This window comes from Polypterus senegalus, chromosome 2 (assembly GCF_016835505.1).
Source record: "Polypterus senegalus isolate Bchr_013 chromosome 2, ASM1683550v1, whole genome shotgun sequence".
NCBI lineage: Eukaryota > Metazoa > Chordata > Cladistia > Polypteriformes > Polypteridae > Polypterus > Polypterus senegalus.
This window is the reverse complement of record NC_053155.1, coordinates 223853316-223925404: the sequence shown is the minus strand read 5'-3', so window position 1 is coordinate 223925404 and position 72089 is coordinate 223853316. Positions and strand designations below refer to the sequence as shown.

The window sequence follows — 72089 nt, the reverse complement described above, 5'->3', positions numbered from 1 at the left end:
CCCAACTGGGATGCCCGGAAGGACCGGAGGAGGGCTTATGCCTCCTCCAGACCATGAGAGGGTGACCACCCTGGTGGCTTTTGGGACTACGGGAACAGAGCTTAGAAGCTCAACCCTATAGGGGCTCATGGTCAACGCCAGGGGGCGCCCAGATGCCTGAAGAGCCCTGGCCCTCAGCACTTCCGCCACACCTGGGAGGGCCGGTGGAAGGTTATCAGGAGGCACCTGAAGCTTGTCCAGGTGAGCATAAAAGGGGCCGCCTCCCTCCATTCGATGGCTGGAGTCGGGTGGAAGAGGATGGAGCTCAGAGGAGAGGAGTGGAGGTGGACCTGTGGAGAAAGAGAGGCATTGTGTGAGGCCTGGACTTTGAGGTGAAAGTGGGTTGTGTGTGTTTCATTTGTGTAAATAACATTGTAAATAAACGTGTGTGTTGCATTTCAACAATGTTTACCTCTCTGTGTCCGGGCTCTTCCCCACAATAGGTACAATGTGCAGTGAAATGAAAAGTAGTCTACTCTAAGATTGTGCAAAACAAAAATAAACACACAATAGAATAAATAAGAAAACTAAAAAAAAATAAGAAAAATTAACTAAATAAGTTAAAATAGATTAAAATTAAGTTAAAATCTAAAATCTGAAACAGTAAAAAGTATAAAGTGACTGGGCATTGAGTTACAGTGAGTGTGCCATGAGTTTTAGGTTCAAATGTTTGTTGGCATATCAGAGCTGAAGATCCTGATGGCTTATGGCTCTTGAGTCAGTTTTTACCATTAGCCTGCGCAGCTGCTTGCCTGAATTGAGCAAGCTGAACAGTCTGTCACTGGGGTGGGTAGAGTCCATAATTATTTTAATTGCCATGATCCTGCAGAGCTTTGTGTCGATATCCAGCAGAGAAGGGCAGCACTGACCTTAAGCTGCACTCTGCTGAATGCACCACACTCTGCAGGGCTTTTCAGTCTTGGACTGAGCAGTTCCCAAACCATAATGTGAAGCTCTGTGTTAGGACGCTCTCTATGGTGTCGGTGTAAAAAGATTTCAAAATAGGTGGTGAAACCCTGAATTTCCGGTGATAAAGAAGCTGTCTTGCCTTCCTGATCTGAGTTTGTGTGTGCTGGGTCCATGTCAGGTCCTCCATGATGTGCACACCCAAGTATCTGAAGCCACTTACCCTCTCAACAGGAATTCCATTTATGCTGATGGGGCTGAAGATCCACTCCTGCTTCTGCTTGAAGTCCACCACTAGCTCCATGGTCTTGCTAACATTCTGTGAGAGGTTATGAGCCTGACACCATGCTAAACCCTAATTTCAGTTTAGTTGTTGGGAGTCACAGCCTATTATAAAAACATTTCCACAACAGGATGCCACTCTCTTATAGGGCTCATGAAGAGCCAATAAAAAGTCACCACTCATTGTAGACATCATATGCTATTGTTTACTTTTTAATTGAAAGTTTAGCATTTGTGCTGGAGGTTGCCTTGCCTTTAACATTAAAGGCCTCCAGGAGAGACTCCATAAAGCTCCTCTCTCAGTGCAGGAGCTCTGTGTGTCTCCATAGGTCTTATGTCCTATTAATTCTCACTGTAACTTATCCTGTATATGTCTCTAAATGTAGATAGTAGCTGCTATTCTCCAACTAAATTAATCTCTTTTCTCACAGGCCTTCAGTATTTGTTGAGTACTGCACTGTGCAAATCCACAATTTGAATTTCTGTGAGCTCAGATTCATGATACCGTCAGTCTTGCCCACAGTAGGTGTTTGAATGTAGAAGGTGACTCAGAACTTTGAAAGAACATCCACAGAAATATAATGGATATATACACCCCATTAAAACACTCAACAGCTGAAATTTGAAATCAAGTCCCTAAGAGCTGTGAGCGTTGCCACACTGTCATCATGCCACCAAATGAAGACTTTTTTTAAACAAAATACATGTTTAAATGACTAGTTAAGGATTATACAGCCAGTAGATGGGTGTGGGCCCATGTTTTCAAGTCTGATACCACAGGCATTAATTAGCCTGCCTTTAATATTACCCTTTATTGTTACCCATGTTAGAACTTTAGGATATTAGAACAATCCAGACAAGAACAGGTCATTTAGCCCAAAACAACTCGCCAGTCCTGTCCACTTATTTCTTCTAAAATAACATCAAGTTTAATTTTAAAAGTCCTACTGTCTACCACACTACTTGTCTGTGGTTCTCTGTGTAAAGAAAAACTTCCTAATGTTTGTGCGAAATTTACCCTACACAGGTTTCCAACTGTGTCCCCATGTTCTTGATGAACTCATTTTAAAGTAACAGTCTCAATCCACTGTCCTAATTCCCTTCATAATTTTAAACACTTCAATCATGTCTCCTGTTAATCTCCTTTTGCTTAAACTGAAGGTGTGTCAGTTAGGGGTGTCAGGTGCACACCATGAACTGAACTGGCCCACAGTAACATATTGACACTCATAGCATTTATCTTTATTTACTTAGCAGATTATTTATCCAAAAGCAAGTTACAAAACAGGTCAGATGTGACTGAATAAACATTAGCCAGGTGACTGCTTTGAAACAAGTGCTACTGAATAAAGGTACAAAATTGACCATCAGAAGTCAGAGCTCTAAACCAAACAGAGCAACACAAGATTATTTCCTCTTATATTAGCTACTAAAAACCTAGCATCAAAGATATTATCAATCTGAAAGATATTCACAGAACAGATGTGTCTTTGAACGCTTTTTAAACAATTTAGCATCACTTGTCAACTTAAGAGAATTGTACTTAAACAGCAGAAGACCATATCATCCTACATCATATAAAATCAGATCTGTAACTGCTTCTGCTATTTTTACCAAATAGATGTTTGAATTAACCAGCCATTCTAAGTACTTACGAAAGCAATTCGAAATTAATGTAACAACATCTGGTAATACTGAAGAAAGACAATCCAAAAAAGCCACTGCTGGTTTGATGTGGTTCTTCCATTCAAAAACAGAATTAATTATCCCGTTAACCAGTACATTTCTTGGGCAGCAGGCCACAGGGCCATCTTAACAGCATCATAGGCTCCCGGGCAAAGTAGTGTGCTGTGGCAAGTGTTTTGACAGCAAAACAGGAACATACATAGGCATCAGAAACATTGTGCGCCCCTTTGCCCCCGGGGTCCCCGGCCAGTGCCCATTGTGCCCATATGTTAAGATGGCCCTTCAGCAGGGTGATACAGAAGGTAACATTTCTGCCTTATAACTCCAGGGACTTGCATTTTAATCCTAGTCAAGTCACTCTCCGTATGAAATTTGCACATTCTCCTGGTGTAACCCTGAGTTTCCTTGGGATATTCATTTTCTCCCACATCTTATAACTGGAAACTCTAACTTGTCTGTGCTATGACTGAGTATGCACTAGAGAGGCAATGACAGCCAAACCTCACTTGGCTCCTGCTTTGTGTTGGATGCTGCAAAAATCAATGTTGGTTTCCCATGACCTGATAAATGCAATAGCAGACTTGGTAAAATAACAAGTGGATTGTTCTTCAGCAATATTTAGAACAATAGTAAAATAAAGGCAATCAAAACAATAAGTGTAACTTAAAAGTCATAATACATTTGCCTCTTTTTCAAGATTTTGTCTAAAGCTGCTGAGATAAGTAATATCTCTAAGTGAGAAAGTTAGTTCTCTCATTTTAGTCTTTGCAAGTACCTGTTCAATAGTTCTATGTAGTAAAAATAGAATTAATGATTCTGTTAACCAGTACATTTTTTAACATGTTAGTTTAAGTACTGCAAAAATGCATGTGTTACTTGTTTACTACTATGCAACAAGTCCTTAACAAACACTTTGTTGGGTTTTCATAACACATAACATCAATGAAGTGTTTACCCAACTCTGGAATGTGACCTACTAACAGAACTTCACTTTGAAGTGGTCTTAGGTGACTTAACTGAGACATTTCCTCTTGATATCACATATTTAGTATACGGCAAGTGTATCCTTCATGTTATCAAGTAATTTTAAGTGCATGTCAATATTCCACACTGCACAGAGATGAATAATCTGTCTACTGATGTTTTATAGATTATTCATCTCTGTGCAGTGTGGAATATTAACATGCACTATCTACTAATCTAATCTATCTACTGATGTTTTATACGCCTCCTTGAACCGCCACCTTATCGTGGTGGATGGGTTTGCATGTCCCAATGATCCTAGGAGCTCTGTTGTCCGGGGCTTTATGCCCCTGGTAGTGCCACCCAAGGCAAACTGGTCCTAGGTGAGGTATGAGACAAACAGTGGTTCAGCAAACCTTCTATGATGAATGAAAACTTTGGATAGCGTTTTCCCTTGCCCGGGCGCGGGTCACTGGGGCCCGCTCTGAAGCCAGACCTGGAGATCGGGTTCAATGGCGAGCACCTGCTAGCCGGGCCTGCATCCATGGGGCTCGGCCAGGCACAGCCCAAAGAGGCAACGTGGGTCCCCCTTCCCATGGGCTCACCACCTATGGGAGGGGCCAAGGAGGTCGGGTGCAGTGTGAGTTGGATGGTGGCTAAAGGAGGGAACCTTGGCGGTCCAACCCTCGGCTACAAAAACTGGCTCATGGGACGTGGATTGTCACCTCTCCGAAGGGGAAGGAGCCTGAGCTAGTGCACAAGGTCGAGAGGTTCCAGCTAGATATAGTCGGGCTCACTTTGACACACAGCTTGGACTCTGGAACCAATCTCCTTGAGAGGGGCTGGACTCTCTACCACTCTGGAGTTGACCCCAGTGAGAGGTGCCGAGCGGGTGTGGGCATACTTATTGCCCCCTGACTTGGGGCCTGTTCATTGGGGTTTACCACGGTGGAGGAGAGGGTAGCATCCCTCCGCCTCAAGGTGGGGGGATGGGTCCTAACTGTTGTTTGCGTGTACACGCCGAACGGCAGTTTGGAATACCCACCCTTTTTGGAGTCCCTGGAGGGGGTGCTAGAGGGTATACCTTCTAGGGACTCCCTTGTTCTGCTGCAGGACTTCAATGCTCACATGGGCAATGATAGTGAGACCTAGAAGGGTGTGATTGGGAAGAATGGCCCCCCCGATCTGAACCCGAGTGGTGTTTTGTTATTGGACTTCTGTGCTCGTCATGGATTGTCCATAACAAACACCATGTTCAAGCATAGGGGTGTTCATATGTGCACTTGGCACCAGGACACCATAGGCCTCAGTTCAATGATCAACTTTGTGGTCGTTTCGTCAGACCTGCGGCCACATGTCTTGGACACTCGGATTAAGAGAGGGGCAGAGCTGTTAACTGATCACCACCTGGTGTTGAGTCGGCTTCGATGGTGGGGGATGCCGGTCAGGCCTGGTGGGCCCAAACATGTTGTGAGGGTCTGCTGGGAATATCTGGCAGAGTTCACTGTCAGAAAAAGCTTCAACTCCCACCTCCGGCAGATCTTCGACCACATCCCGAGGGAGGTGGGGACATTGAGTCCGAATAGGCCATGTTCTGTGCCTCTATTGTTGAGGCGGCTGACCGGAGCTGTGGCCGTAAGGTGGTCGGTACCTGTTGTGGTTGTAATCCCCAAACCCGTTGGTGGACACCAGCGGTGAGGGATGCCATCAAGCTAAAGGAGGAGTCTTACAGGACCCTTTTGTCCTGTGGGACTCTGGTGGCAGCTGATAGGTATCCCACACTGGTGTTTTGTGGACTTGGAAAATGCGTTTGACCGGGTCCCTCGGGGAATCCTGTGGGGGGTACTCGGAGAGTATGGGGTACTGGACCCCCTGATAAGGGCTGTTCGATCCCTATACGATCGGTGTCAGAGCTTGGTCCGCATTGAACCCGTTTCCAGTTAGAGTTGGACTCCGCCAGGGCTGCCCTTTGTCACTGATTCTGTTCATAACTTTTATTGAGAGAATTTCTAGGTGCAGCCTGGCCATTGAGGGGGTCCGGATTGGTGGACTCGGGATTGGGTCATTGCTTTATGCAGATGATGCTGTCCTGTTTGCTTCATCAGGCTGTGATCTTCAGCTCTCTCTGGATCGGTTCGCAGCTTAGTGTGAAGCGGCTGGGATGGGAATCGGCACCTCCAAATCCGAGACCATGGTCAGCTGGAAAAGGGTGGAGTGCCCTCTTAGGGTTGGGAGTGAGATCCTGCTCCAAGTGGAGGAGTTCAAGTATCTCGGGGTCTTGTTCACGAGTGAGGGAAGCATGGAGCGTGAGATTGACAGGCGGATCGGTGCGGCATCCTCAGTGATGCGGGCTCTGCATTGGTCTGTCATGGTGAAAAAGAAGCTAAGCCGTAAGACAAAGCTCTCAGTTTACCAGTCAATCTATATTCCTACCCTCACCTATGGTCATGAGCTATGGGTAGTGACCAAAAGAACGAGATCACAAATACAAGCGTCTGAAATGAGTTTCCTTCATAGGATGTCTGGGCTTTCCCTTAAAGATAGGGTGAGAAGCTCAGTCATCCAGGAGCCACTGCTCCTCCGCATCGAGAGGAGTCAGATGAGGTGGCTCGGGCATCTAATCAGGATGCCTCCTGGACTCGTCTAACCGGAAGGAGGCCCCGGGGAAGACCCAGGACACGCTGGAGGGACTATGCCTCTCGGCTGGCCTGGGAACGCCTCGGGATTCCTAGAGCTAGAAGAAGAGCTAGAAGAAGTGGCCGGGGAGAGGGAAGTCTGGGTATCTCTGCTCAAGCTGTTGCCCCTGCGACCCGATCTCGGATAAGCGGAAGAGGATGGATGGATGGATGGATGGATAATTTTATAAGTGTTATGAAGACCAAAAAAGCCTTTCTGAAGGTCATGTTACATAAGAGTAAATGAGTAATAAATGCATTTTTGCAGTATCTAAAACCTAAAATGTTGCCATAAATTTCAGGGAACATTATAAAACATATTTTGCAGAACTGAAGAATCACTGCCACGGTTGATTTTCATTACTTATTTGCAATATTCAGACCTACAAATACAAGTTCTTAAAGATTTCACCGTCCAATTCAAAGGAATGTTAAATGGCACAAAATGTTGCATCATTTTACAATACATTTTGCAAATGGGCATGATTTGTGTAAATGTCATTTTACCATAAGAGGTGACTTGAAGGTGCATTAGCATGGATTCCTGTCTAATGAGTTATAGTAAATAAAGTATAAGTAAGAAGTAGGTTAAAATTCCAGAAGAGACTAATAAGATGGATTAGTAGATGCCATAATGTAAGTAAAATCATTATAAAAATTAGGACATATACATTGTGTGAAACATTAAGTTTAATCTAAGGGGTTAAATGTTGAAAGTCAAAAATATTAGACATACCCGAGAATATGTAATGAGAAAGATGTTGCAGTCCCAGTGGACAAATCACTGTCCAGAACCTGACAGTGTGCAAAAATCATTGAAGAGGCTAATAGGATACTGTGATACAGCATGTTGTGTGGAGTACAAGTCAAAACAAGTTACGCTTAGGCTGAAAAGTGGCCTTGAAAGGCTTCATCTGGGATCTGCATGCAATTTTGATTTCCATTTCTCAAAAATCCAATGTGTCCTGCACGAGACCCTTCCAATGTATAGTTATGAAATTAGCACTAAAAAAATGTTATTACATGAAATGAAATGTACAAATTTCACTACATTTAAAATAATTATACTTCCGTTCCTCAATTACACTATAATTGGGGCACAAGCGCACAAATAATATGCCAAATCTACAGTAGCTCTGTAGAGCATAATGTACTAGAGGGTATTGAACCAAGCTTTATTCAGATTGAATGATTTATTTTTGTACTATCATGTCCACCAGCCTGCAGTGGGCTAGCGCCCTGCCCGGGATTTGTTCCTGCCTTGTGCCCTGTGCTGGATGGGATTGGCTCCAGCAGACCCCCATGACGCTGCGTTAGGATATAGCGAGTTGGAAAATAACTGACTGACTGATGTCTACCAGCTCACATCCTGACACACACAGACATCAGTCTAAGAGTAGTTAAATCATGTTCAGGGTTTCCCAAAATACAATCACCTAAAGGATTATTAGGAACACCATACTAATACGGTGTTTGACCCCCATTCACCTTCAGAACTGCCTTAATTCTACATTGTATTGATTCAACAAGGTGCTGAAAGCATTCTTTAGAAATGTTGGCCCATATTGATAGGATAGCATCTTGCAGTTGATGGAGATTTGTGGGATGCACATCCAGGGCACGAACCTCCCGTTCCATCACATCCCAAAGATGCTCTATTGGGTTGAGATCTGGTGACTGTGGGGGCCATTTTAGTACAGTGAACTCATTGTCATGTTCAAGAAACCAATTTGAAATGATTCAAGTTTTGTGACATGGTGCATTATCCTGCTGGAAGTAGCCATCAGAGGATGGGTACATGGTGGTCATGAAGGGATGGACATGGTCAGAAACAATGCTCAGGTAGCCCGTGGCATTTAAATGATGCCCAATTGGCACTAAGGAGCCTAAAATGTGCCAAGAAAACATCCCCCACACCATTACACCACCACCACCAGCCTGCACAGTGGTAACAAGGCATGATGGATCCATGTTCTCATTCTATTTACGCCAAATTCTGACTCTACCATTTGAATGTCTCAACAGAAATCGAGACTCATCAGACCAGGCAACATTTTTCCAGTCTTCAACTGTCCAATTTTGGTGAGCTCGTGCAAATTGTAGCCTCTTTTTCCTATTTGTAGTGTAGATGAGTAGTACCCGGTGGGGTCTTCTGCTGTTGTAGCCCATCCGCCTCAAGGTTGTGCGTGTTGTGGCTTCACAAATGCTTTGCTGCATACCTCGGTTGTAACGAGTGGTAATTTCAGTCAAAGTTGCTCTTCTATCAGCTTGAATCAGTCGGCCCATTCTCCTCTGACCTCTAGCATCAACAAGGCATTTTCGCCCACAGGACTGCCGCATACTGGATGTTTTTCCCTTTTCACATCATTCTTTGTAAACCCTAGAAATGGTTGTGCGTGAAAATTCCAGTAACTGAGCAGATTGTGAAATACTCAGACCGACCCATCTGGCACCAACAACCATACCACGCTCAAAATTGCTTAAATCACCTTTCTTTCCCATTCTGACATTCAGTTTGGAGTTCAGGAGATTATCTTGACCAGGACCACAAACCTAAATGTATTGAAGCAACTGCCATGTGATTGGTTGATTAGATAATTGCATTAATGAGAAATTGAACAGGTGTTCCTAATAATCCTTTAGGTGAGTGTATATACATTTGCTGAAAATGCAGTCACATTTTTACAGACTACATGTGGGGAACACAACAAAAAGAATATAAATGCATTACAAATAAGCTATCTAGATCAATTCCAGACCTGTAGGGTAAGAACAACTGTCTGTGGAAAGACTCAGAGAGTAACTGCAGACTAAGAGGACAGAAGTGTTAAAAATTATCAAAGACTGGATGCCAGCTCTTACTTGAAAGACTTTACTCTGGAAGGGCACTGGGACATGTAGTTTTGTGTAAATCCGCTCCATAAATTAGAAGATATTTCTTCAAGGCAAGAATAATAGATACATGAAACCAAGTTACCTTGTAGTTTAATTGAAAGTAACACCTAGGGGAACCTAATATCTCACTTTGACATTTTTAGGATAAGTGAATAGAAGTTAATTAGCTTTGCTGGCCTTCGTGTCAAAACTCTTCTAATCTTCTTATTAATAAAGTCTATCATTCACTCATTAATGGGTAATATATTGGTGAAGTGGTTAGCACTGCTTCTTCACAAATCAAGTTTCCAGGGTTCCGATCCAATGGCCGACTGCTGCCTGTGCACAGTTTGGACATTCTGTTTGTGACTTTAAGGGGGTTTTCTTCATGTTAGGTTAAGTACTAATTTTAAATTGACCATATGATGGACCATTTCCTCCCACAGTCCAAAGACATGCAGGTTAGGTGCATTGGTGATTCTAAATTGTCCCTAGTGTGTGATTGGTGTGTGTGTGTGCGCCCTGCGGTGGGCTGGCGCCCTGCCCGGGGTCTGTTTCCTGCCTTGCACCCTGTGTTGGCTGGGATTGGCTCCAGCAGACCCCCGTGACCCTATAGTTAGGATATAGCGGGTTGGATAATGGATGGATGGATGGATATGATGGACCATCCAGGGATGGTTGTCTGCCTTGTGTTCAGTAGTAGCGTGATAGGTTGTGACCCTCAATTGAATGTATTATTTTATTACTTAACATTCCACAATTCATAAAGAGTCCAAGAAAGGATGCAAGAGATCCAGTTGTAGGAACTGCAGAGTATTTCAAACAACCCTATTTTTTTTTTCTTTTTGCAGCACACTGACTGCATAGTAGTAACCAAATCTAATTATGGTTCTAGTGCAGTATGCCAAAAAGGAAGGAGTGCCAGGGAAATCAAAGACAGATATAAAATGGAAAGAAGCCCAAAATAACCTGAGACTAAGCAAACATAGCCGCTATAGACAGTTACAGCAGATTGAGTCCAGTTAATGTGAGACTTGTTATAAAAATTGATACTTTACAGTGCCATGTGAGAGACTCGACAGGTAAAGAAAAAAGTTAAAGCAATTAATAAAGGTACTAGGGAAGCTGATTGCTTTTATGTGTGTGTGTGTGTGTTTCTTTTTTTGTAACTTACAAAAGCCTGACACTGAATGAGTAGGTTTCCCATTACAGCTGCCACAAAGTGTTTCACAAAGCAATTTGCGTTCTGATGAATAAAGTGTTTTAGACTTTAGACTGATATGATGACCTATGGAGCTTTAAGGAAAACCAGCCTAGTGCACTAAACTTTCACTTGGTCTTTTGCTGAATGAAAACACTATTATATAAGGATTATTTTTTACAGGCACCACATGCTAACAGTAAGCAAGAAGCATAGATTTCAAACTGAAGACATGAAAAGATGAGACATATTTAACTGCTGCTATACTTTTTGTTTGCATTGTAAATGGTGGTATTCATTATTTCCATCAAATATGTAATACACATTACAAAAAGCTTAATAGTACGTAACATTCTCAGACCCAGTATGATATGTCATGTTAAATATGGCTTGTTGTATAAATATAAATATGATAGGTTTATTGATTGAAGTGGCTCTCTTCTGTGTCTCAGGCACATTTCCAATCAGTATTCCTGTAATGGGAGCATCTGAAATCTCCTGGGCCCATGCCATTCATGTAGAAGCTTGTATTTGTTAATTCAGTCTTATAAAGTTAATTGCTGCCTGGTTGTTCTAACTTGCTTATTTTATTTTGCCTTTTAGCTGATAAATACCATGAAACTGTTTTATGTTACCAGCAGTTATGACTAGTGCATAGTCAGGACTGAAAATAAGTAGTGCCTATATGGTTAAAATGACAAAAAAAAAAAAAATTACATACAAGTAACAGTGACGGGAAATTATGTCTGTTGTTACCACAAGCATTCAGCACCTACAGGGTAAAGTGCCTGCAGTGAGATGCCGAAGCTCAGGGCTGTCCAAGCCAATTGGCTGCACTTGTGGATTGATTTGCATAGAGGAGGCGTGCCCAGCTTCTTTCAGTTAAGCAGATGAATGACTTCTACAGTGGAACTCAGTAGACAGAGAAATTAGAAAGCGATCTGAACAGATCAGCATATTACGTCTATTTTTGCTTCTGCTCTTTTATGTCAAGTGTTAAACAGTTGAGGAAGCATGTCACTTATGAGCACCTTCAGCCTTAGTTCACATGGAAAATTGAAGGTAAGTGCCAGTTGTTTAGATTCACTACTTAAAAGTTGGTCATCAGTGTGTTGGCAATTCACTGCTAGGGTTTTTATTTTTGTACAAATTATCTGCTAATAGATGAAGTCTTTTTCTCTTTAAACTTTGAAACATTCAGTATCTTTTGTGATGTTTATGAACTCTGCGTGTAATAATAGGCTTTATTCACCGGGCTATAAGTTATGTGAACTGTTTGCTAAATGGGAGTGTGCATTTTGAGTTAGGAAAAAAAAAATCCCCCCTTGAGAACTGTAGCACAGGTTTTGCATGCCTGAAATACTGTTGTGATTTTGTTTTCTCTCCACAAAGTAGAGTTCTGTAACTGCATTTTTATCTTGTCATTCTTAGATTCTGGTTGTTTAAATTTGTTAAAACAACTTACATTTTAACCATTGCTGTTAATTCAGATAAGCCTGGCAGATATTGACAAAGTAGAAAACATTTCAAGTTTCATACATCTGCAGTGGTAACCTTCCCAATTTTTATTTTAAGGGACTGTGCATTCTTTTTATGCTCATTGGACAATTCTGCTGCTTTGCAAGTTACAGCCAGGCAAAAGAACTCATTTACAAAATAAATGAAGGATTACCCAAGGGAATACTAATAGGAGCCATTGGAGCGGATTTAAAGTTGGATTTTAATGCTGATCCCCCTCTTTCATTCAATCTGGCCTCAAAGAAGATCAGTGGTCAGTATGTGAACCTAAATAACACTACAGGAGAACTGTACACATCTGCCAAAGAAATTGACAGGGAGAGTCTCTGCATGGAAAATCCTGGCAATCAGGAATGTACTTTGTCTCTTGATGTTCTTATCTTGCCACAGCAATATTTCAGACTGATAAAAATTAAAATTGTGATAAAAGATATTAATGATAATGCTCCAAGGTTTCCCACCTCTGAGATACAAGTATTTGTCCCAGAAAATGCCCAGATCAACTCAAGGTTTGCAATAGAGCACTCTGCTGTTGACCCTGATGTTGGCATTCATGGAGTACAGACCTACTGGCTTGTTAATGACTATGGAGTATTTACTTTGGATGTTGAAGAAACAGAAAATGGTGAACTAACACCCTTTTTAATTGTTATAGGAACACTTGACAGAGAAACTAAGAATGAATATGTTACCAGCATCATAGCAGAGGATGGAGGGAGTCCTCAGCTTTTAGGCACAGCAACACTGAAAATTATCATAACTGATGTCAATGACAACTGTCCAGTTTTCACTGAATCTCAGATTAATGTCACAGTGTATGGAAATTCAACCACCGGAACCCATGTGACACGAGTTCATGCATTTGATTCAGATTTAGGAAGCAATGCTGACATAACATATGCCTACAGTGAAAGAGTGTTTCAGACTACCAAATCTTTATTTCATTTAGATCCAGTTTCAGGGATCATTAAGCTGGTAGGTAAAATTGATGGCAACACTGCACAGTTTCACAAATTAAGCATACTGGCAAAAGGCCCAGGATGTATCCCAGCTGTGGCCCAAGTGACAGTGAACATCATCAAAGTGGTATTTAACCCACCTGTGATAATCCCACGATATATTGCTACAGAATTAGATGGCACAATCTATCTAAAGGAGTCAGAGGCGGCTTACTCACCAATTGCATTTTTTACTATAAAAGACCCTGATCAGAAGCAAAAAGTAGAATGCTTTCTGGAGGGGGATGGCCCATTCCGATTATCTCCGTATAAGACATTTGTTAATGAGTATCTGCTAGAGACAACAGACTCTTTGGATTATGAGACAAGAACTGACTATGAACTGACTGTGTTTGCCAAAAATTCCCAGGGTATTCTCATAAAAAGTTTCCTAAAAGTTCAGGTAATAGACGAAAATGACAATGCTCCCGTTTTTAAGCAACCATTGGTTGATCTATTCATTGAAGAAAACAATGCCCCTAACACTTTTCTAACAAAACTACATGCAACAGATATTGATAGTGGTGAAAGAGGAGAAATTTTGTATATTCTTGGTCCTGATGCTCCTTCGGTATTTGTTTTGGACAAAATTACTGGAGTTCTCATGGTCTCCACATCTCTGGACCGAGAAGAAAAGGAAAAATATCGATTTACAGTTAGAGCTTTAGACTGTGGGTCACCACACATGGAATCTATAGCTTCTGTGGTCATCACTGTGTTGGACAGGAATGATAACAGTCCACGGTTTATCAACAAGGACTTCAGTTTTTTTGTACCTGAAAATTTTCCCGGTTTTGGAGAAATTGGAATCATTTCTGTAACTGATGCTGATTCAGGAAAGAATGGATGGGTTGCATTATCTATTGTGAATGGTAGTGATATTTTTGTTATCGATACTGGAAGAGGAGCATTGAGAGCAAAAGTGCCTCTTGACCGAGAACAACAAAGTTCTTACTTTATCTGGATTGAAGCTGTGGATGGGGGGGATCCTGCCCTTTCCTCTGTCACTATGGTCACTGTTTTACTTTTGGATGTTAATGACAATCCACCCCTGGTATTGTTCCCTCAGTCAAACCTGTCATATATGTTAGTGTTGCCTACAACGCTTCCAGGTACCTCTATAACAGAGGTTTACGCTGTGGATAAAGATACTGGGATGAATGCCGTGATTGCCTATAGTATCATTGGAAGAAGAGGACCTCGTCCCGAATCTTTTGAAATTAACCCTAACACGGGCAACATTACCTTGCAAGAAGCACTAATGAAAAATGACTACGGCCTGTACAGGCTGCTGGTGAAAGTCAGTGATCATGGACAACCAGTGCCCCTCCATTCCACAGTGATGGTTAATCTGTTCGTAAATGAAACTGTGAGCAATGAAAGCTATATAGAAAGCTTACTGAGAAAAGAACCTGAAATCAAAATTGAGGAAAGACCACCAGAAAAATTGCTTGTGCCTACAAAGAAAAGAATTGAACCCTTTCCTTGTCTACCAGGATTAATTGTCCTTTCGGCCTTGTGCCTGGCGTTACTGTTGGTAGTAATATTAATGGCAGCATATATCTGTCTAAAGAAACAAAGAAAACACCGAAGTAAAGAAAAACGATTAGACATTGAGATTCCGCTCAATACTAACAATGATTTTCGAGCAAATGAGAAAAAACTCATGGAAATTTCCAATATATGACACTTCAGGAGAATAACTTTTTAAAGTCATGTTTACAAATTCCAAAGTCACTGTATGTTGGCATTATCAAAAAGACATCATATTTATAAATAAATAAATTATATTGAAATGTTGTTGACATATGTAATTTTGTACTGAAGACATTTTCCATATGGTGCATGAACAAAAACGTGGAGCTGGGCACAGACTTCAAGAGATCATGGCTGCGCTAAACCGTCTTGTGACAACATTAACTTTGAAAAACGCGGCACACAGGCATATCCATTCGCATCTGGAACTGAATCAATTCCAGGATCAGCTGACTAAGCTGTCATTTGTGTCTGGTATAATCTACATTTTGCAACTCTCCACTCCCCTGAGCCTTTCTGTCCCTAGTGGTTGATCACAAGAAAGTGTATTTTTTTATTATTATCTGAAATTCCTTGGGATTTGCTCCTCACAAGAACTGAATACATCTCAAGGACAATCTCATATGAAGAACTGAAAAGTTAAAACTCTCTATCACTCACCATAAACTTGTGCTTTAACCATTTCCTTGGCTGTTTGGAATATTTTGTTGCTCTAAAGGATAATAATAATTACTTTCCTCCACATACTGCATAACGATGCAGTGTTGATTCAACAATGTAGAAATGTTCTGGAGGTATGTATTATATCAGTAATTTAATACTGTTTTTTGTCAATGTATGGGCATTGAAGTTTTCACTTTTGTATTTATATTCCATATTCATTTAAGTTAACTTAGTATATTCTTTTCATGCAGCTATGAACAGATCCTAAATCTGCAGTTCAAAAGTAGATTATTTAAACCGTCAATATTTTCAACTGAACAAAACCACACGGTTAATGATTCCATTTTTTTTTTCTATCCCTGGATTAGCCCAAAGCAGCCAGTTTAAAGTATAGTCTTTTCTGAGAATTTTTGTATACATTATCTGTTTATGGCTGAACATATGCACATTTCATTATAAGCAGGGATTTCTACATTACATTTATTAATATTTTTTCATGTCAAAGCACTGCATGAATGTGAATGATCGTTTTAAAAGCTTATGCGTTAGAGAAGAATCACTCATGAGCTGGCTTGTGTCTGTATTCAATACTGTATGTGAATATATGTAAAAATGAAATAAAGTGGTCTATTTTCGTAGAAACTTTTTTTTTCTGTGTTGCTCATTTGAACATTTGTTTAAGAGAATGGTAGTCAAAATAATAAGAATGATGATTCCCAAAATGCAGAACTATGAATGTTTACTTGTACTTTATGATTTTTTTTAAGTCTATCTTGTAAAGGAATTTATTGGTCAATTAGATAGACAGTATGTCACTTAATGGTCCATTTTTGTAAGCTCTATGTCATATACATACTGGTTATGAAAGTAAAAATATCATACAAATGAAATTTATCATAATATACAGTTACTGCCAAAAGTTATTTAAAACACAGTGGATGCACATATGCCAGGTTTCAGTCCAATAAGCATTCAGTGTGAATTTTGTTTGCAGAAATTTCATTCTTGTAGCATCTATAAAAAATAGCAGAGTGAACTTATACTATGGCTTTTTGTGGCTCTTTAAAACATTTAATTTCTAGGATAGCATTATTATTGGTATGTGAACAGTTTTCAGAATTTTCTTGATTTTTTCAGTACAAAGAACAGATTATTTGTGCAAGCCTAAAAAAAGCTACCGAACAAAATTGACACTTTCTTTCTGTTTAAATACTTCCCGGGACACTTACTAGAAATATTATGGTAATTTTTTCAGTTGATTATTGTGAAAATGATTTTGACCTTTCTTTTAACTAGAAGCAAAAGGGCGTAGCTTGTTTTCCATTAATCAGTCTACCCTGACTGTCATCAGACTCCATCGGCCTTGTTTCTCTGCAGCTGATGAAGCAAGCTGGCTCATTTAATGGATTCTTTATCTGGGATGTGTTTTGTTGTAGATGTCTATAATTTTCACTGACCAGATATTTACAGTGAATGGATATTCAAATACTACTGGCAGTTCAGTGACAACAAAGCTTTAAGAATGAATTCTTGATTGAAAAAAGTGAAATCAAGCACTCTGAAAAAACTGTTCATTTATAGTAAAATATGTTACCATAGCTATAATTGCTCAAAAATGATACCGAGAAAAGAATTTGCACTCAACTAAGTGCCTCACTTTAGTCTAAAATGTATTAAATAATTAGAGAAAAATAACTAGACAGTCACTTTAAGTTAGTTTATGAAAAAGACAACACTAAATAACTTCTAGATGTGGCTTTTTACGAACTTAGTGATCTGAATGTTTGTTACCAGCTATACATTTGTCATTCTGTCTTACTGAACTTGCAACAAAGATAGTATGGATTTAAAGATGTAACTGATATCCCCAGAATTCATTCATGCAAGGGAATTGCTTTTTTTATGATTTGTCTGCTTCTCTGTCTTCTATCTATGAAATGCCCTGCTATGGATTAATGCCCAGTCCACTGTGTAGGATCGGCTCCTGCTGTAGTGTTCATGGCTACCAGGGTAGGGTCAAGTGTCCCATAACCCTGAAATTGGATTACGGAAATTCAGCAAAAGAATGGATGGTTTTGGGAAATTAACTAATATATAGTATGCATAAAGTGGACTTGTCTATGGCTGCTGATTTTCATTCTAACATTCAGTTTTCTTAAATACAATTTACTTACCCTATTTTGAAAATGAATTCAATTTATTGGCTAGTTTAAAATAATGAGATGCTTTTTATGTATAGAATTGCAGTCATCCAATTGAGCTAATAGTCAAGGATTTCATTGGCAGCTTATTGGTATTTAACTACTGTAAACAATTAGGAATGCAAGTATATTAACATCATGATGCCTGACTCATTTGTGGAAACATTTTTGACAATGTACGATTTTATAATACATTAGGAAACTAAATAAGATGAATGGGACAGCTCAAGTGCAAAGTTTTGTTTGCCACACATAATCATCCACCCATGCATGCATTTTATTCTTTCATTGGGTCAGAAGGAACCAGAGCCTCCAGCCCTGGGGATGAGGAAATAGTAAACTGCAGGTGGGACGTCAGTCTATCGCAAGACACACACCCACACTTAGTCATACTAGGCCAGTTCAGAATCGTGAAATGAACCTAGTGTTCATGTCATTGGAATGCAAGCAGAATCTACAGCATGAGGGGAAAGGCCTTCTGACAGAAACAGTGAAAATGGGTGCACGCCACACAGGCAGTGACCGGGCCACAAATCAGATTCAGGTCTCTGAAATTGTAAAGCAGCAGCAATATTCGCATATTTACACACTCCAATAAATACATATGTCATAGGAAATACATAAAAGAAATTTCAGCTTTACAGTATGCTGTGCCAGCCAACATAATTTACAGAAAATCTGTACACTATACTTTAAAGTCTAAATACAGCACAATACAGTACACAAGGAGAGCAGAAATCAGTTCAGCTAAACAATTTGCAACCAGAAACTATTTGAAATGTAAAATATTAGCATTTGGTGCCCCAGGACCTGAATTGAGCAACTCTATAGGATAAGGTACTACACATAACACATTTTTGTTTGAAGCAAACAGACTCATCTGTGACTCAGTCATAGTCATTATCTAATTACTTTCTGAAGTCAAGTTTCTTATATACAGAAAAAAGAATCAAATAACACAGAGGTTTCAAGAAATAAGCTCACAATTCAATCAGCTTTGATACTCAATGTAGTCAAAGCAATATAATTGTAAAATATACAGGTAAAACTAATTAAATTTTAAAATTCTGTAAAGACAGACAGTTAATATACAGTATAAGGTTTAATTAGAAAAGCACAGGCAAGATGGCACATTGGCATATTGTATTGTAACTTCATGGCCCTAGGGATCTGGATTTCATTCTCAGTCTGGCAATGTTTTCTTCCACAAAGGCAGTATATATGTGTGTGTGTGTGTGTGTGTGTGCATTGTCAAAGAAGACATAGTTAGGCTGGCATCCAGGCTGGGTTGTTTGTTGTTATCTTACATACCTGGGATGCCATTGTAATGGATGGACAGTAGGAGTCAGTGTCCCAGGCCAAGTATGCCCTCAGCACTGGGTAGGAGCATCCCTCTGATCACGCTTTCATGCAGACCTTTGGGTGTCTAAATGGGATTTTGGTCAGAATATACTATATATATATATATATATATATATATATATATATATATATATATATATATATATAATATATATATACATACAGTATATACAGTATATACAGTGGAACAGGTTCACTACCATACTCTGGTCGTAAACCAATTTGGTCGTGAACCGAAGTAATTTCCCCTATAGGACTGTATGTAAATACAATTAATCCATTCCAGACCGTACGAACTGTATTTAAATATATATTTTTTAAAGATTTTTAAGCACAAATATAGTTAATTAGACCACAGAATACACAGCGTAATAGTAAACTAAATGTAAAAACATTGAATAACACTGAGAAAACCTTGAACAATAGAGAAAACTAACACTGCAGGAGTTCGCGCTAAAGCGCTACGAACCACTTACTAAAAACACTTTTTTTTAATGAGTTTTAAGCACAGGGAAAAAAATGAACATTTGAAAAATCTGTAATTTAATAAACCACCAAGAGAAGTAACATTACAACAATGCATGCTACGAACCGATCGCTGTAAACAGAAGTGAAGTGAAGTGAATAAAAAAAAGTCTTCATTAAATACAACGAGGTTAAAACAATGCTCGGATCTGTCTCTTTAAAAACAAGCCTGGTGCATTCTTTAACTGCCTTCTCGGCTTTATGTGTCCATCTGTCTCTCTCTTGCACGTGTGTGTGTCTGTGCGTGTGTCTTTCTTGCATGCGTGTGTCTGTGTGTGTGTGTCTTTCTCGTGCGCGTGTGTGTCTCTCTCGCATGCGTGTGTCTGTGTGTGTGTCTCTCTCTCTCACTCGCTGCACAGGGAATGCACAAGGAGAGACTGAACATGTGCAGAAATCATCGGCGCACACAAACCGAAAGGGAAACTGGCTTGTTCAAATACTGAGTCTGTGGTCATGAACAGATGCAAAAGTTTGGCGAACCAATTTGTACATGTTCCGAGACGTTTGTGAACCGAGGTTCCACTGTATATATATATAAATATATATATATATATATATATATATATATATATATACATACTGTATATAAAGTGAAAGAATGGGGGCACCACTGAGCCCCAAAACCCAGCACACCAAAAAAATCTTGGGTGCACAATAAACACTTTTATTTTACAAAATACCCTTTCACAGTCCACTCCATAATCTTTCAATTACCCGTCCTCCTTTTACTTCCCCAGGTGATCTTTGCCTTCTGCCTCCCGACTCTCACTCAATTAGAGGGGGCTAGACAGTTTGCTTTCATTTTAGACCCAGGAGTACTTCCGGTACTGGGGTATAGCTCGATGGAAGTACTTCTGGGTCAGATGTGATCCTCCTGAGAAAGGGGGTCCTTCTCCCTGCACTGCCATCTGGTGGCACCCAAGGAACCCAACAGGGTTGCACCTCAGGATTATGACTCCCATGGATCCCTGCAGATGTTTGTATTGGATCCACGTTTGCAGAGCACTGCCAGCTATCATACTGGAGGAGGAACTGCTCTTGGTACACAACCTCCCCTATTCCATCCACTAATCTTCCCTTTTAGTGGGACTGCCAACCAGCACCATCCTGGCCGGGTTATGCCTTTGTGCATGCAGCCCTTCCATTATGGCTTCCCAGCTGGGCAAGGGTCCAGCATACCACTATATATATATATATATATATATATATATATATATATATATATATATATATATATATATATATATATATATATATATATATATATATATATATATATATATATACACTTAGAGATTATTTCTAGCATTTAAAAATTTATGTAAACAGGCAATGCATTATAATAATTGTCTTAAATAATTTAAGCACATTAATTCCCCTGTACTAATGCATGTAGTATTATTTATGCAAAAGTGTTACACTTCAAAAAAGTGTCTGTGCTTGTTTGGATCTTTGGTTGAATGACTCTGCCAGTTTGCTAATTACCATAGCTTATGTAAGGCATGTGCCCAAAGGACTGCGTCAAGGCTGAGAACTTTTGAATTGTGAAGTTAGAGTGCTGGGAGCTGAAAGCATTTTCATGCTGAGGCACGGCCATGTATGCAATGGTATTTGTTCTTTATGCTATTGCAGTTTATTATGTAAACTTACAATTATCACTGGAAGACTTTAGTATTAGATTAACATTTTATCTACATGATTCTGAGACTATTTACTTAGAAAGCACAAACATAATTATTGATTTTTTTTCAGTTTTTGCAATAAACTTTGCTGTAGTTTCTCTGTTGTTTAAGAAAAAATGATGAAATTATTAAAAGTAATAAGCACAATTTTTTTATTCAATTACACAGCATTTGTATTACTTCCGATGCTAAAATTAATCTTACTTCCAGATTTTTCAGAACTGGAAAATATGTTTCTTAGCTATTTAAATTCAAACTGATTGACCTAAGTGTGTGATAGAAGGATAAAAGGGGTTATTTTTGCGTAAAATACTATAAATCAGCTTCAAAATCAGTTAGCAAGTGAAGATTTCAAAGTGAGATTTTAAGAAAGGTAATAGCTAAATATATTTTTTTCATCTTTCATTAACAATACTGTATATGCAGGTTCCTGACAAACCGTCCACCCTCATTCTTCAGATAAAAGTTAATTTACAGTGATAACCTGGAGATGCACTACCTAGCACAGAACATAAGAAATCTGACAAGCGAGAGGAGGCCATTCAGTCCATCAATCTCGTTTTTTTTTAGTTAATAGCTAAGCTGTCCAAAGAAGTGATTGCCTTTCTATAATTTGTCTCATTTCTTCTTTTATTCTAATCCATTGTACTTTTTGACCTAAAAAAAACAAATAGCAAAAAATGCTTTCGTGTACTCCTTATCCTTCATTATTGTTACCTAAGTTTCAGATTTATCAAATGCAGGGTAACACTTCAGTCATCTATTTTTAAAAGCAGGTTAATCCATTTTGGGGTTAGGAGGTCTAGTAGAACGCAATGTTTCAGAAATGCCTTAATGGCCAACAGAATGATACATTTATGTCACAGTTCAGTACAAGATGCCAGCTGTTTTTAATACAGCATAGTATGCACTCGTAAGGATGGTTTCAATAAATTAACTGGCAAGTGAAACAAAGCAATCGATATTCCTTAGTGCTGCACTATAGTTATTGTTGTGATTCATACACCCATTAGGTTGCCGTGGCTGCTGTTGAAACCACAGGATTATGGGAAGCTGAAGTTTATTCTAGCATCATCAGAGCCATGAGAAGAGCCAGCCCTGGAATGGACATTACTTGCATCATCTTTAGACACATCCACACACCATGTCATTTAGAGCCACCAATTAACCGACTATACCTTAGTGTGTGGACAGAAACCAAACTGCCTTTAGAAACTGACATGAACACAAAAAGAAGGCAGCCATCAAGCTTAACCCAGAGAGCTGGAGGTGCCCATGCACTGCGCTAAAAATTGAGCTACACCAAAGAACTCTTGGAAGCAACAATTTTCCAAATCTGCTCCTGGAAAGTGCAAGCGCATAGGTCACCATTGTTTTAGAGACTAACAACACCCATCGCATTCATCTTAATTTTCTTTCCGCTTCTCTTGATGATTACAATGCCTCCTCTTTATTACTTCATAAGTCACTGATGTGTTCAATTAAGGGATCACTGATCATTAATTCCTCATATTAAATGTTTACAGTTTACTTGAAATTGTTATTCACTTGAAAGTACTGGACGCTGTAATAATTCCCATAGGGATCACATTACAAACCTAATGAAAGAATAATTTTCCTGTGTTTGCAATATTCAGAAATGAAGGATTTAGGAGGATATTTCAGGCTTTGCTGGCAAGTAGTGTAAGCATAATGAAATGAAAATAAATTTCATTAAAATTGTCTTTTTTTTTCAACTTTTGTTGACATTTTCTGGTGGTGAGAAATTTTCTTGTTATTAAACATTTTCAGATAGATAGATAGATAGATAGATAAATAGATAGATACTTTATTTCTCCCAAGGGGAAATTCACACACTCCAGCAGCAGCATACTTAAAGAACAATATTAAGTTAAAGAGTGATAAAAGATGCAGGTATAACAGACAGTAACTTTGTATAATGTTAACGTTTACCCCCCCGGGTGGAACTGAAGAGTCACATAGTGTGGGGGATTAACAATCTCCTCAGTCTGTCAGTGGAGCAGGACAGTGACACCAGTCTGTCGCTGAAGCTGCTCCTCTGCCTGGAGATGACACTGTTCAGTGGATGCAGTGGATTCTCCATGATTGACAGGAGCCTGCTCAGTGCCCATCGCTCCACCACAGATGTCAAACTGTCCAGCTCCATGCCTAAAATAGAGCCTGCCTTCCTCACCAGTTTGTCCAGGCGTGAGGCGTCCCTCTTCTTTATGCTGCCTCCCCAGCACACCACTGCATAGAAGAGGGCACTCACCACAACCGTCTGGTAGAAAATCTGCAGTATCTTATTGCAGATGTTGAAGGACGCCAACCTTCTAAGGAAGTATAGTCGGCTCTGACCTTTCTTACACAGAGCATCAGTATTGGCAGTCCAGTCCAATTTATCATCCAGCTGCACTCCCAGGTATTTGTAGGTCTGTACCTTCTGCACACAGTCTCTTCTGATGATCACGGGGTCCATGAGGGGCCTGGCCCTCCTAAAATCCACCACCAGCTCCTTGGTTTTGCTGGTGTTCAGGTGTAAGTGGTTTAAGTCACACCATTTAAAAAAGTCCTTGATTAGGTTCCTATACTCCTCCTCCTGCCCACTCCTGATGGAGCCCACGATAGCAGTGTCGTGAGCGAACTTTTGCACGTGGCAGGTCTCCGAGCTGTGTTGGAAGTCCGATGTATATAGGCTGAGCAGGACCGGAGAAAGTACAGTCCCCTGTGGCGCACCTGTGTTGCTGACTACAATGTCAGACCTGCAGTTCCCGAGACGCACATACTGAGGTCTGTCTGTAAGATAGTCCATGATCCATGCCGCCAGGTATGAATCTACTCCCTCTGTGAGCTTGTCCCTAAGGAGCAGAGGTTGGATGGTGTTGAAGGCACAAGAAAAGTCCAGAAACATAATTCAGTTCATTTTAAATTTTTATTTTAAAATCATAATTTAATGATGGCATTTTACAGTATTTTGATATAGCACCTACTTTAAAAAGCCTAGTTGACTTTAATAAAATATGAATTAAAAAGAACTCACTAGCACAACAGTTAGAGCGCATCTTCAGAGTCGCTGGTTCAAATGTGTGCGTGCCGAGTTTGCATGTTCTCACCATGTCAGTGTGGTGTTCTTTCGCTGCCCTGATTTCTCCTCATACCTTTCAAAAGCCATGAGAGATTATAAGCACACCATTGACTATAATTTGGTCTGCCTTGTTTCCTTGAAAAATTAACCAATTAATTAAAACAGCCTGCACTTGGACTTGTTTTATGTTTTGAAAGTGTTCTGTAGTCAATCATTTGGAAAACATTTTTTTAAATGCAAAAGCAGCTCCTTAAGCCTTAAAAAGAGGCCTCTAACATCCCTGTTCATTGTTTAAGATTTAAATAAAAACCTTGTATCAACATACACTAATAATGAGACAAAGCCTACAGCACTTAGAAGTTGGGTTTCGGTATTGCACAGCTGGCCTTCGGAATCTGTAAACCAGCCATCCATCAAAGGTATTGGCGCCATAGCCAGAAGAGTAACACCATCCACCGTTAATTATGTGTAATCATAACTCTGTTACGGTGATGAAGTGAAGCAACCACAAAGAATAACAAACTGGCACTGTGATTGATAAAGCCAGTGTAAGGTGTGCTAGTGTCTTTGCCGGGGTGTGAATATTCATTAAAGAAAAAACAGTTCCACAGAATCCAGACCTTAATGCAGTTAACCGTATAAAACATTAGTAATGCAAAGTCTCTTATAATTAGGATGTGGGAATAAAATTGCCAGCAGCTAAATGTATCACCATTGTTCTTTTCCTATTGCTGTCAAAACGTGTTCCCATGGAGTTGGCAGGTATGCCCTTCAGTGGGCCTGAATGCAAAAGCCTGCTAGTATATACGTTCAGTGTTCAGAAATGAACATTGGCATGACTTGGCAGCATGCTACACTGCCTCACTGGCACATGCAGTAAACGTCTAAACTTGAACTAACCTTTTTTCAGTTTGAAGAAACAAGGAAGGAAACAAAAAGTAGGGGTGAAAAAAAAAACAAGGGTGTTTTAATTATGAAACTTGAATAAATTAAAAGATTTGGCCCCTTCTGTAACAGATAAGTATAAGCTGATTAGGAGCATTTTGGTTTTGGCAAAGTGGCAATCAAGTCTATTGCTGCTTGATGAAGCTTATTGTATTTTTGTTGTCTTCAAGTCAAGTAAATATAATCGGATCACCGGCATAGCATTCTGGAAAGTGCCGTATCTGAAATTACTTTAAATTATTAATTGCGTAGACAGCAAGTAATTACTATCACTCATGGACTGATCGCATTTCTAGATTGCCTTTATTGTTCTTCCCATTGCATGAATACCAACAAATGCCGGGCTAATAAAGGAGCGTATTATATTACATGGGTCTCAATACTCTGCTAGTGCTGTGACCTGAGTATCATACAAATAAACTTCATCTCTCCATTTGTCTCTTCTAAGGGGTCTTTTTTATTATTTTCATGTAGAATAAAATCTCAGTCTTTGATGTCCAAGGTCTGTTATATTGTCATGAAGTACAGTGTATTGTGCTGAAGTCTTTCATCCTGGATGGATTGGGTTACTTTTGTTTTTAGCACAGAGGGTTTTTACCTGTATGTGCTCAGCTGTGCCTGATATTTTCTCAAAACTTTGATTCTTTTAATGACTGTATGTGATACAGCGATGCTCTAAATGTTTCTTGTTGATTATATAAAAAGAGAAAAACATTTAAGCAAATGGACACAACGTAGCTTACATTTGAGTTGTTCTGTTTTAATACTTGTGATGCTCGGAAAAGCATTTTCTGCATTGCCACTAACTTTACAATTATTCCTTTGACTGAAGATACCAATTTGCTAATAACAAAGGCAGAGAAAATATCATCCACGGTAAAATCAGTATAATATATCTTTATAGCTAGCTGAGTTACCTGGTGTTGCCCAGTTGAGTAAGTGAAAAAGTACAGTATTTGCAAATTGAATATATCCAAACTTTACTACTACTATTTGTTACATTTAGTACATGTTAGTATTGGGAGGCTTCTTTATATATAATATTCTTGTTTTTTTCTTTCTAGTGCAAAGAACTCCAAACTGCCATAAATCATTTTAATGACAGTATGGACCTACTTGGGGCAGTTTTAGGGCCATGACACAGATAATGAAGGAAATGTTTGATTAAAGAAAAGGTTGAATATAATGGATGGGAATCAAACCCAGATTTTTTTTATCTGACAGACAAAACAATGGCAAGATTAATTTTTTCTGAATTATTTTGGTGTGATACGAATAATCACACCACTGCCTCAGCTACAGTATGTGTTGCTGTTTCTCAATTGATAGATCACAGTGTAGTATTTGATACCCCTCACTGTTTTGAAAGTGTGCCTCTATTTCCAGACTTTGCTTGGGGTATTATTTGCTATGCTTATTATTGTGTTTACACTATATATGATTGATGATAGGGTGGCACAGTGGATAGCGCTGCTGCCTCGCAGTTAGGAGACCCGGGTTTGCTTCGTGGGTCCTCCCTGCGTGGAGTTTGCATGTTCTCCCCATGTCTGCGTGGGTTTCCTCCGAGTGCTCCAGTTTCCTCCCACAGTCCAAAGACATGCAGGTTAGGTGCATTTGTGATTCTAACTTGTCCCTAGTGTGTGTGTTTGTGTGCGCGCCCTGCCCCGGGTTTGTTTCCTGCCTTGTGCCCTCTGTTGGCTGGAATTGGCTCTAGCAGACCCCCGTGACCGTGTAGTTAGGATATATGGACGATTGATGATAAAAACTGATTGTACGTTTTTAGACATCTGTGGAGTTTTGATCATTTATTCTCATCCCAACCTGCCGACAACATCCCACAGGAGGACATGGTCGAAAGTTATATGTCAAAAACACGCAGCTTCAAATACAGCAGAGAAGCAGTGCCAGGCAGATTGTGATGGTGGTTTAAATGTGACTAACTGGATACTTAATTGTAATGGATGGGAATCGAACCTGGATTTATTGTTTGAGTTGCATGTGCGATCACCATCACAATCTTCATGGAGAGCTTTCTGTGTCCATAGATCCCACTTCAGCATTTCTTGTCACTCAGTTTTGACCTGAAACTGCCTCTTTCATCTCTCCTGGGACCATCCAAAAGTTATATGTCCAAAACCTGACCCTCAGGAGAAGGATATGTGAGCCAGTCAATGGCCTGAAAACCAAAGCTGTGCATAAAGAACAGACATACCAAACCAAAGAGACGTTGTGCCTTATAGAAATGGCGATTCTACTGCATATGAAAATCACATCAGTACCATTTCTTTACAGTTCTTCACTGATGGAATCAACTTTTGTTTCAGTTCAAATCAATCTTTTATAGCACTCTTCACTTAATATGGGCACACTGTGCTTACTCACATTTACAAGTCACTAAATAATACCAAAAACACTTCCATAAACAGTACAATGAAAGGCAAACAAAGAATAAAACAGAACTGATTCTGCATAATTCACATTTATAAATCATCCTTATACAAAGTCCTCACAGTAATACTAAGATATGGCCATCTGACAATGGAGGAGATACATTGTTGGAGAAAATAAACCTCTGGTATGGTCCACAGTTGGTGGTAACTTGTAAAGTCACAGTTTTATTATTCTAACCCTACTGACTTAAACCCTCCAGCTAGTATTCTATTGTACGAACACTGAAACAGACTGAACCTCTTTGAATCCCAAGGGCTCCCGATACCTCAGGAAAACAAACAGCGAAGTGAAGAAAAGGTAGGGAATTGTTTGTCATGTTTTAACAATGAGTTATCCTTGCCAAGGGATTTTTTCAGGTGTGAAATATGTTTTGAGATTTCCATGGAGTACTTGTTTACTTCTCTCTCTAATATATTTTCTCACTTATGTATAAGTAATCTTGCAGTCTTTTACTTTTAGAATACTCAGAGTATAAAACAATGACAATATCAGGAAGACAAGTGGAACCCTGCAACTGGATGTTCAAGAGAGATACTACTGTAAGTAGTGTTAATTTTATTGCAGATCAAACTAAGGCACGGCTTCCAAATGATTATGCCATGTATTTCAGTTTTAAATTTCAAACGTAGAAAAATGTTATTAGCATGGTAAAACAGCATCATGTTAACAGTATTATGCCAAAACAGCATAGCATTAAAGGTTAACAGTAGAGGTTTGTTTTCGATATAGTTGCCCCTAAAATAGTGATTTCACAGTTGTGTAATGCAAACCTCACTAAAACAGAATTGTGTAAGTTTTTGGATTGTCAAGTAAAAAATATTGCTCACTCTTCCCTTGGCCACCCACCCCAGGATTCACTCTGAAATCCCATGGTCCCTCAATGTGATTCTACGCAATATCATCACACTGCCGGCCCCCCTCGCACCACTCATTTAGGTGCAGAGATAGCCTCATGGGTAACATCATCTGCACTCAGGTTCCCCCAACTTCCTAAGCTGATTGCTGGTGGCTCCATATCCAGGCCAATGGATTTTAGTAGTGGTGAAGTGGCTGCAGGCATTTGCCCTCTAGCCTCGCTTTTCATGTGCTGAACCATAATAAACTGTGCCATGCTTGTGCACCTGGAGAGAAACTTTGCAGATGACATGAAAATAATACTGTATGTGCCAGTGGCACCAATTTACTTGTGGAGAAACACAATTTGGTTTGCATTTTTCGCTGCAAATTCAGTTTTGCTCATTATTAGTGAGGGCTCATCCTCTAAGAATTTTACTTAACTTTCCCTGCATGGACATCTTATACTGATTAAAGATGTGTATTGAAATAAATTAATGAGAGCATTCTCCAAATTACCACATAATGTGATTTTTTTTAACATTACTTTTAATACACATTATTTCTTCACATGTAAGTTAGATATAGTGTGTCAGGGTTGTACTGTACAGTAATTAGCATTGCTGTCTTACAGCTCCTTAGGGCTGAGTTCAAGTCCTTGTCTTCCCATTATCTAAGGTGTGCCCGAATGTTCTCTGCTTTCATCTGTTTGCTGGATTAATTGACCACCATAATCTTACCCTTTGTGGTAAGGGTAGATGTGTACTTGAACTGTGGAAAACTGGTGATCGGCCCAGGTTTACTTTCTGTTTTACACCCAGTAAATAGATATTTTCACATTAGGAAATGGAAAACCTTTACTATGTACTCTTCCTGGAATGTATGACTTAATAGACAATAAGTGATTTCGGACAATGTTGACATCTCCCCTTTGTACATATTTGTCTTACTTAGATACCTGCAGAATACATAGAGTGGTAGTTAGAATGATATGATGCTGTTACAAAGATTACAAAGTTGTTTGGACATAAAAGGGATGGAGTTCATTTTCTTATTAACCCAGTTTTAAAGGGGGGGACATTTATTATTTTACAAGTTTGTTTTTCACGTGTCCACTGGGGGTCTGATATAACTGATCACAGCCAAGAGTAGCTTTAACAGTCACTTAGACAAATTATGCACATGAAGTTAGAGCACATGATAGTGGCTCTTTTTAATTTGTTCTGGACTAAATTAATAGCCATTGATTATTGTGTTAAATGTTCTTGTTTACTTACTGACTGAAAAAGTTAACTATGGGCATTTCACTAAACTCCAAAGTTGAAGAAATCTTAAAACAATAATGACATTGGGAGTTTATAATGTCTCTCTGTTTAAATCTGAAATTACTCAAATAACTTTTTATTGCACCATTTACATTTCTGTGTTGCTCAACTGATATCAGAGAACAGTACAAAAACTACTTACAAAGACATGAATCTTGGCAATATAAATATACTAAACGACAGTTATTAGTTAAATAAATGATATGACTTTAGTGGAAAAATGATTTCAGAAACCTCACAGGCATTCCAGTGGGTTGTTACTTTAAGCAGAAGCTCTATTCAATACTTCACTTTTGAAATGATGATAAAATCATTTACTTCTGCTCACAGTTTGTGCTGATTAAATTCAAGCAACAAACTCAAGCAGACTCATTCATCAAGTGAATTGTCTGTGACTTCTTCAGTTCTTGTTGTCTATTAGTCCCAAACCTCCCATTTGCAAGTAGAGTGGTCATGACTGAAGCCAGCCAATCTATTAAACACTCCAAAACAATGGTGCACTCTCATGAAAGAACTGGCACAATCAATTAAAAATGACATATAGTACAAGCAATAGGAATACACACTACAAACAGGTAAAATGCAAGAAAACACACCATGTCGGTTCCTTCTTTCCTTTACAGCTTAAAAGTTTTCTTGTACTCATATGTACTGGTGTTCACATGTACATACCGGAGCAAAATAATGTAAAAACATGCCTAGTAGAGGCTGACGTGATAAGTGAGATAAAAAACATCCATTGGAGCTCAAGTACAAAACACAAAGAAAAACAAATATGTTCAAAAAATGTTAGATATTTTCAGAATAAGAGTTGTATTGAAATAAAAATCAGACTACATATTCCATGAAGCTTTGTTTATTCTTATATATGCTGTAAAGGCCAACCTTGACACAGACAGACACTAGAGGCGCAAATACCAAAAACACACGTGATTTTATTTATTTAAAGTGTCCAACAGCCCAAGCACACACTTTCCTCTCTGTTTCTTTCTTTTTTACTTTTATCTCTCAGTCCTTTTCTCTATTTCTCCTCCATTCCTCCTCATCAAGCTTTGTCTTCCTCCTCTCGTCTCTGGCTCCCAGAGTAGTGTCTGCTGGGCCCTTATATAGGGCACCCGGAAGTGCTTCAGGTGTCTGATGCTGTATTTGTGTTAGCACTTCTGGATGTGGTGGAAGAACTGCTCTCCAGTGTTCAGCAGTAATTGTAGTATCCCCTGGCGGTACCCACGGATCCCAATAGGGCTGTACCAAACTCCAACTTCCATGAAGCCCTGACGGAGACCGAGACACTGCTGCAATCCAGGGGGGCTGCCATCTAACGTTCAGGGGAGGTAATACTCTGGTCATACTTGCTCCACCAGTGCTCCCAGCATGGAAGCGTCCAGGCTGGGCAAGGGCGCCAGCTATCCACCACAGTGCATATGAATATAGACTTAGAACACAAATTTAGAAATATAATACAGCAACAGGAAAATACACAACTATCTCATAAGCAGTTAAGTGAACACATATGCAGTTAAGTAAACAGTAACAGAGCTCCATAAGTTTCAGACCAAATGTGATGAAACTTATAGTGAGAGGCTGATGTAACTAACAAAACAAATGGCAGTTAGCAGCAAGAAAGAAGAGCAAAAAACAAACAAAGTGTGGGTCTACGATGCTTTAGAATTGACAGCGTCAGACTAGGTTAACTAGCCACCGCATGCTGAAGTCCATAACTGTGGTGTACCCTTATGATGGTTAAGTGCTGTTCCAATAACCATTAAGATTTGTTCTTCTTAATCACTTCAAGATGTCATTGCTTGGCCATGAGTAATAGGTTGGTCAGATAATCAATGGCACCAACTATCACAGCACAATACAGAGAAGAAAAACAGAATGGAACAGGATCAGTAACAGCTGGTTAATGATTCCCACTCTTTATGTAACAAAAATACTTAACAGAAGTTATTGCAATATGGACAGTCTAATCAGCAGGTCTGCGTTAGGGTAACACAGAATAAAGCAGTGAGTCTTCAGCCTTAAATGCTGACACTGATGGGGCATCACTTACTCTAGCAGAACAATTATCCCAAAGTTTGAGTATATTTAAAGGCACAACCTTCTATATAAGTAGGCTTATGCATTCTTAAAATTTTAAGGTTTGCCTCTTATGACTGAAATATATGCCATGGAATGCATACATTAACACGTAAATGGGATAAAAGCCATGGTAGAAGAAGTATTTTAAAATCAGCCCTAAACTTACCAGAAGGCTACAGTAGAGAGTGAACAGAGAGGTTAGGAGCACGCACTGATACAGCGCATTGCCGCACCCGCTACATGAAACATTAACTTAGAATCACAGATTAGGATCCTCAGCAACTTTTACAGTTGCATTGTTGAGAGCATCTTGACCAGCTACATCACCATCTGGTACAGCAACACTTCTGCTATGGACCGCAAACGCCTGCAGAGAGTGGTAAAGACTGCTGAGAAGATCACCAGGACCCTGCTGCCTTCTCTGCAGAGCATCTACAACTGCAGAGTCCGCAGGAGAACTGCCTCGATCCTCAGGGACCCCACCCACCCCAGGGACCCCACCCACCCCTAACACTAACTGTTCACACTTCTACCCTCAGGCAGGAGGTATAGAAGTATGAAATGCAGGACGTCCAGGCTATAGAACTTTTTCTTTCCCAAGGCTATTAGACTCCTAAATAACTGACTGGAGTTTATAACCATGGTTCACCTCATTCTATCTAACTCACACAACTGTATTTGACTTGTCCATCACACACCTACCTGCACAATTACACTTTATATTTATATTCTGTTTTTATACTTTATGCTGCCTCTGGTACTTTTTATCTATCCGCTGCTTATTATTTATATTTATCTTTATACGTTGGTTTTGTCATTTGGTGTGGACAGCAAAGAAAGAATTTCATATGCACATGACAATAAACTTTGAACTTGAACTTGAGAGCAGCCATGTAACGGTGACACTTCAGTACCACACTAGTTCACAGGCAGTGGGACAGTGTTAGGTTTTTTATGGTGGCTGGTTAGCCATTTCTACCACCAACCCCGCAGGTTTTTCCCTGCAGGTTGGAGGGCCTACATACAGGGCTGGATGCAAATTAACGTCATACCCAGGACGGAGCAATTGCAGGTTAAGGGCCTCACTCAAGGACCCAACGAAGTAGAGTCACTTTTGGCATTTGCAGGATTCGAATTGGCAACCTTCCGATTGCCAGTGCAAATCCGTAGCCTCGGAGCCACCACTCCACAACATTTTTAATTAACTGTAGTTTAGAAATAAATCGATTTTAATAGCCTGTGAATAACATATTGTGGTCAGCAGTCCTTAAACAAAGGAATGAATGAGCATTTCTGCAATAAAGAAGCTAAATATTGTAATGGCACTGACATGTTTGATCAGCCTGGAAGTGAGATACCTACAATATGAGCTTGCATTCCATCATTCAAATAAGAAACTTTAGAACTACAGTAGCTGCAAGGTAGCCTATAAAAACAGAACACCTCCCAATCTCACATAAGAATTCTAAATAGTGTGGTAAAAGCAAGCTGTCCTTCTCAGGGCCGTGAGCTACCTAAAAGAGTGATGTAAAGAGGGAGAATCCACTGACACTCTGCATTGGTGAGCACCAGCATGGCACTGCAATACCTTCATTTCCAAAATTTAAAAGGTAATTTAAAGGGTAAAAAGTATCAAAGATAAAAAGGCTTTTGATGCAGAACTACTAATATAGGCCTTTTGAGATAAATGTTGACTGCATTTTATTACTATGTGCAGAGTTAACATCAAATAATACAAGTGTAATAATAATATAAGTGTTTAAGATGTGATTGAAAACCTTACTATTCTGTAAACGTCTGTCAAATTGTTAATGAATGTGTTTTGCTCTGTGGATATCTGTCATATCGTTATTTGATCTTTTTTTGTAATGCTAGCTGTACATCTCTTCACTTTTAGTCATCTCTTTTGTAACCTATCATGCTACACTTGTTCAAAACAGTCCCTAGACTGATGTTACCCGGTTACGTTGACTTCCTTTGTAAGCCACTTTGGATAAAAGCCGCAAATAAATGTAAATGTAAATATGATTTATTTTTTCTGTGTTTAAAGTAGTTATTACTTATCCAATGTTTTAACTCACTGAAGCATTTAATTAAAGCCACAACTGGAAAAAGCATCATTACATTTGATTAATACAAACAGTTGAATGTTATCTGCATACAGTGTGAGTGCAAGTAAATAATGTGTTTTAATACTAAATGTCCTAAAGGCAGCTTATACTGAACTCTAAGGGACACGATGGCTAATATTTGTACTTAACAACAAAGTGCTGCTCTTCCATCTTTAAACATGCTGAAGTCAATCCGATAAATATTAAATAAAGTAAAACACAAAGGAACACAATTTCTGGCCACCAGCACAATAACAACACAAATTTAGCCTTTCAGTAATTGAAAGATAGCAGCCTGATGATTTCTGTAGTGAATTGAGGACAAAAAGCTGACTAGAACATTTCATATTGTAGTGTGATGAGATTGAAGTTGCAGTGTCTTTTTTTCAATAATTTCACAAAGGAAGAGTGCATTTGAAATTGTTTTTTAATTATTAAGTATGTTTGAGTCTTAACTTGATCTGTTTAAAAATGTTTCCACAATGGCTAGTTTTAATAAATCATAAAACACATTGCTTAGGAATAAGATCAAGTACTGATATTAAGAATGTCTACTGCTAACATGGTACCTGAGTTTTCCACTAACTTGATGACCATTTGGTCTAAAAAAACATTGGTTTGGTTTTCTTTGAGAAACTGTAGTGATTATATAGTTGTTTTTATTTTGTTCAATCCTGCTTTTTTAGATTTCTTTTCCTGCTATTCCTTTTTAAAAATATTCCTGGCAAAGCCACTTTATTTCTTGTTGTACTAGTCACTAGCCATTTTGTTTAGCTCTTTTGCATGGCAGCAGACATATTATTTACAAGTTGCTGTGCCTATTGCCGGTAACGTGACATGAAAGTCACATGAGGTATTTAGGTTATTTCGTGACATCTATAGATGCACATCTTCAGCTATCTGAGCACTGGATCTCTTTGAAAATGTTCTCTAGCTTGTGTAAACAATAAAACACAGAACACAGCGTAAAGTGTTGGGGTTTCCGGCCCCGTATACTGTAAACAGAAATATATCAAGGTCAATAGTACAAACAAAAATCTTGTTCATGCGCGCAACGACTTCACATGCGCCGGCGGCCATTTTATATAGGAGGAGCCGGAAGTGGAAGAATGCTGGGAAGGAGGCGTGAGGGATGACGGGATTCGTGACGTCAGGGAAGATGGCGGAGGAAGGGCGGAAGTGGACGTGGTGCGGTCAGGTTATGATGGCGGGCGTCTTTTTCCTGAAAGAGAGCAGAAAGGTTAGTACCCGCCATTCCCTACCGACAAACGTCCGTCGAAGCGATTTCGGGTCCGCCGGCCTCCTACTCGCGCATGCGTGACACGACCCCCCCCAGCCCAAGACCGTCCGGTCGGGCGGACCTAACCGAGAGGTCGTGGACGCGAGAGAGGGCATCGGTGTTGGCCTGAAGGCCGCCGCGGCGATAAGTAACCGTGAACTTATAGGGCTGTAAGTCCAGGAACCACCTGATGACCCGCGGATTCGACTCTTTGTGGAGGGACATCCACTGAAGCGCAGCATGATCAGTCACCAGAGTGAATTCACGACCCAACAGGTAGTACCGGAGATAAGTCACGGCCCTTACTTAACAGCCAGGGCTTCCCTCTCCACCGCCGCGTACCTGGTCTCCCGGTCCAACAATTTCCGGCTTAGGTACATCACGGGGTGCTCGACACCATCAACGCTTTCGCTCAACACGGCGCCCAGGCCTGTGTCTGAAGCGTCGGTCTGGAGGATAAAGGGTAGCCCAAAATCAGGGGTCCGCAATACAGGTGCCGACGTAAGGGCCTGTTTCAGGTCACTGAATGCGTGTTCTGCTTTGTCGTTCCATACCACATGCAGGGGAGCGCCCTTCTTTGTCAAGCTAGTCAAGGGTGCTGCCCTTTCGAGAAACGGGCACGAACGGCGGTAGTACCCGCTAGCCCCAAGAAAGCTTGCACCTGTCTCTTGGTATTCGGACGGGGCCATTCCAGGATGTCTTTGACTTTGGAACATTGGGGTCTCACCTGTCCTCATCCCACAAGGTAGCCTAAATACTTGGCCTCCTTCAAGCCAAAAAAAAATTTACGGGGGTTAATGCGGAGGCCGGCTTTAGCCAGTGTCACGAGGACAGCAGAGAGCTGCAATAGATGCTCCTCCCAGGTGCCGGAATAGATGACGACGTCATCCAGGTAGGCGGCACTATAGGACTGGTGGGGCTTCAGCACTCTATACACCAGACGTTGAAAGGTCGCAGGGGCCCCGTGCAGCCCAAATGGGAGGACCTTGTATTGCCAATGTCCGCTAGGGGTGCTAAAGGCAGTTTTTTCTTTTGCAGATGCCGTTAAGGGAATTTGCCAATACCCTTTTGTCATATCAAGCGTAGTCAGATATCGAGCCGCACCCAGCCGCTCGAGAAGGTCGTCAATGCGGGGCATTGGGTAGGCATCGAACTTGGAGACCTGGTTTAGACGTCTAAAGTCATTACAGAATCTCCAGGATCCGTCCGGCTTAGGAACGAGGACAATTGGACTGGACCAGGGACTGTGACTCTCCTTGATAATGTCCGAGTCCAGCATCCGCTGTACCTCCAGTTCCACCTCGGCGCGTTTTGCCTCCGGGAGTCTGTAGGGCCTCTCCCGGACGACTACTCCGGGTTCCGTGACTATATCGTGGGCAATCAGCGAGGTCCGGCCTGGCGACTCGCTCACCACTTCGGGGATGGCGTAGATGGCCTGGGTAATCTCCCGCCGTTGTACGGGCGTTAGCTCGTCACCTAGGTTAAGGGCAGTCGTGCTCGCGAATAGGGAGAGGGATCTATGTGTTTCAGGAGTCTCCTCCCTGTCCTTCCATGGCTTTAACAAATTAACGTGATAGATCCTCTCGCTCGGTCGACGATTAGGTTGCTTGACTAAATAGTCGACGAGCCCCTTTCTCTCCTTAACCTCGTATGGCCCCAGCCAGTGAGCTAGTAGCTTGGAGTGGGAGGTGGGAACGAGTACCATCAACTCGATCCCCCGGGCGGAACTCCCGGAGGACATAGTTGCGGTTGTAACACCAGGCCTGCGCTGCCTGCGCACGAGTCACGTGCTCTTTGAGGAGAGGCCTGATTTTGGTGAGCCTGTCGCGCAGTTGCGCTACATACTCCAATATGTTAGAGGAGGGAAGGGCCTCAGCCTCCCAGCCTTCTTTTAGAATGGCCAAAAGGCCCCGGGGTTGTCGCCCATATAATAATTCAAAAGAGGAGAAGCCCGTAGAGGCCTGGGGCACCTCCCGGTAGGCAAAGAGCACGAGCGGGAGGAGTTGGTCCCAATTCCTGCCGTCAGCGCTGACTACCTTGCGAAGCATCTGTTTAAGCGTCTGGTTAAAACGTTCTACCAGACCGTCTGTTTAGGGGTGGTAGACAGACGTCTTCAGGTGCTTTATTCTCAGTAATCTGGCAACCTCCCTGAACGTATCGGAAGTGAAGGGAGTACCCTGGTCCGTGAGGACTTCTTTAGGGATACCCACTCGTGAGAAGAGGTTGACTAGTTCCCGTCGCGATGTTTTTGGTGGTAGCGGAGCGCAGGGGAACCGCCTCTGGGTATCGGGTTGCATAATCAACCATGACCAATATGTACTTGTGGCCACAGCTGGAGGGCTCCAGGGGTCCTACTAAGTCGACCCCTATCCGGTCAAAGGGTACATCTATCAGGGGTATTGGGACAAGAGGAGCACGGTCCCTCCTAGGAATCTGGCGAATCTGGCAGTCCGGACAGGACTGACAGAAGCGCCGGACCTCCTCGTTGATCCCGGGCCAGTAAAAGCGGAGCTTGATTCTCTCCAATGTTTTCTCGGCCCCGAGGTGGGCGCCTAAGAGGTGTGCGTGAGCTAGCTCGCATACCTCCTGCCGGAAGGTACGCGGAACTAGCAGCAGCTTCCGCACCTCGCCCTCGTGAGTTGCCACCCGATACAACAGATCATTTTCCAAGACAAAGAAGGGGCCACGTGGCATGGAACCGTCCACTTGTGAGCTGCCTGGCAGAACAATCGCATTCCTGGCAAACCGCAGGGAATCGTCATTCCATTGTTCTCTCTTAAACGAGGCGGGCGGGCGAAATGGTGGTCCAGGCGCTCAGGGGATCCAATGAAAGGTTGGGGGGATGTGCTCCTTGGCTCGTCCCTTCGCGGTGGGAGGTCCCGGTTCAGAGCCCGATGCCTGAGAAACCTCCCCCCTTGTGCCTGCGCCATTGTGGCTTGCCTCAGTGCATGGCGTGGAGACCGCGGGAAGGGCGCCTTGTCCTTCCATAACCAGACCCAGTGAGGCCCCAGGAGTGGTGCATGCCTTACCGCTTTTTCTTTGTGACCAGTCTTCCCAGGATCACTGGAAAGGGGGGCTCGGGCAACACCGCGACCAACAGTTTGGACAATTCCCCCCTCCAGGAAAGACAGCATGCTGCGGAACGGTAAGCCCTGGTCTCTCCATGTACACAAGTGACTCGTACATGTTTGTTTAGCCACTGTCGCGGTAGGACATAACGGCAAGCGACAATAGTTATGTCGAAGAGAGCCACCACTGAGTGCCCATTTACCAACACCACTCCCGTGTTTGGACTTGCCAAGGGGTGCGGCGGAGTACAGTACCTCTCTGCCGAGGTCCAGGTGCAGTCCATCGGCTCCATGGGGGTGTTCAATGGGCAGGTTGGTAGCAGGTGGCCGGTCTCCCCACACTTGTAATAGCGCGAAGAGGCCGGCTTTTCTCGGGGTCTGGGAGGTGCTTCTGCAGCGCGTCGAGAGGGCTCGGGGGTGGCCTTTCTGCCCCCCCGGCTCGGAAAACCGCGAGCTGACGCTCCAGGACTTCCAGGAGTCCTGGCATGTCCGTATAGGGGTGGCGCCGAACCTGCCGGGCGAGGGAGCCGGGCAGTGCGTTGACCAGGCCCTCACAGGCCACCTGCTCAATGACCTTCCGGGCTTGGGGGTCCTTGGGCCACAGCCACCAGCCCATTTTGCCCCAGAAGTCGAAGGCCTGTGCTCGGGCCGGCTTCTCAGGGTCAAACTGCCAGCTCCGCCATTCACTCGACTGCTGGCTCGGCGTAATGCCGTAGCGTGCCAGGATCTCCCATTTCAGGAGCTTATAGTCCGCGGCCTCCTCCTCAGGGAGGTCATAATAAGCTCGCTGCGCGGGCCCCTTTAGGTAGGGCGCCAGAAGGGACGCCCACTCGGACCGCTGCCACTCGTTCCGGTGGCCGTCCTCTCAAAGATCCCCAAGTAGGACTCAATGTTGTCCGCCTCCGTCATCGGGACAAGGGACGGAGGTTTTGGACGAGGCGGGTCGCCCTTACCCTTCGGCATCCGCGTTTCGCCAGCGGCCTCCAGTTCCCGGGTAGTAGTAGCCTGTGCTTGCTGCAGGGACTGGATCTGGGCGTTAATGCCCTGCAGCACGGTGTTGAGGTCCTGCCTTTCATTCATTTTTCTTTCTTCGGTGCAGTTATCCTGCCGACTACGCCACTGTAAACAATAAAACACAGAACACAGCGTAAAGTGTTGGGGTTTCCGGCTCCGTATACTGTAAACAGAAATATATCAAGGTCAATAGTACAAACAAAAATCTTGTTCATGCGCGCGACGACTTCACATGCGCCGGCGGCCATTTTTATATAGGAGGAGCCGGAAGTGGAAGAATGCTGGGAAGGAGGCGTGAGGGATGACGGGATTCGCGACGTCAGGGAAGATGGCGGAGGAAGGGCGGAAGTAGACGTGGTGCGGGTTTAGGTTATGATGGCGGAGCGTCTTTTTTCCTGAAAGAGAGAGCAGAAAGGTTAGTACCCCGCCATTCCCTACCGACAAACGTCCTTCGAATCGATTTCGGGTCCGCCCGCGGCCTCCTACTCGCGCATGCGTGACACTTGTCTTTAGAGTAGAGGAAGCTAAATGACTCTTCCTAGAAGAAATTAGTGCTAGGACCCTTCCTTTGCTCCTTGGACTATCTTCTCTTGTTTTTATTTTTGGATTTGACAATCAGTTTCTCTTTCCTTTTCCTGGCAAAAATCATGCTTATTCGTATCAGTACCTTTCACTTGGTTTATTTTTCTGACGTTACCAGTTCTCATTCTTGCATTCACAACAATCACCTTCTGGAGCTGATTTTTCAGTCATTAGGTTTATTATAATTTGTATCAATCCACTAATATTTAAGGAAATACTATAAATATTATACTGTTCTAAGTAAGGTTGTGATCATATTCATTGGTTAATTTGGAATAATAAATACAGAAGACCAGATAAAGAGCCTTTAGTAGCAATTTAGAATAAGGCTTAGTTTAGAGTATCTGTTAGTCACTTATTGCAATGTCTCAAGACCTTAACAAATAATTTGCTTGCAATAAGACTTACAAAGCACCAAACACTTTAGAATAGGCACTTTAATAAGTAACTAAACCATGCAGCACAGTAATCTCTTAAAGTCACTACTTATGTGTTACCTGGCTAGCTTTCTTATAGTGTTTTACATGGGCAGGCCATTTTGTTTGGTAAATGTGACCATGCAAGTGATAACGTATAGTATTTTAAGTATATGATTATGAATAGTTAAACCAACATTGGATTTGTGGTTTTTTCTATTGAAATCGTATGTCTGCGACTCTGTTGCCAAAATAAAAAAGATTCTATTTTCTGATGAGGCCAAAAAGACAATGCATGATAACAGAGGACATTTAGGATGAAGACTAATCTTAAATGTCCCAGGGCAGTAATTTTTGCCATAGATACTTTACATGTAAAATATATACAATAAGCTAAGTTAATATATACTGGTTATGATCTATCTGTGTATCTATTAAATTATTAATAATTAATAACATAATAAATTAAGACCCACTTAATCCAACAAGGAACAGAAGTTAGCAGGTGTCTTTCCCAGAAGCCCTGAGAACATGACAGGAACCAGTCCTGGACAGGGCACCAGTTCACAGCATTGCAGGGACCATTCATATAAACACCCACATCAGGACAATTTACAATCATTATTTAATCCAACATTGACAAGATGTGGGAGGAAAACTGGAGTAGCCAAATGAAACCAAGCCAACCCTACATAGAGGACAATCAGGAATGGTATTCGAGCCAAACACTCTAAAGACACGAAGCAGTAACATTAACCACTGCACTATTGTGCCAATTATAATATAATATAATATAATATAATATAATATAATATAATATAATATAATATAATATAATATAATATGTGCAATTTTGTAATTCATTATTAAATTTCAGACTTCTCACAGTTCAAGACTACATATTGCTCATTACTTACCTTATTTTATAACAGCAGGTAGCACACAATGGCAAGCTGTGAACAAGCTGAAATTCTTGTATGACAAAATGTTAGCTTGTCTTGACCTTTGCAAGAGACAAACGTCATTCTTTACTCATTATTGTTGGTTTAAGCTACCACTGTTTAGTTATATTCATAGAAATATAGAAGAGTAAAATCAAAACATTGTATGTTAATTATATTTGCTACTTGGAAGTAGAACCCTTACACAGAAGCATAGGGGAATACATTGATTTGAATCTCAACATTAATCATCTTCTTGATATGGATCCCCTTCATACAATAAAGTTTTGAAAAATTTCCCAAAACAATGGAGGTAGAGGACAAAACAGAACAAAATGATAACATTGTACTTTACTATTAATTACTTTATAAATTGTTGTTGCAATTAACAGCCTATTGGTTTATGACCAAAAGCCTGGGCCGCTAGTCTACAGATCAAGCTTAAATGCTACCACACAGAGGGTCAATGAAATGAGTGGGATATACAAATAACTTCAGCATTTTTCTTTCTTTCTTTCTTTCTTGAAAGACCATTAAGTTCATTACCTAAATTAATGCAATAGCATAATGTACTCAGTGAAGTCACTATATCTGTACTATTATCAGTCATTAAAACCTCTCTTTAAAACATTAAACACAGATCAAATCAGCAGCAAGAACAATGTATTAAGGTAAAGCACCAGCATGCAAATTAATTTAAGCAGTAATACAACCCTTCATGATATGGCCACACACCTAACTGGGAGCACAGCTGCTGAGCTGGTGTGAAATGTGAGACCTTCTTTTCCAGGTACTTTAATCTTATTGGTCTCGTGAGGAATGCTATATAGATTGCTTGTGGGAATATTTTATTTTTGATGAAACAAAAATAAAGTTTGCAAGCAAAATTTTGGAGCAATTGTAACACCCATTTAGAGAGATTTTACACAAAGCAGAATGTTCAGTGGGTTTTGTTATTTAGATGTAAGATATTCATTTATTGCTACTAGGCAGTATTTTAGTGTATACAATTTTTTCTAAAACATTATTTTAATAAAATATGTAGACTTTGAGAAAAGTACGGTACAGAAAAAGTGTGGCCTTTCTCTGCCATTCAGACATGGCATTGATATAGAGATACAAATATATATCATATAACAAAGATGGATCAAGTTTCCCAAATGTATGAGCAAAAATACATTCCATTAAAAAGTAAAAGTAATAACCATGGGAGAACACTAAAGGGTAAAAAAAAAAAAAATAGTGTGAATGTTCTGTATACGTGGTCATTTCTAACTACTACATTGAGTGGCTGGCCCATTTTTGTCCCTCTCACAATACCGTGCCTCCTTCGTACTTAATTCAATACAGTGGAACCTCGGTTCACGAACGTCTCGGAACACGTACAAATCAGTTTACGACCAAAAAGTTCACCAAACTTTTGCATCTCTTCACGACCACACACTCATTATACGAACAAGCCAGTTTCCCTTTTGGTTTGTGTGCGCTGATGATTTCCACATGTGTTCAGTCTCTCCCTGTGCATTCCCTGTGCAGCGAGCAAGAGAGAGAGAGAGAGAGAGACACACAGACACGCGAGAGAGAGAGACACACACATGCAAGAGAGAGACACAGAGACACAGACAGACAGACAGACAGACACACACGCGAGAAAGAGAGAGACACAGACAGACAGACAGACACACACACACACACACACACACACACGCAAGAGAGAGAGACAGACATACACACACACACACACACATGCATGCGCGAGACAGAAAGAGAGACGGCTGGACGCATAAGGCCAAGAAGGCAGTTAAAGAATGCACCTTGGGCTTGTTTTTAAAGAGACAGATCCGAGCATTGTTTTAACCTCATTGTATGTAATGAAGACTTTTCTCTATTGGATTTTAACCTCCACTTCACTTCTGTTTACAGCGATCGGTTTGTAGCGTGCATTGTTGCAATGTTACTTTTCGGATTACGGATTTTTCAAATGTTTATTTTTTTCCCTGTGCTTAAAACTCATTAAAAAAAGTGTTTTTAGCGAGCAGTTTGTAGCGCTATAGCACAAACTCTTGCAGTGTTAGTTTTCTCTATTGTTCAAGGTTTTCTCAGTTTTATTCAAGGTTTTTACATTTAGTTTACTATTACGCTGTGCATTCTATGGTATAATTAACTATATTTGTGCTTAAAAATCTTTAAAAAAATATTTACATACAGTTCGTACTGGCTGAAACGGATTAATTGTATTTACGTAAAATCCTATGGGGGAAATTACTTCGGTTCACGCCCAAATCGGTTTACGACATGAGTTTTGGAACGAATTATGGTCGTGAACCGAGGTTCCACTGTATTAGACTCCTTTCCATGGTGTCTTTTCTTCTTCCCTTTTGTTCACTCTCACTCCACTCCTTCCTTCAAATTTATAGGGTCACATGTGCTGTATAAAAAGCCCTTGTACTGTATGCCTAGAGCTCCTTGTGTTATCTATAAGTGTTCCTGTACCCCCTAATTCAATCTGCTACTTAAAGGCACAGGCATCCCCCATGCATTCTGTCCTTTTCAAAAGCCATAGGAGGACCATCGGCAATGCAGAGGAACCCACTGCTGCCCTCTAATGGAAAGAAAGAATAGGTAGTCATACTCTGCTGCCTTTCAAGTGTATATAATCCTCTGTGTTAATAAACCCTAGGGCATTGGTGTTGAACTCCGGGCCTGGAGGGCCGCAGTGACTACAGGTTTTCATTCTAACCCTTTTCCTAACCAGTGAGTATTTTTCATTGCTAATTAACTCCTTTTCTCTTCATTTCAATAGCCCTGTTTTAAAGGATTCAGTCCTCTGAAATTAATTTATTTCTTAATTAAATGACAGCCAAACAGAAATGAGATGTGAAACGAGCCAACTGATGACCAACTAAACTGGGATTTCAAACTCCAACCAGTCTCTTAATGAGAAACTGATTCTTGCTGTTAATTAAGCCCGTTATTTAATTCAGTGGCTTGTTGCTGCTCTCATTCTGCCACAGCAGACATTTCCAAATCAGGTGATTTTTCTGTTTTTTCTAAGAACACCATCAAAATGTTTTGGTGACCTGAGAGATCAACCTTACTGAGACCTTCACCTTTCTTTATTTTCAGATATTCTGTGATGGGCACAGGTGAGCTGGTCATATGGTGGCTTGTTTAATGTCTCACTATTGTTTGGCTACTAGTTAAGGAAAAAGAGACAACTAAGGGGCTTGAGTCAAGTTAATCAAAATGAAGGCAAAAGAAGTTAATTAGCAGTAAAAATGGCTCACTAATGAAGAAGATGGTTAGAATGAAAACATGCTGCCACTGCGGCCTTTGAGGACCGGAGTTTGACACCCGTATCCTAGGGCAATCAACACTAATATAAGAACTAGTGTGCCCAGTTGGTGTGCTAATGCAACAAATCTGAAATACAACGCATAGCACTAATACAGTTAGAAACTGAGCTTAACATCTTTATATGGGCGCAGGGAACCTCTCACATTCCACTGCTCTTACATTTAAAGAGTCGTGAGCGATCCAATTTTTGCAAGAACTGAATTTGCAGCAAAACTCATGGTTTTGCATCTCAAAAATTTTTCATGAAATAAATTGCCCACCTTAATTCATGCCATTCACAGAAGAAGAAAGGTGCTTAGTTTTAGTTCTTGTCTAAAAGTGTTCTTATGTATTAACTTTGCATGCATTTGCCTGTCATTTAGTATTTAAATAAAGAATTCTATTGAAAAAAAAATCATTGTAAGAATGCACTCAAAAAAAAAACTTTAAATAAACTTCCCAGAAATTCTTTAGCAAGTTTTGTGTTCGCAATTAAAAAACAAATTTTACTGACAGTTTTACAAAACTGTATTTGAGTTGAAACTTGCCTGCTTCTCTCATCACTAATCTCACTGGACAGCAACTTCTTTCTAAGTCCCTTTTCACTAATGGCTCAAATAAATGCACAATGCGAACTTCCTAAGGGTAGTTCAAAGAAGAAGAAAGTCATTCCATGATTCTTGGGTAGGGTGACCAGATGTCCTGTTTTATGCATTGCATTCCATTTTATTCATTGTATTCCATAATTGAACAAAATTTAATAGGCCTGATCATTTAATAAATGCCAATACCCCCCTACACACTCTTTATTTTAATATATAAAACAATAATATATAAAAACAAAAATTACAAAAAAAAAATTTAATCTACGTCTTCTACACTTGCTGGATTGGCAAGTTGTTTCTCATATTGGAACTACTGTATGTCAATTTGGTGACCTTATTCATGAGAGATGGGGATGGTTTTCTGCAGCCCACCAGAACTGACACATATGCACACACTCAAACGCACTTTTACATCATAGAATTTGTGTCATCCATTCTTGGATAAGCTGGATAGGGTGCTCAGCTTGGAAGTATTGGATAGGGCTGGCCTATCATATTAAAATGCAGCTAATCATACATTGTTAACCTATTAAAGCCATTATCGACTAGACAGAAATTCATCAAACAAGAATCTTCAAAAATTTTTAAATACTTTGAGGGAGTAGAAATTTCAAATTGATGTGGATAGCTTTTCCGTCAGGACAAAGCTATACATGATGGCTCTGAACTGAGATTTGATACCGTGCCGAGGTGGCATCATCAGATGCTGTTCATCAGCAAACCTGAGTGGTTAAGAAAGAGCATAGGACCTCACAAGTGTCTCCATATATTTAGATGCTGACCTGTTGATTCCGTAGGCACTCAGGAACTCAACAGGTGCCACAGGGAGCCAACGTAGTGACGATCAGATCACAGTAATCATTTGCTGTTTTATTCTTTATGATGTCTTGTCTTATAATACTCTCACTCATGCAGGGATTGAGTGGATGGCCTTTGCAACATACTATTGTACTTTCTTTTTTTAATTGGACTGTTTCTTGTTATTGAGTTTTTTATACCATCTTTCAGTTGTATGTCTTCTGTATTGGGGTTCCATCTACTTCCAGTCCATGGTTTAAAATGGGTTTATTAAAAAAAAAACATTTTTCCAAGTCTTTCAAGCTTTTCAACTTCAGAGCCTGGCGTATTTACAGTCAAAGCTACACCCTTTGCAGGGAGGATTTCCTTTTTTCTCTTTGTCTGGAACTGAATCTACTTACCCTTTTCCGGGTTTTTATTTTTATTTGTGATCTCTATGTAACATTAAAAGAAGGCGGCCTGGTGGTGTCTGTTCTTCACCTTTCTAGGCATTTTGTGGATGCCTGTTGTTGGTTGTCTATTCAGGGTACGACCAAGTTTCTCCGGTTTTCAGTTGGCAACTGAAAAACAGGAGAGCATTAAGAGTTCCTGAATTTCTCTGTGCTTCCAACCTGAACTTCATTAGGAGGCCGAGCCAACTGAGACAAGGAAGTAACTAAAAGTCTTTTAATTGTCATCAAGTCATAAAATTAGATAATTCTATCCCCCAGTTACACACAGCATGTACCAAATTTTACTATGTCATTTTGCATTTAACGAATGTAAGCTAACATGCAGAAACCACATGTAAAAAAGTAATTACACCTCTACTGCTTTCATACTAATTAAGAAGGTAAGTCGAGCCACATGCTGCTAATCAAATGCCCTACATAAAAGCAGAGCCTTTGGCACAGTGTATGCAGTATATAACACCGTCTCTGCATACTGTTTCTACTGAAATTAAATAAAATGTACAGAATTGTCTTTCCCTGAGAAAAAGTAAGACAAAATAAACTGGACTAAGAGTTAGAGATGAGAAAGACGGTCCACCATAATAATATAGTCAAATATACTATATAAGTTTGCTAACATACTGTACACTGTACATGTTGATGCAATGTCATATAATATTCATCACAGAGACAAGTGGTCAAATTGGACAAACAGAGGAGAGACAATACCCATCTACAGTATTTAAACATGTCATGAAAAAACGTTTATTTTTCTCTTATACTACTCATCTGCTTTCCTCTTCTTTCTTAAATGAAATTATTTCCCGCTCCACTATTTTCCTGAAGTAAATGATTCATTGCAGCTTTGGGCATGTAATGGCAGACTGATGAATTTAATGGCTTTGAGAATTAAGCCCCAAAAAAGATTGAGTGAAATGAGCTCTCTTAAATTCAACATTTGTGATCTAATCAAGTTATAAAAGCTGCATAGTCTTTGGGAAGAAATGAAAACCATTCATGCAATCAGCAATTATGAACATCGGCACTGAACACAGATTTAAGTAAACAATTACATACAGTATGCAAGCGAAAATGCAGCACTAAATTCATATCTTACTAGAATATAGAAAAATAAATAGTCAGTTGTCATGTGTTTTTATGCTAAAGCAAATCCAGTATGTTACTCTATAGTGGAATGACTTAAGTAATTCTTTCTTATATTTGTTTAGATTTTGCATTATAAGAATATAAGAAATCTGACAAATTAGAGGAGACCATTCAGTCTATCATGCTTGTTTGTTTAGCTAATAGCTAAGCTCTCCCAATATCTCACCCAACTAAATCTTAAATGTTGTCAGGTTTTCTGCTTCAACTACGTGAATCAGTAGTTTGTTCCAGATTCCCACAACTCTTTATATAAAGAAGTGCTTCACGGTTTCAATCTTAAAAGCATTTCTCCTTAATTTCCACTGGCATGCTCATGTACGTGATTCACCATTTAGTGAAAAATATTTCGCTAGATCTACTTTATTGATGCCTTTGAGAATCTTCAAGACCTGGATTAGTCACCAAACAGTCAAGGCTAAACAGGTGTTGTTTTCTAAGCCTATCACAACAGAACATGTTCTTAAGTCCTGAGATGGATTTGGTTGCTCTCCTCTGTACAATGTCATATGCTACTATGTCTTTGTTGTAGTCTTGTCACCAGAATTGCACACAATACTCCAGACATGTTACTCCAATGTCTCCATGTAACATACCAAGAAGGTGGCCTGGTGGTGTCTGTTCTTAACCTTCCAAAGCATTTCGTGGGTGTCTGTCATTGGTTATTTATTCAGGATATGACCAAGTTCCTCCAGTTGACAGCTGAGAAAGAGCATAAAGAGTTCCTAAACTTATCTACTGGGTTTTCTATGTGATTCCAACTTGAATTTCATGAGGAGGCTGAGCTAACTGTGACAAGAACATAACTAAAATCATTTAGTTGTCATCAAGTCATAAAAATAGAAAAATCTATTGCATTATATAGTCTAAGCATAAAATCCATCAGTTTATATTCAACAGTTTTTACAATGTATTTTTATTTTGCTTTTTTACTGCATTATTATAGTAATGTCATCAGAGTGCTATCTTCTTGACATTTTGTCATGGTTACAGCAACATTGTTAAATATAACACTGTCCATTGCTGTCATGGGATTGAACTGTGTCTGTTCTGTCATCATTGTAATGTTATTTAAGATGGCTGGGATAACTCTGATTTCATGATTCTATTTTTGGCTGAGAATACTCTGCATTTTGACCACTCGTCCATCTCCTGATCTCTATTCTAATCTTTTCCTAAAAGTGATTGCATCCCCTGGAATAATAATTTTTTATTTTGGCTTCAGGCACTTGTTCATTATCTGTGCCAGAGCATACCATCAGTGACCAAGAATTATTACCCCATAATACTTGTATAACCTAAATTTGATGAGAGATACTGCTCAATTTATTGCTTTGGTAACCATGTGATGTTGAACCAAAAAAATAAATAATGTATCTTTCCAGCTTAAAAGTAACGGAACTTAGTTTAACTTCATTAAAAATGATTAAATTAAACCAAGTCTGACAAGCTGTTACATGTATAAGATAGCCATGTGATTAAAGTAGTGTCTGAAAGTTGTTTCAAAATATAGGAAAGACATTGTAAAAAACTTTATTCTTCAGCTAATTGTTTTCTGGAGAATATTTTAAGCTTTGTTTGGCAATTAAGATTTAGCATGTTCTCTTGAACTTAATTGGAAATATCTGTAACCTTCTAGTGAAATAAACTTGTCTACGATTCTTTTGCTTGACCTTCTGAAAAACATCTTTGCTGAACAACTAATAGAATGGACTGCCTGGCCCTCTGTCAGAAGTTCTTGATGATCATCATGGTTATCACAATTTATCCTCTATAAAATGTACTATTTCAAAACTACAATGAACACTATTATGTTTCAGCTAGGATGTATTCACTGACTTTCATTTGTTTTTCTCTTTTTCAATATTTCTGTTGATTTTTAATTACTGTTTTTTATGTGTTTTTATGTTTTTAAAATTTTTTATGTTTATTAATTACATAGCATTTACAGTATGTGTGTATGTATGCTGTGTACTTAGTTTTTTGTTTTCTGTGGGTGGAACCCTAAAAGGTGGAGCCACCATTTTGTCACTGCTGATCGATTGGATCAGCCTTTATGTTTCAGGTTGAGGTGTAGGTCTCTCAGAGGTTCATTAAGTTTTGTAGTGTGAAGACTGTTTATAGGGAGTATTGATTTGGATTATTCTGACCATTATCAGAGAGTTTCTTCTTGTTTTTTTTTATTTGCTGGATTGTGGATTTAAACTTGTTTTATTGGGATTGCCTATTAGGCATTTTTTTTTTGCTTGTATACCTGCTTTGCCTGTTTTTCCTTCTTTTTTATTATTTTAATACATTATTTAGAAAAGAGAACCTTGTTTTGTTTTTATCTCTTATCTTTTGTCTATTACAATTATCAGACAGTTCTTGAACCATTTATATTCTATTTATTATCACAGTCATTGAGAACATAAGCCTGTAGTTTCAGACACATGTCAGGACTGACACTACTACAGAGGTGAGGCTTATGGGATGCTGGAACAACCTGGAGCATCTCGAGAAAGACCCCACTAGCAAAGGGAGAATTTCACACAAATCCACACACACTGTGGCCAGGCCAATAAGTGAACCCTTGTCCTTACAGCTGTGAGACCAAAGCATTAACCATTTTGCTACTAAACCCTTTGCATCATGACAAGTAATTAGTTATTTTTGCATATTTTTAGATTAACAAGGCTGCACTACTGTATAGATTTGCTATAAAAAATGTTATGCAACATGTATCCACAGTGTCTTTGCCTTGTCCTACATCAGCATATACAGTAGTTAAAAAGAAATGTCCTCCTAATCTTCTGTTCTATTTGAATTCCTTATTTTAAACTTCACATTTGGATATTTGATCAACACAAAAAAAACGTAATTTTTTAAAAATAATACTCTATGTATTACAACTTATAAATTTCATTCATATGTATTTCCTAAAAACCAAATTCTAATTTTGAATTTTTCAGTAAAACAGTGCAAAGCCTATGAAGTTTCTTTGATCCATCCCATGACTTGGTAGCTTTGAAGCTTTTCAATGTATAAATTCAAATGTCGTTTTCCATTAAGAGTTGTTTGATTAAGACCAAATTGCAAGTGCACTCCGCAGTCCCTCTTTCATACACCTGCACCTGGCTTTTACTAATGACCTCTGGACCTCATGTTTGTCAAATCTCCCAGAGTCCTTTCACTAGTGACGTCAGCTATGTTGTAGTCTGTATGCTATAGACAATGGACTGTATCCGGTTTCACTGTGGGAAGTCCAGATTTCTGACACACTTGACAATAGAGAGGATTTCACAACATTGTTGGCATCAAAAGCACATCATCAGTCTATCTGAAAACAAACAGAACTCTACCTAATGAAATTCTACTGGCTCATTTCTACTTTGTAAAGTTACATTAAAAGAAAGTCTCTTCTGCATCATTAGGCTTTTCAGTTCTTAGAAATTAGTCAGCTTCAGAGCAGTTGATGAAGTAGCCTTAAGAAAAGACAATAAGCAAAACACAATAATCCTCCCATGTCTTTACTTGCTGTAGTAAATTCAATTTCCTAAGTACTCTCTTCTCTTCTTCCTCCATAAAACTAATTACTAATTGTAGTTATTAGGTATACACCTATATTTGTCATAATGCATGAAAAAACAAAGTGCATATCTGGCCTTGAGAAAGTTTGCCATCAAAACAACCTGTAATTATTAGTACTTCTAGAAAGTGTCCATAAATCAGCACCCGCAAGCTACTTATCCATTTCAAAGGTGTATTGAAGATTGCAGCTAAGTGCCACTTGAACACTGATAAGGACATAGTGATAAGTAATCTCAATTGTTGGTAAATATTTAGAACGAGTGCATGAACATAAAACAGTGATACAGTTCACATTAAATGTTATCAAATAGAGCCAAAAATGACAACACATCTAACTTTAACTAATACTTACATATACGTACCGTAGAGATACAATTCAAAGGTAGTCTGTGGTGAGTCTGCCTACGTGCACTGGAATGTGTAAGTGAGGGTGTCTACAGATGGCATGGCACCTTATCCAGGATTGTGTGCCCACTGTTGCTGAAATTGGAACTGACCTCAAAAACCCAGTTAAGAATAAGGTAATCATTGTGAAAGCTAAACTTGACATCAGGTGTAAACCTTTCTGACCATTTGGACCACTAACCGAAAAAATACCTTGGGAAGCCAGTACTTACAACAGAAAGGTTTTTACTGACTCACTTTTTTACGTAAATTTACTGGAGGCTTAACAGAAAACAAACCAAATAGAAAAAAAACATTTCTTCAGCCAATAGAGCAAGTATACCATAACCCTTATATGGCAGGTGATACACTTATATTACATTGTCCACCTCCCAGTCACCTTAACATCAAGGGATCTCCCCTTTCCCACTTTATCTTTCCTTTCTCCATTTCTTTCTTCATCCTTTTCTCATCCAAGACTCAATCCATCATCAGGTTCCTGCTCTGCTTCTGGATAGAGGAGTCTGTTAAGCATTTAACCAAGAGAACCTCTGGGTATTCTGCAGGAATCACTTCTGGAGTCATGCTGGACATGTAGTAGCTCTGGCACCAATCCTGAAAAGTGCCTTCTAGGGGCACCAGGTACTGCCAGATCACAAAAATGTACCAGTGAGTCCACCTGAATCAACACACACACTACATAACTGGCTCACAGTCCCAAGAAGTGACCTGTGGAATTCCTAATTCCTGCCTGGGAGTGCCCCAATGCTTTACCATGCTATGTTAAAAGTCTATACTAAGACTATACCATTATTTAATAATGCCTTTTGCTGCCATCTTAAGCTGGCATTAACTGGGCAAGCTTCAAACAGGATTAATGGTGTTGTCGAAGCTCATAATTTGTTGCCTGAGAAAAATAAATGGGCATGTAACTTTTTACATGATTAATAACAGCCCAAATACTCCCCATAATAATAATTCTTTACATTTATATAGCGCTTGTGCTGTGGGATTTGAATATGGTAACTGTCTCTCTTACATGTCATAAAAAGAGACAACAGGAGACTGGCATCAGAAAAGGCACACAGCTGTACAATTTTCTGCTAAAATACTTCATTTTAACCCAGTGAGCCCAGAAAATGTCCATGAAACAGGCATTGTTTTTCTTTCTATATAATAAATAATATACTCTAATGAAAAAATGCTCTACTACTGTAGCTGTAATGTTTACAGTGCCTTTGGAAGGTATTCAGATTCCATTATTTTTTTCAAATTTTAGGTTGCAGCCTTATGCTACAATCTTTAAATTAATTTTATTTCTTATCAATCAATGCTGAATACCCCAGAATTATAAAGTAAAAACGGATTTTAGAATTTTTTGCAATTTTTTTTAAATAAAAAAAAAACTGAAATATCACATTGACATAGGTATTCAGACCCTTCACTCGGTTTAGCCTGTAGTCTTTGCCCCACGCATATTTGGGGATTTTCATTCATTTTCCTCTGTGGATCCTTTAATTGGTCCTTTCATGTGGGAAGTGGCATCCTTCACATCTTCTATAACTTTGTGATGGCCAGTGCACTTTTCTATGCCTTGGTGTGCTGAGCTGGTAGCATCACGTTGATTCAGGTCTACCGAATCAACAAGCTAATTCAAAGGGTAAGCTCAGTTATATGATGCACTCTGGACCCCTTGGAGGTCGTAAAGAAGGAGAGAATTAAAACAAAACTGGGTGTCATTATGAACGATCCTGCACATCCTCTTTCTGACACACTAACGCTGAGGACTTTCAGCCAAGAAATTATTCATCAGAAGTGTGTCAAGAAATGCTACTGGGGCTCCTTTATACCAACAGCAATAAGTCTACATAATGCCTCACTGGGACCGTGACTGCCAAGCCAGAGGTTTTCTTTCTGTGTTCAGACCAAAGTGTATGTGTTTTTTTTTAATTTACTAATCTACCAATTTATGTAAAGAGCTTCTGTAAAAAACAAAATTTCCCCTGGGGACAAATACATTTTCATCTGTCTAACCATTGGCTCAATCTGAGGTCCAAAGCAGGTTTCCATTAAGGATCTCTCTGTTCTTAAAGCTTTTCTTCAACCCTGACTAGTCTTCCACACAGAATGATGCCGCCACCATGCTTCACTGTTGAAGTGGAGTGGAGTGCAGACATGACATAGCACTTAGAACTGAGGCCAAACAGTACAATCTTGGTTTTATCAAACCAGAAAATCTTGTTCCTCACATTTTGAGGGTCTTGCAAGTGCCTTTTTGCAAACTCCATGTGGGCTTTCATATGTCTTTAAGTAAGGATGGGCTTCTGTCTTACCACTCTCTCAGAAAGCCCAGATTGGTGGAGTGTTGTAGTGTTGGTTGTCCTCCTGGAAGTTTCTCCTATCTTCTGACAGGTCCTCTGGAGCTCAGCCAGATTAACCATTGTGTTTACGGTCACCTCTTTTACCTTGGCCTTTCTCTCGTGATTGCTTAGTTTGGATGGGCAACCACCTCTAGAAAGTTGTGATTGTTTCAAAATTCTCTCATTTAAGAATTATGGAGGCCACTGTGCCCTTAGAAACCTTCAATGTTGCGTTTTTTTTGTAAACCTCCTCAGATCAATCCTGTCTCTAAGCTCTGCTGGCAATTCTTTCAACCCCATGGCTTGTTTTTTTCCTCTAATACACATTGTGAAACCTTCTATGGACAGGTGTGTGCTAATCAATTGAACTGACCACAGTAGGACCCCAAACAAAGTGTAGAAACATTTCAACAATGAGAATTAGAATAGGATATACCTGAGCTACATTTTGGTTGTTAGAGCAAAGGGTCTTAATACTTGTGTCAATATGATATTTCAGTTTTTTATTTTTAGTAAATTTGCAAAAAAATCTAAAATCTTGTTTTTTCTTTGTTATTCTGGGCTGTTAGGGGTTGCATAATATAGGAAAAAATACTTTAAATGATTTTAGCATAAAGCTGCTATGTAGCAAAAAGTGAAAAAGCGAAAATGTGTAAAGAATACTTTATGAATGTACTGTATATTTGGATAAATTTGAGGAGCCAATTCCACTGGGTCCTGATGACGCAATACTCCACTGTCCTGAATTAACACAGGCACTTCTATTGCTAGAACCCTGTAATCAACCAAGCAATCAGTCAGACATAAATATATATTTACATTTTCTGAAATTCCTTAGTCCACACTGTCACTTGATCATTGGGCACAAGACAAGAATAACCCTGGAGAGGGAGCCTATTCATTGCAGAGCACACTCTCAACACACACTTATACTCATCCATACAGGGTTAATGTTACAGATTAGCTTAATTTACACTAGGTGGCATAGCTCCCTGCTTGCTTTGCTCACCAATCCCCCTGCCTGTGCTACGCGCCAGCAACTTCGCGCCTCTGCCGCTCGCGTATGTGAATTTCACTTTCACCAAACAACACTTTTAATTCTAGTGGATAGGTCTCTTCATTGGGAAGAAACACTACCTTTCTCTGATGGCAACATGAATTTGATGAACCTCAAGTCTCCGACTTAAAGTTTAAAGCCTACATACTTCTGTCATATCACCTTTGTCCATATATTCAATCTCTTTTCGCTTTTACCTTTTCGTCAATATCACATTGAATTTTGATTCCATGTTTGGAATTACATCGTGACAACGCAACATATAACTGCCTGTGAGTGAATATCGTTTTGTTCTCTCTACACGAAATGTGTCTGACAATAGCATTCACACAAATGAGAAATGACTGAACCGTGTGCGTGGTTGTGAATGTTTTAGATGTGGGCAGGACTTTTCCAAATCCCTTTGCATAAGTTCTTGTCTCGCAGGGTTTGAAATATTCTCTCACAGGATTTCATTTTCACTGTCTTTCTGAGAAGGTCACATCTTGTCTCTCTATCCAAGAGTTTTTTTATTATAATAGAGAGATATGTTTAAATGAGGAATCAGGCAAAATGACACCTTATATTGGATAATATATTGCCTGACATCTCATTGCATCCATAATGGCTAACACGTTACAATTACCCACTACTATTCTCATGTGTTTGGTATGTTGGTGAATGCTTGGGGAACATGAAGAAAAACTCTAAGTGGAGAATATGCAAGTGTCACACGGATAATTGCAAGGCCAGGAATGAATTTCAGATCCATGGAGGTGTGAGACAGAGGTGCTAACCCATTAATTAGTCTCTTTTTGTACCAGTTACATTTAATAATGGTAACATAATGGTAACATTTTAGTATTTCATCATAACCATAGAATGGGCATGGATGCATATCTAATGTTGAACCCGAAGTTACAAATCAGCCATCCATCAGTTTTCTGAATTTGTTTTTTCCACTACAGAGTTATAAGGAACCAGAGTCAATAACAAATGGATGACTAGTTAAAGATAACCATTTTACTGTAAAAGATATCAAATATTCTACCTCACACTGATAAGGCTTTGGTATGTAATCTTTGATTTAAGGCAGGATGTCCCTGAAGCAGATTGTTTAAATCCTGGAAACTCCTCAAGCTAAGGGAATATCAGGTAAAGAGACAAGGTAAGTACATAAGGGAAGGCAAGGTATGGAATGAAATGTATGACTATGAATGACACACAAATGAGATCTTTGTAACTGACTGGATAGTAATCCAGAGTTGGATTAACCTTGGACCACCAGATGCTGCAATGTACAGAAACAGCTCTTTACACTCATTTCCACCACCAACATCCATATTCAATGAAATCCCTGAGACCTTGGTTGTGTAAGTCATCCTAAATTTGAACAAATATAGGACTTTTGGAGAACTGTTTTATATAATGAAAACAATAAATAAAACTATTTGATTCAACCAACATGTTTTTTTTTTCTTCTTTTTCAGTTTGGGGCCATTTGTTCATCTTTTCCCAGGCAAATAACCCTTCTGATCACAGCAACATGCCAATTGGATTTCAAGGCAGACGGAAAACCTAATTTATTATGTAAGCTGTAATTCTTAGTCTTGGCCACCAATTAAATGAGAAAGGATTGGTTTTGCAATGAGAGAACTTTAATCCCAAGGTAGTAATTAAAATAGCCTTCCCATAATAATACTTTGAGAGAAAATCACAGCTAAATAAACACATTACCACACATTCCAGCATGTTGCACAGTTTACTAATGAAAGTAACCATACTGCATGTGGGCCTTTCATTTAATTCTTTGTAGACTTCTCCTGACCTGCTCAGTTATGTGAATACTAAATTGAGGGTGATAACTGTGAACAGAGGTGGAGGCACAAAACGACATGGATGAGGACAACAATAATTGACCAAAGATGGCACACCTCAATAGACATGAGATGACCTGACACTTTTTAGAAATAATTTTTCTTGCAAGGGCACAGTGAAAACAGTGTCACAGTTATATAAATATAAATTGTAAACTGAATTTACTCTGCATTTGGTCCATCATTTGAATTCATTTTTATTGAAAGAAATTATCAGTTGTAAAACAAATGAAAGATGGGCCTAAAGATGCTGGTTCTACTTCTGAATAATCTCAAAACAAGTTCCATTGACAATGCTGCATATTGAAATATACGTCAAATGCAGTTATTTCAATCTAGACAATGCTAGGAGTTCTGTGTAATATCTAGTAGTTTGAATGAAATGAGTATAAGCTGTCCTATCACATTTTATGAACTGTTTGATTATGTATGACAAACCTGTACCTACTTTGGCTACATTTGCATTGACTGTCTCTGCATTTTTCCGATCTTGGACTGCTTAGCTCATTAAAACAAAGTCTAAAATAGAGTGGACTTGACTGGGAACCATGCAACTAGTGAATATAAAGTGTCAGTGTGCTAAAATATTCATCTATCCATACATATTTGAACCTTCTTAATTTTCAAAAGATATGAAGACAAATACATTTGGAGAAATGTTTAAACAGGAAGGAAACAAGAGGTCTTGTAAGAAATATCAATACTATGTGTAATGTATACAGTAATGCTGGTATCTTAGGGCTACAACAACATACAGTGCTAAGACAGTGTAGAACACAAGTAAACAATTTTGACTTTGGAGCTTTTGGTTTTTGCACACAGTTAACAACTTATGGGAAAAGGTCCTTAGTTGTCATCCCAAAAAATAATAAACATGATTACTAGAGCTCCATGTTCGAATGTACCGTTTTTTCCTATGTTAGGTTTAATTTTTACAAAGAAATGTGTTAAGTTAGCTATTTTACAATTGAAGAAAGTAAGCATTGAATAGAAAAAGAGTTTACCAATATCAATAAAGACAGTGCAAAGGTGGCTCCACCATGACATAACTCTGTGGGTCCGCCCTCAGTCTTTATGTTGAAGTTGAGAAGATAGCTCCAGCCGAGTGTCATTGCGAGTTATGAAGTGTTCATCATTGTTGGTACTGTTCCAATTTTCTTGTTTATTGTGAATTTGTATTTGCTTTTTAGTTTCAGTGTATTACAGACCTGGGCCCTCATGCATAACACCGTGCGTAGAATTCACACTAAAACATGGGACATGGGCAAAAGCAGAAATGTGCGTATGCACAAAAAAATCCAGATGCATAAATCTGTGTGTTTTCCAACTTCCACGTTCTTCCGCTACATAAATCCCGGTCAATGTGAAAAGTAACGCACGTGCATGCGCCTGCCACCACTCCAAAACTCCTCCCAGAATTACGCCTCTTTGAATATGCAAATCAATATAAATAGCTCGTAAGCTCAGTGTTCTATGAAAAGGCAATGGCAAGAAGCACAGGGGAAAATAGAAGAATTTCAGCAAATACCAAGTGGAGGCAAAGAAAAACATACTATTTGTTGGTTTCTAACAGTGGTATAAACAACTAAAGGAAGCTGATCGAGTGACATAGAGTGTCGGAGAAACTCAATAGCTCAAGTTCAGAAAGTCACACAGTGCCCGAAATAAAAAAGGAGTTGTCAGATATCAAAGTTGCCGTGAAAAGGCGAGTCGATGCTTGATGCGCCGTGCGCAACCTTCGATGAAACAATTTATTGCAGCAGTACAGGCTCTTTCTTTTCTTTCTCCAAGTACCTAATCACCACACAATCAGCTCTTTAATAGATGTTAAGCTATCTGTAAGCTTAGAACACCGATTTTTCAAAACTTTTAAGGAACATTGAAATATCTTCGTAGTACATGTTTAATTATTATATCCATCTATCCATCCATGGTCACGCCAGTCCCAGCAAGCATACTGCGCGAGGCAGGAACGATCTCTGAACGGGGCACATGATCATTGCTAGCGCTGCACCACCATGTCCTCACATGTTTAATTATTAACAATATAAATTATTTTAATGATGTGAATATTTTTTCTGTATAATGTAATAAACATATTTTGGTGCATTTCATCTTAAAAATGATATCGTCATCATATGTAAATACGAGCTTTATAAAGTGGCTCAGGTTGTGCAATGTTATAACTGTATTGCAAGTTTACCTCAGTGAGGTAATTGTACTTATGAGTACAAACAGTTCTACAAGGAGCACTTGATGGACTGATTGAGTGCATTTATAGTTCTTGGTATTTCTGAACCGTGAGGTCAGTACAGGAAAGGCTCTGAAGCGTTTGCTGTATGGGAGTAGTTCAATAGACTGTGCACATAGCTGAGGAAGCATGTGCTTGATGCTGTATCCCAATAATTTTCTTTCTGATCAACTGCTGTACAGCTGTGATTCCACATTCAGAAACAGTGGGATAAATACACTGAGTGGTGCAGTGAGAGGAACAATGCTAAAGCAGCTATGGTATTTGGAATAGTTTGGCCATTCCCTAAACCATTATACTGTTATAGGTTAATTACAATCAGATGCCTTAAACTAATAAACAATATGCAGTTAATTTCAGTGTATTTGATAAAGCCACGTCAGGGATGTGGATCTAAAAAAGAAAGGGAAACCACACAGGGACAGTAGCACTGATTTGACGCTGGGTGTCGCCAGTTTACAAAACCGAACTGAGAACTTATGTACACCAAGCATTTAGCTGACGTGAAAATGTGCGTGGCTTTACACCAAGTTTAGGTTTTATACATCGCGATGTGAGTTTGGAAATGGGCTTACGCAATATTTTATAAATGAGGCCCCTGATGATTTTGGTTTGGTTTGCCTTTTTTTTTGTTTGATTTTTCTCTTTTTGTTGTTTCATCCTTTTTGTTTTTTATAATTAAATTCGTTTATAAAGATAGTTTACTTTATTTTGGTATTTTTAAGCCAGAGATTAATGGTCCTGCTCTCCCTTTAAGATAATTTTTGCAACAACTAAAACTTTTGTTACACTTTCACAGTCAGTGCCCCAGTGTGGGCCACTGCAGTGCTAGATGCCTGTCTCTTGAGTTTGGGGTCTGGGTGCCTGGGGCAAGGCCTATTTTAGGACTTTCTGGTACGATTCTAGTCTGTCTTTTTTCTGGTTTTTTTTTGGCCTACACAAAAGATATCATTGTTTTTGGTATCAGGTGACCCTAAAACTATTTTCAAAAGTAGCAATCATGAATCAAAAACAAAAGCAAAAAAAATCTGCAAAAAATGTCACAAAAAATTTCAAACAAATAATGAAATGCACAAAACAGAAATTAATAGCCAAGAGGAAAAATTATAAAAATACAAAATTTACAAAAATAATTCAACTACAAACATCCAAAGTTCATTTCAAAAATTCAAACAAGAAAGCAAAGACTATTTATTCAATATTTCAAGAAACAAAGTCCAAAATCTAAATCTTTAGATAAAAGCCAAAATTATAAAAATAACAATAAGCCTAGCCAAAAATCAAAGGGGAGCAGAACAATACAAACCAAAGCGAATGCCAGGGCAAATGCAATGGCAGCGAGTGCTTTTTACAGCTGCCAGGTACTGCAGGAAAAAGCCTACTAGCAGCATCAATTATCCTCTTTTGCCCAACTTAACAATTAACATATTATTTAAATCAATAAGGCAAAGAAAGAATAACATTAAATTAATTAAATAATACACAATGGGCAATTTAAAAGCCATTAAAAACTTAAACAGAAAACCATAATAAAATAAGGAAAACTAAATTTAAAAGAATACTTTAACAACTTGATGTATTATGTGCTGCACATGTCTGGTGCCATAGTATCAACTGAAGACAAGATGAGAACTTGAAGAGGAAACCTTTGATTTCATAAACAGAAGGCAATTATCTTGCTGTTCAGATTTTATTTCAAGGAATATATTTTTTTAAATGCAGGTCCCTTTAATTCTTTCATAAAATGTAAATGAAGACAGCAGGATATTATGAGAAGCCCCATATTGAGTTCACATTAGACAAATAATCCCCATGCAATCGTGGACATCAACAACTGTAGGATCTAATAGTAGGCGGTCTGACCTATCTATTTATAATAATACACAATGCAAATGGCAGCAATTGTTTGTGTAATTACTTTAAGTGCCACATGCCAAGTATATGTCAAATCTTGTAACCATTGTTAGTTTGTTTTTTAATAAAAGTCAATTATGGTTAAAGTCTATTTTGGCAAGCCATCAAAGAACTGTGCCCATAAAATAAGAATGTAATAAGTATTGTGTTTTATTGTGTGTGATTGACTTTGTACCTTGTTTAGAAGTTAAAATGTTTCAGTCAAAAGAATCACAATTGCCATCATTCTATCCAGTCATCCATATTTGAGGAGTTGAAGTTTATCCCAGCAATACTAGATCCAAAGCAGGGATCAACCCAGGATGATGTATTCTTATGGCTGTTTGCATGAGATCAGTTTGCTAGATATCCTAATAGAAACAGTATGTCTTTTTCCCCTGACAGGTTGATAAGTCTGCAAAGCAGTACTCAGTGGCTTGTTGTATAGTTGCGCATAGTTTCATTATCCATTATAGTTTTTAAGTGTCTCTTTTCTAAAAACTGTGTTAGCTTCCAAGATAATGGACTAACCTTATACATGAGAAAATGTGTTTCTTATCAGCTTCCATAGTGCCAAACACACTAAATGAAATATTTCTGATTAGTACTTCCTTCCCACTTGAGGTAGAGATCCTAGCAACTGGAACCTCAGAAACACCCTTTGCAGTTTCGTGGGCATATATCCTACAACTTGGTGAATGTGAGGATAAAACTAAAAAGAACATCAAAAGCTGCACCTTATCATATGGGAGCTATTTACTAGTCAAGAACATACTTATGAACAGGCCCACAATCACTCCAAAAACGGAGTCTATTTTTCTCCTCTCCCCTTTTATCTTTTTCTGAAATAGACATGTTAATACAACAGAAGCAGTGAGAATGAAGTCAATAAATCGCATTTCCGAAGCAGACAGGTCTCCCTGCAGCCAAAACCAGAGGGGTGTGGGGCATGTCGAGGACTGCTCTAGTTCATGTAGGATGAGTTAGCAGGAATCATGGGGTCCCATCCCAACAGGGAAAGACCGACAGTGGAAGACAGATTTAGGTGGGAGTGCCAACCCTCAACTCACTCCCTTCAAGGCTTGATATTAATCCTTACACATGTTCACCTATGGACACTGTTTTTTGCAACAATTTTGTCCTTTGTAGTCACGTTCACATTTCTTGGTATTTTGCAAGAAGCTGCAAGTGACTTTGGCAGGGCCAATCCAAGAACCTCCCTAAACCATCCAATTGGTAGAAGCGATGGGCGATGTGCACAAAGGACACAAATAGGGTTCAGTGGCTTAACCACACCTATGATGATCCATCTAGTGTAGCGTGTGTGCAACCCCAGAAAGGGCATCTCAGACCTGTTATTGCTGCATCTCATATGTTACTGCCCCTAAGAATTTATTTTCTACTGCAAATGGCTACAAACTGATGGGAGTAGACAGCAGGTGTCACAAAATAGATTACAGTTTTATAGAAGAAGATACGAGAATTCGTGGGAATTGAATCCACAGGAACAGAATCTGCAAATAGTTAAGATTTATTGTATATTTATATTAAATGTTGCATATCATGTATACTTTTTGTTTATTTATTTTTATTGTATTTTGTCAACTGTTTGAAGAGACATGGAAGTAAAAAAATCAATGTACTATTTACACAAAAGAACAGATTTGATTTATTTCCTCTTTTTTTGATTGAAGAATACATTGGCAGGTTTTATACCAACTCTATGATGTTCCAATAAGAAGTAAAGCTATAATAATTCCTTAACAACCTTAGTTTGCCAGTTTACATATTTTTTTATTAAAAATTGTACAGTAACAATAATCCATTTTTATAGATCACTTTTAAAAAGACATCATTGATCAACCACTTATATGGGAAAAAGAACATAGTTATCAGTTAAAATAAAAAGACAAATATTATAAAAGATCAAGGTTCATTTAACAAACATAATACTAAATCATAAAATATTACCAAAAAAAAGTATAAAACCATGAAAACAGAAAAAGCAATGGAAATTATTTAGAAGCAGGTTTAAATAAATATGTTTGTTTTTAAATAACAGGTTTAAATCAAAAAGGTGAAGGATAAAATAAGATCCCATGACTGAATGGCAGTCAGTTTCATTTTGAAGGAAAAGAAATAGAAGGACACAGACTCCAAAGTGCAACAGTGACTTGGGTACAACCAAAAGCGAATATTATTGTGGAGTGCATTTGCTTTGTTGGTTGGTAATGTTAAAGAAGATCAGGCAAAAAGGTTAAACCAGCCTTCTTAATGATAAATCGGTCAGATTACCTGAACAAATTGCTACAGTTTTGTTCACCTTCACAAAGTATCCGAGATGGAAGCACAAGGAAAACAGCTCTGAATGCCTCAAGGTATGTGCTGCCATTTGTTCAGGTGGACTGAATATCAGCCAAGGAAGCTCCTCATAAGAAGGTCCATGGTCAGGAAGGTCGCAGGCCCTGACCACTAGAGAACAGATGTGGCCTGGAGGTTTGAAGTTTTGACTTTATTTTGTGAAAGGACTATGTGTTATAATGTTTGCCTTTTAGAAAAGAAGGTGATCCGACTTGTCAGTGAAAAGAAAGAAGAACAAAAAAATGAATTTGAACTGTCTGAATAAACATTACTCAAAGTTATTGTCTGTTTTTACATGCATTTTTATTACTTTTTAATTTAATATTGTTTCTTTGTATCAGTATACTGCTGCTGGATTATGTGAATTTCCCCTTGGGATTAATAAAGTATCTATCTATCTATCTATCTATCTATCTATCTATCTATCTATCTATCTATCTATCTATCTATCTATCTATCTAAACATATCCCAACTGAAGTTGTTATTGTGCCCAAAAAGAAAGTCAAAAGGGGAGGGATATCATCATAACCCAGGCAACACTAATGTAAAGTGTCCATTACAAATGCTTAAAGTATTAATTTAACTCTGTCAATTTTACTATGTGTAACCTCAAACAATATTGTAAAGTCTTAGTCCATTATACTTATCCAGCTTAAACCTAGCAAAAGCATGGGTCTGCCATTCAGCATCCTTTAGAATTATCAAGTTATAAAATACACTTTTAACAAGGGTGTTTATTTTGACTTTAAAGAACAAAGTGAAATCAAAACGATATCCCCAGAGCATGGAGATACAAGAGTCTGGGATACAAGAAAAACCAAATAACAAACATCAAAAAAGAGGCCAGAATGTGTAGGTAATTAGAGGTTATTAGCAATACAAATGACTTCTCTGTTCTCTCCATTTAACTTCACAGAGTTATTAGCCTTCAGCTGCTAAACAAAACAAAAGAAATCACTTTCATCTTTCTCTGGTAGATGTCTTCAGCATAACAAAAGAAGGAGAGAAGATATTGTCTGACAATGTCATCTAACAGCATTATCTAAATAATAAATTACAGGGGACCCAGTGCTGAATCTTGAGGAACTCCTTACATAACTGAGGCATCAGATGATCTATGAGATCTAAGGGTGACATGATGCTTTATGTCAGTGGAATAAGAATGGAATGCTTAAAATGGACTTTGCACGATTCAGAAAAATATCATAGCTGACAGCATGAAAAGCCTGTATAAGATCCAACAAAGTCAAAATGCTGCCTGCCATGTCATCAGCAGCTAAAACAACATTTACATCTTTTATCAGTGCATTTTAAGTACAATCAAGGACACAAACCCCAATATTAAATGTATCAAAAAGAACAAGAGATCAGTTGGCAGTATACATAGATGTGATGTAGCAAGCACTCACTACAGCATTCAAAAGAGGGCATGACACCAACCAGTAATGAGCAGCTTTCAGATGAAATTAATGAGCAAAGAAAAATGAGCAGTGTGCGACAGAGGCTAGTTTGTCAAAGACAAAACATGAGCTGAGTGCTGTACACATATTTTCTATTGTAAAAAATCTCAGTCCATACATGTATGCAATGAACTATAATAAACAAAAATTGAATGAACTGATTCAGCTTAATGAAAGTGTATATTCTACCTATTTCCTGTAACCTTCTGCATGTTAAAATTATAAAACAAAATAGTATATTCTATGCTATTGCCAACTCGTCAAGGGCATTGAAAGCTGAAGAAAAGACAAGATTAAGAGTGTTCTCTATGGTTTGCAAAATGAACAAAGTGAGTAACCTTAATTAACTGAAAATGGACAAGACAGTGAAGAATGATTTTAAACAACTGGAGCCCATGTCAAATTTAAAATTGTAGGAATACAAAATAGGATTCAAAAGAACTGGAATGATAATTTTCTAAATAAACCTTTATTTAAACATGGCTGCATTGCAAATGAAGGCTTCCCTCAATGTATGCCAAGTATAATAAAAATGTTTTAAACATCAACTAATATAAGGTCAAAAATAAAAAATAGTAAATGAAACCAATTATAAATGTTAAAACAATCAACTCAAACATTTACAGTGTGCAGAAATGTGCATTGAAATTTAAAGTTATAACTATCCAATTAATATAAAAAAGAGCTCCAAAGTATTACAAGCACACACAAACTACAAGCAAACTTTCCAAGTTCAGCAGAATCTTGCAGGACATGAAGCATAACTCTCTGGCGCAAACTTAGTAAGGTCCACTGGCCTTGGTCAGCTTAGCCTCGAAAGAGAAGACATGTCTGGGGATTACTTGCTAAAAAGTGCTGCCACTGAAAAGGCTCCGCCCAGAGACTTTCTTCCTAAAAACCCACTCCGAATTCTTTCAGTCTGTGTACTTTAAACTTTTAGGGCTTTGCAGTGTCCCATTTCTATTCATGCATTAGCCACATATGTAAAATAACTATGGAAAGACAGGGAGCGCAAACAAGATAAAGCCGAAAGGTAAAATTGCTGTTAACAAATCAAAAGCTCTGTACCTGAAGCTTAATGATTAATTTATATATCTTGCTGCCATTTGGACTATTGCATCACTACATGGCATGTAGCATTTAGGAATCATTGTGGTCTATATATACACTACGTATTAAAACACTTTAATTATTAAGTATTAAAAGTATTACAATTTTCTTGTATTGTAAGCTTGGCATTTCAAATTACACAGTAATGTTAACTTACTTTAGTTATTCATTTAGATGTGCAGCAAGACATTGGATGCTGTGCAGCCTCGTCGTGGTTCTGCTGAAGTCATGTCAGTGTCGTTAGGCACATTTCCTGTTTTGGGTGAAAGCAGTAGATGTTTCTTACATGTAATTATCAGTTTGAGGACTAAAAATTACATCTTCTGTGGCTCATCATTAACAACTCTAATAAATGCAGTTCTTTTAACCTTCTTTTAACCAGATGTGATGATTTATCACTCAGCTCAATTACATTTTTACAGTCCATCTTTTTGCAGACATAGCTGCCATTTCTTTCGCCCTCACATTGACTCCGGCAGGAACATCATAACTGAGAGTGACAGACACCGCATACTGCTAGCAGCAGTTCACTTTTACCACAAGAACAGTGATGTCTTTGAATGCCAAATTACAATCTGGTTTTACAGAAAGGTTTTTCCTTTGCAACAGGTTATGTTTATTTTAAAAATATGTGATTTGTTTTCTGTACACACGCAACAAACATTTATAGGTTTAACAGAAGCCTCTTTAGGGACTTTTCAGCCATAGATATTAACCTATTGTGACTACAAGCTTGTTGTCTCTCAGGCCAGGTTAACAAGCACACTATTGCTGTTTAAATCATACCCTGAATTCCACCTTCAAGAAGTGTTGAGTAAATTGTCTAATTGTTTCCAATCATTTTTAAGCCATGGTTGTCTCCAGACATACAGTATGTTTTATATACAGTAATCCCTCGCTATATCGTGCTTCGACTTTTGCGGCTTCACTCTATCGCGGATTTTAAATGTAAGCACATCTAAATATATATCACGGATTTTTCGCTGGTTCGCTTTCTGGACAATGTGTCTTTTAATTTAGGTTACATGCTTCCTCAGTTTGATTGCCCAGTTGATTTCATACAAGGGACGCTATTGGCGGATGGCTTAGAAGCTACCCAATCAGAGCATGTATTACATATTAACTAAAACTCCTCAATGCTATAAGATATGCTTCCTGCGTGGCGCTTGTTTGCTTCTCTCTATCTTTCTCACTCTCTCTGCCTGACGGAGGGGCTGTTTGCACAGAGGACACGGACGCTCCTCTACAAAATGCCGCTTTATCGCGGTGCTTCTGTATACTTAAAAGCACGTATTGATTTTTTGATTGTTTGCTTTTATCTCGCTCTCTCTCTCTCTGACATTCTCTGCTCCTGACGCCGCTCTTTTGAAGAGAAGATATGTTTGAATTCTTTTAATTGTGAGAAAGAACTGTCATCTCTGTCTTGTCATGGAGCACAGTTTAAATGTTTGGCAAAAGGGTGTTATTTCATGTCTAGAGGGCTCTTATAATGTTAACAGGGTGGAAGAGTTTATAAGGGCTTAAAATATATAAAAATAACTATACAAACGTATGGTTTCTACTTCGCGGATTTTCACCTATCGCGGGGTCTGGAACGCAACCCCCGCGATCGAGGAGGGATTACTGTATCTGGCTCTGCAATACTGTCTTTAGTACAGAAGTGATGTAAGATGGCAAATGATCAGTAAAGTCTGTAACAATATACAAAACCAAATGTATATCTCATCTAATAGAAAGAAACATGCATGATATGATGATGAGTGCTTTGACTGTTTCCAGTAATAAATCTAAAGGCAGCGTGACAAACTGAATGCAGTTACCTGAAGCATGCCCAATACATCACCATTATCTAAAACTGATAGACAGTTGACTCACTAATTATTTGCCTACAATGCACAGGGGAAGCAATTTGCTCCAATTTGTTAACCAAATTACTTTCTTGAGAATTAAAGGTAGCTTTCTCTTCAGAAATACCAATGTGTTTCATAACTTTTGATGATAAATATATTCAGAATGGCATTATCAATATAATTAGCTCTTGTAAACACAGTTTGCCTTAATCAGTATTCAAAATTGCCTTATCATTCTAAAGGCACTTTGAAGATTTTCAACAAAGAAATAGTACATCAGTAGTCAATTAAACAGGATAGAGTAATATCATCCATATAAAGATTTAAATCCATCCATTATCCAACCTGCTATATCCCAACTACAGGGTCACAAGGGTCTGCTGGAGCCAATCCCAGCCAACACAGGGCGCAAGGCAGGAAACAAACCCCGGGCAGGACGCCAGCCCACCGCAGAAGATTTACATTACATTCTATTATTGATTAAAATATATCACCAATCTAGACCATCAATGAGACTGGCCTCAGAACGGACCCTTTAGTAACGGGTAGAAATTCAAATTTAATGTTTCCTGTGGTAACACATTGCTGCCTATCCAAAAGTGAATTCTGAAACCATTTGTAAGCATTTTGATCAAGAACAATTTTATGTAATCTAATTTAAAGCAGCAAATGATTAACCAATCAGTTGTTTTTGAGAGATTAATAAGAGTTGCACAAAGTTTCCTTTTATCTATAGCAGAAGTAACACCATTTAAAATTAAAGTAGTAACAGTTCTAGTTTTTATGCTATTTTTTGAAACCAGGCTGATGAGGGCTCAAGACAAAGTAAATTTAAAGAATTGATTTAAACCAAATTTTAAAATTGAATTAAAATGCTAAACTTTGTCAGTAAATCCATTCTGGTCAGCAGTATATAGTGCTGCAAATTCTTTGAATCTAGGAGAGACCAAATATTCAGAGGTAAAACAGAATACTTGAAAATAAAGCCACAATTGAGGGACACATAGTCCAATAATTTTCCTGATTTAACTTAAAGGAATTTGTTAGGCCTGTTTATGTGATTTTATGCTCGCTAGTATGAGACACTGCTGTAAATGAACCAATGAAGAAAGACACAACAGATTCCTCTAACAAACGCCTCCTTATTTTCCCTCAGAGCCCTTGCAGCCGTCTTTCTCAGTTCCTGGTACAAACCAGAGTTGCCAACAAGCCGTGTGCTTCGACTCCTCCCGATAATATCCAGGGTGCCCAGCAAAATGAAGCACCTCCTTCTGGGAACACTAACACAACCCTCAGCAATATTCATGGTCTTGTCACAGAAGGTTTCCCACCTCACATTAGGATCAGCAGTCATATACAATTCCTAAGTTCCTCATACAAACTACATGCAAACTCATTAGAAATAGCCTGATCTTGGAGTCTGGCCAGATCCAGCCTCATTGACCTACTAGGTGGTAGCCTCCTGGACCAAAGCTGGATCTTCAGAGTAGCAGCAACAATTCTGTGATCAGAATTCACAAACTGGGCACTTCTACAGACCTACAGATCTGTAGGAGCCTCCAGAGTCTGCCCACGAGGATGTGATCAATCTCCTTCACTGTCCTATCTGCATTGGAGCACCAAGTCCAACGATTCGGCTCAGGGTGCTGGAACCAGGATCCAGCGATTTGCAGCCACTGATCTTTTGCAAAGTTAAGGAATATGGAGCCATTTTCACCATGGCCACCCAGTCCTAATAGCAACCTTGTCAGTCACGCATGATGTCACCTCATCAACCACTGACTGCAGTTGCAAATAAAAAGATTACTATAAAAAAAGGTACTTTACAGGTTTGTTTGTTAAGGTTAAAAGAGCTGTTCTTGTTAAAGAAATAAACTTGGCCAGTGTTCCTAGAACATTAGAAAAGTGGTGACAAGAACAGCCCATTCAGCCCAAAGAGTTCATCTATCCTATTCATCAATTCTAGATTCTCCCAAATAATATCAAGGTGTGAGGTCTGAAGTTTCTACAATCCTGTGCTGAACACACTACTTAGTTAATTATTCCATGTGTCTATGGTTCTTTGTGTGAAGAAAAAAGTTCTAATATTTGTGTGTAATCTGCCCTTAAGAAGTTTCCAACTGAGTCCACGTGTTGTTGCTGCAGGATTTATTACAAAGTAACAACTGGGATCTACTGTACCAATTCCTTTTAAAAATGTAAACACTTCAGTCATATAAATTCTTAATCTCTGTTTGCTTAAATTGAAAAGGATCAACTCCTTCAATATGTCCTCATAACTCATATCTCTTAGCCCCAGAATCAGCCTAGTTCCACTTTCTGTGGACTTTCTAAAGCATTGCTATATCTTTTTTTTATTTGCAGAGCCTAACAAAGACCTTTAGTTTTTTGGCTTGATTTTTCTCAAGTTACTATATTTCAACTATCACAGTATTAAAAATTTCAGTATTTAGAGGGTTAGAAAGGCAACAAAGATTCAGAATCCCCTGAATGTCATAAGACAAACCTACTGACATGTAAAAACTAAACCTTTCTGTTGTTAGGTTTGATGTATCATGGTTAAATGGAAATAGGTTGACAGCCCAGCTACTCAGTGTGTAGTGGTGCTAATGTGGAGGGAAAACTTCAACTCCCAGCAGTCCATGCAGTGTATCTGATTGGTCGTCTACTGTGGGTGCCAGTGATGCAGGGGACAAGGAGGCAGGCGCAAGATTTAAAAGTAGGCCAGTGATACAGAGAAACAGGTGTTTTTGTGTCTGGAGTACCCTGTTTGTTTCATCTTCCCGTTCATGGCACATGGATTGTGCTGTCTGGAGTCTGCCTGCTGCGGGAGGACTAATTTGAACTCTTTGTCAACTTTCGAAGGAGGGAGTGCTCCTGATCCCATCACTCTTCATCACAGGATACAGCGGGAAGACTGTTCTTTACATATATTTACAGCAAGCTGATCTCTGGACTTTCCAAATCCTCATCATTTCACTACACTAGTTGCAGTTTTTATGGACTTTGTCATGGACTTCATTGTGTGTGGATTTTGTCAGTAATTTGTGGTTGTTTAATTTGTGTTTATTGTATAATCGCCAAAAGGGAAGTGGGGTGAGATTGTTGTAGTCTGCGTAGTTATATTTCGCTTATTATTGTTTAATACATTCTTCAGTTCTGTTTTATTTCCGTGTACTTTTCATCTCTGTGAGGGAGTGTGTGTGAGTCAGGCCAAAGCTGGGTTCATTCCTGGAATCCTGATCGAAAAAATAAATAAATCACCGTCAAAGGCGGTGTGAATCTGACCTGGGTTTGTAGACCACTACAAGTGTCCATGTGATTTTTTTTTTACTTCTGCTTATATTTGCCTCTGCATTCTCTGGGTACTTTGGCTAGTGGTTCAGTTCCTGCCTCAGACTGTGTGACCTCAAGCAAGCCAAGAAACATGCCAGTGCAACAAAGGTAATAATAAGATATAAATCATTATTGCATTTATAGAGTACATGAAAAATACCTTTATTGATGTAGAATCAAGATTCTTTATTTGTCACATACACAGTTATACAAGTACAACATGTAGTCAAATGTGCCCTGAATCAAACATGAGACTGTGCAATAAAGTTAACAAATTGATGATTATCATAATTTAAATGTAAATAAAAAAAAAAGAAATTTATGTTAAAAAGAAAATTAAAAGGGAAGAACTAAGGTGATACAATATATAGGGAAAAAATTGTATATCCAAAGCATTACAATTTTAAACAAGTCCTGAGCTATGTGCAAATGTAACAGAATAGAATATCTATGTACCATAAAGTGCAATGTGCTAATTTGCTGGTTAAAATAAGACATAAATGATATGACAGCAACTGAGAAAAAATGGGGTAGAGAATAAAGTTTGTGTTAATGAACAGCTCAAAAAAATTCTGGTGCTATGTCAAGATTAACTGAGCCAGAGACTCCACTGAAGATGGAGGTGAAGACTCCGGTGAGTTGGTCAACGCAGCGGGGCCCAGAGATGCCATCCAGCCTTGGCACTGTCCTGATATTGACCTTTCTGTAGTGCCCTGTGCATGTCGCACTTTGTGATGTTGATGACATCACCGCTGTTCATCACCAGGCTGTGGCTGTCACTAGCATTAGAACAACTGCCTCAAAATGGGCATAGACCACGTTAAGTTCATTGGCAAACACTATATATTAAAAGTTAACTGTCTGTTTGCTGTCATATCCCAAGATCAGGTGCATTACTATTATTTGAAAGCAAACAAGACATTATAAGTGTCGGGGTCCCTGCCAGGAAGACAACATTTAATTGCTTTTGGCAAGAATTTAAGCAAAAAATAAATAGTGGTGGGAAAACAACAAATGTAGTG

At 39.2% G+C, this 72089-nt stretch overlaps 1 protein-coding gene across 5 annotated transcripts; it reads left to right on the top strand.

Moving 5' to 3' along the window:
- Positions 1-11539: 11539 nt before the first annotated feature.
- Positions 11540-63557, top strand: LOC120523742 (protocadherin-20). 5 transcript variants are annotated; one of them, XR_005632689.1, is made up of 6 exons: positions 11540-11688; positions 12202-15472; positions 28052-28131; positions 56021-56096; positions 56419-56518; positions 63012-63557. XR_005632689.1 is itself a non-coding variant. In XM_039745316.1 (2 exons), exons 1-2 carry the CDS (start codon positions 11641-11643, stop codon positions 14827-14829), a joined length of 2676 nt encoding a protein of 891 aa, XP_039601250.1. In that variant the 5' UTR covers positions 11540-11640; the 3' UTR covers positions 14830-15961. The 5 variants fall into 5 exon arrangements, 1 of the variants encoding a protein (XP_039601250.1); XR_005632688.1 differs by lacking the exon at positions 63012-63557 and having other exon boundaries at positions 56419-56913; XR_005632690.1 differs by lacking the exons at positions 56021-56096; positions 63012-63557 and having other exon boundaries at positions 56419-56913.
- Positions 63558-72089: the final 8532 nt, after the last annotated feature.

Excerpts from the sequence above, each read along its gene's own strand:
- LOC120523742 (XM_039745316.1), top strand. The coding sequence starts at position 11,641 with ATGTCACTTATGAGCACCTTCAGCCTTAGTTCACATGGAAAATTGAAG. Across the intron at positions 11,689-12,201 it reads GTTCACATGGAAAATTGAAG|GGACTGTGCATTCTTTTTAT; the intron begins GTAAGTGCCAGT and ends TTTTATTTTAAG.